Below are 72,089 nucleotides of genomic sequence, written 5' to 3' on the forward strand. Positions count from 1 at the left end.
TGGAAGCTTTATTATAATCTGATTTGAATAGTACATAATAAAATAAAAACTTATATGCTTTTATAAAAAAAAACAAGTCCAAATTATCTTGCTAGCTGGCCACCCAGAGTCCCTCTAAACATCGAACCTTCTACTGAGCATCACCTGAAAATAAAATAAAAGAGGGGGTGAGTTTTCGCAAACTTAGTGTGTACAACCCTCGACGAAAAGCAAGCATTCAAAAATCATTGCACATCAAACATGCAATGCAATCCCATCCCAAAAATCCATCCGCTACACACCAGCTCCGTCCCCCATCACACCATGTGGGGATATAAATATCGACCCACCCAACCGACACATCAATGAAAGCCCGGTTGCGAAACTACCGTCATTTACTTATTGGGCTTTAAAAGTCGCCAGTGGATCCACGATTGTCAAGCAACCATGCGATCCTCATATACTTCCTCCGTTCCATAATTCCCAACCCATATGCAACCTAAGCAGAATATCATATGTATGCATGTCACATCCATAAAACTTACATTTAACACCTAGGGGTATTTCAGTCATTTCCGCCCTTAGGGGCATTTCGATAATTTTCTCTTTATTACGGTTTTCACTTACCTTGACCCGTTAACAAATCCCGTGAGCTAAGATGAACAAATACTATGCACCAGGTAGGATTCCAGAGAAGAGGAGGTGAGTCATTAAGACCGCTTAAGTACCAAGCTCTCCCTAGATCCAATCCTAGACATGCATATACCCGTTGCCACACCTTAACCTTATGACTTGTCCACGGTCGCAATATATTAATTAAGTTTTATGTAGTTATCATATACTAAGCCCAAAACCCCTACATACATACGTATGGCCCACTTGGCCCAATCTCATTTATATGGCCCATCAGCCCGATTCATATTCATATGGCCCATCAGGCCCAATTTCATATTCATATGGCCCATTAGGCCCAAATCACCTTTATATGTCCCTTTAGGCCAAATCACCTTATATTCATGCTCACACACAAATTTTCTATCATATAGCATCAATTATCAAATTTTGCCTATTGTGGGCCCAACAGCCCATCGGGCCCATTAAGCCTATTCTGGCCCGATTGGCCAATTCACAGCCCAAGTCCATGGAGTCGCTCATGGGCCTCAAATAACCTATCAGTTTTCTCCTCATGAGTGTCTGCGCACTCGCAAGACTACCATAGCCAAATTTTCGGCTTTTTGGTATTTCAGCTTTTGCCGATCTACGTGTGTGTGCAGTGTACGTACACACCTGGTAAGTAAGCGTGCTGTGATTCCCTCAGTCACCAACCTACAAACGATATCACCCTTAATTAATCGCATGCTTAATACATATTTTACCCAAGAAGCAAAACCTCACTTTAACCTTACCTTGAACACCAATCTCTAATAGCTTCTCCTTGATCATGTACTTCCTAGATCTGCATTAATCTTACTCATTAAAACCAAATACTAGGGAACTCACATCCAACGTAATTCACCCCCTTATCTCACTTAAGATCATTCGGCCAACCTTGACTAAAAAGAGAGGAATACTTACTAAAACCGCAAAACACATTAGGAGCAATTCGGCGGAGAGCTACAAGCCGAGATCCGATACTAATTCCCTACCAGGGTTGATTAAAAAGAGTGAGGGAGGGAAGTACTCTGTATTAACAACGCTAACCGAAAAAGTGATAAGGTACTTGCACCAAAAGAGTAATGCCCAAGGGAGATTTGGCTTTATGACTTTCAAACTAATATGGTGAATAAGGTTTATTTAGCACAAATTAGGGAAGAAGGGTAGAAGAAGGAATCAGCTAACCTAAAGGGTAAATCAAAAGAGATCTGAGGAGAGAAATAATGGCAAAAGAATCAGCTAGCAAAGATGGAAAAGCCAATCAGCACTTAAAGAAAGAAATGAAAAATTTTGCATTAGCCTAGGATCCCAAACTCAGCACATATTTATCGCCTCTAGCCAAACTGCTTGACCCTCAATTCCCAATTCAGCTCCATCACTTCCCCCTTCTTATCTCATCGTTTTTCTCATTGATAACTCCCCAATCTATTTCCTAAATTTTCTCTTCTAAACACTTCCCTTGGAGTCCATCTTCACGCTACTTCCAACCTTCTAGAAGCCCAAAATTAAACTCCTAAAAATACTAAACTAGGATTCGAACCTCGGATCTCCTTGCTAGCCACAATGCCACCTCCCTACACCCTAAGTGGCGTCACTTAGCCACTTCATCACAATGCCTTTTTGATGTCATTTTCCCCTAATTTTATTTAAAAGCCTAACTACTCCCAACGCTGGTTCCTTTGATAATTAAATTAAAATTCTTCTACCACAAAACTCGAACCCAGAACTTCTCCAACAAACCTAGACACTTCAAATTCCTTAAACCCTTAAAGCCAAAATGTTTTTTTTCATTGTCTTGCTCACTTAAAAATTTTATGAAACCCAAAGCCCAAAGTCCAATTCATCTAGGCCCAAAATTCGGGGCGTTACATAACCCAAGCAACTCTTCTGGGAACATATCTAGATATTAACAAACTATCGGCACTGATTCAGGAACATATCTACATAACATCGAATTCATCAAATGGCACCAACATTAAATCAGCCAAAAAACAGTGACCTCGAATCATCAGGAGACAATTCTTGCAAACTCTATCAACTAATTCATGTTTGCCTAAGGGGTTTGACACTCTAATCACAAACTCAGTAAACTCAACGGGCAAGCTCTTACTAGTTACCAATTTCATATAATCATAAGAATGGGTCGATCCAGGATCAATCAATGCAACCACATTAGTATTATAGAGAGAGTAATGACATCGAGAGATGTCGCTTCTTCTCAAGCACGAATGACATAGGCTCTAATAGGTACTCGAGCTTCAGATCTTGCAGCTATAACTTTCGTTGCACCTTTACTACTAGCTCCATTTCCGTTATTCCTCGGTGGCCTACCCCTATTAGTAGTATTACTCGACCTTGCATTCTGAAATTTTTCTTTCTCAACCATTTCAGGGCAATCTCGGATAAAATGCTCTTGAGAGCCACACTTGAAACAAGCCCGGTCATTCAACCTACACTCGCTAGGATGCCTTCTTCCATAATGCTGACATTTGGGTCTGTTAGGCCTTACATTACCCACACTTGCCATTAAAGTGGCTTGAGATTCAAAACTTGAGTATTGCTTCCCGCAGTCTCTATGAGAATACTTAGCTGATACATTTGAACGGGAATACATTTCTTTAGATTTCTTTGACTGATATAGAAATGACTTACTCATTGGTCTTTTCCTCGAATCTCTAGCTTCAAGATCAGCTTTCCTCTTCTCTTTATTCAACTCTTCAGCTTTACAAGCTCGCTCGACCAATACCACAAATTCTTTCAATTCTAAGATCCCCAACTAACACATAAATATCTTCATTCAATCCATCTTTAAATATCTTGCACATGATAGCTTCGGTGGAAACACACTCTCAAGCATATTTACTAAGTCTGACAAATTCTCGCTCATATTCTGTCACTGGCATTCAGCCCTATTTCAGCTCAAGAAATTCCTTACGTTTTTTATCGATGAACCGCTAACTAATGTATTTCTTTCAGAACTCTTCTTAAAAGAATACTCAAGTAATCCTCTCTCTTGGTACCGCCAATACTAGGGTATTCCACCAGTGATATGCAGAATCTCTCAAAAGTGAGATGGCACACTTTAAACACTCAATCAGTGTGCAAGACAACTCATCGAATACTTTAATAAAGTTTTCGAGCCAAAACTCGACTCTCTCGGGATTATCATCCACATTAGCTCTGAAATCCTCAGCCCTTTGCTTTCGGATCTTATCAATTAGGGGCTTGTTCATTCTTATAAATTCCATATCTTGTAGAGCTACGGGAACCGGTCGAGGAATAGGTTGAGGTAGAGGAGGTTGGGCATTCGGGTTTGTTCGAACAAACTCTGTATACCACTCGTTCATCATGTGAAGAAAGGCTTCCCTACCTTCTTCTCTCAAACCAACCGTTGGGGGTCTACTATCAAACAGCGTTACCCCTTGAGCGGGTGCCGGCACAATACTTTCAACATCATCAGCCTCAGCTCGATTGGGATCCATTTAATATATGAAAACACAATTTAAAATTGTCAGAAGTTATCACACTATCACAATTCATTTATGGCATGTATAGCTAGACTCTAACATGCACTACATTAGTCCCAAAATCGACTAAACCGTAACTCTGATACCATTAAATGTAACACCCCTTACCCGTATTAGATGCTAAGACAGGGTACAAGGCATTTTCGGACTTATATACAAGCAATCATACAAAACCGAGATGTAAATTTCTATCCAAATTTAAAACTTTTCACATACATTCGCATCGTCCCTAAAACAAGTCTACGAGGCCCAAAACATACATTGGAAGTGGCTCAGGACTAAACCGAGAACTTTAGAAAATTTCACAACATCTAGAAAATTTTTCATGTTTTAAGAGCCACATGCTCGTGTGGCTTGGGACACGCCCGTACGGGCAAGCCGTGTCGTCACACACGCCCGTGTCCCTACCCCGTGTAACTCTCTGTTTGTCACCCAATAACAAATTGAAGACATACAGCCAAGTCACACGCCTATGTGCTAGGCCGTGTGGTCAATTTAATTTTCATAATTTTTCATAAAATAGGTGCAGACTTCACACGCCCAAGGCACACGCCCGTGCCTGAAGATGTGTCATCCACACAGCTGAGACACACGCCTGTGTCTCTGCCCGTGTGCTCAATTCTGAGAATTCTGTTTTGCAATAATTAAGGTACAGGGGACACACAACCGAAACACACGCCCATGGGGCAAGCCGTTTGTCACACATGGCCTAGACACACGCCCGTATGTTTACCCGTGTGGACAAAAACAAGGCTACTTACCAAGCCATTTTGTCACCCTTTTATGTACACACCTATACAAAAAAACATAACACCAATCCAAGCAATTACATTCAACCAATTCAGCCACAATCAAGACATCCACACATCATTCACAAGCTACCATTTACCACATACAAATATCACATACTTATCAACCTAAATCATGCAAATTTCCACATCCATGAAAACATCATCATTTGGCCAATTTCAATAGACAATTTCAATATACTTATCAACCTAAATCAACCAATATTAGCCAATTTCAATGGCCATTTACAAAATGAATTATCAACCAACAAAGGCCAATACATTTGGCCAAATAAATTATGACACATAACAAAATGACCAAGTCCCTATACATGCCATAACGCAAAATGTCAAATCCATTGGTACCCAAAATAATCAGTTGATAATGTGAGTGGATCTCCGACAGTCTCCGATCCCCGAGCTAGCTTGGTGACATTATAAGACAAGAGAAAGAAAAGGGGAGTAAGCTATATAGCTTAGTAAGTTCTCATGCAAATAATAGACATCATAACCCAACATTTAACATACAATCAAGATGATGATAATTGGCATAAATATAATTAAGATACTATAATCATAACTTACTCAATCATAACCTTACTGAGGGATCATCACATAACGAGCTCATTACGTATGAGTTTTATATACATACCTGATTCATCTCGAATTAGATTTGCATGCAACTCACCTTTGACATACATCATTAAATTACCTGTTGAACCACTTACAATACTAAAGGATACTCGGGAATCTCGTACACACAGTACCATACCATTGCCATATCCCAGATATGGTCTTACATGGGATCTCGTATCGATGCCAATAGCCTAGCTATGGTCTTACACGAAGCCTCATATCGATGCCATATCCCAGATATGGTCTTACACGAAGTCTCATATTGATGCCATATCCCAGATATGGTCTTACACGTAATCTTAGTAACCTTAATGTCATGACATTTGTATCCTTATCTATTCCTAAGGTTCAACCGGGATTTCATGCTTTTCGTAACTTTTTCGCTTACATCCAAGGGTTAATCACAGTTCATACAATAATAAAGTATTTAAAACATATTTAAAACGATGCATTATTTCCATAAAAACTTACCTCGGTACAAAATAGTAAAAATGGAACCTAATCGTCATTTTCCCACGATCTAGGTCCAAACCTCATTTCCCTTATTCTAAAATAGAAAATTTAACTCATTTATTATTCACATTATTCAATTCAGTCCAAAAATTATATTATGGAAAAATTATGTTTTTGTCCCTAAACTTTGACATTTTTACACTTTGGTCCCTAGGCTCATAAATTGAAATATATTCAATTTCTTCAATTACCAAGCCTAGCTGAACCTCTTTTAGGCTTATAATAGCCCACATTTTTCCTTTAATCATACTTTTACACACATTTTATAGCCTTTTTACAAATTGGCCCTTTTTACATTTTCATCAAAAATCACCTAGCAAAAGTTGTTTATCATACACCAAACACACATTTTCTACCATTAGACATCAAAATACACACATAACTAACATGGGTCAAACCCTAGACCTTAATCATTTCTCAAATAATGGTAGAAATAGATAGATCGAGTGATAATGACGTCAAAAATGTAAAAAGAATTAAAAACAGGGCAAGAACGGACTTACAATCAAGCTTGAAAGTGGCCAAACATTAACTATTTTTAAATTTTGGCCCAAGAGGAGAATATGGACAAGGATTTTGGCTTGTTTTTTGCTTTTTAATTCATTTAATTACTAAATGACCAAAATGTCCTTTTCTTAAAACACTAAAATTCTCTTACCTCATATCTATTTTTGTCCAACTTAAAGTAAAATGGTCTAATTACCACCTAAGGACATTCAATTTAAAATCTCATACAATTAGAAACCTCTAACATGTAGAACTTAGCTTTTGCATTTTTTACAATTTAGTCCTTTTTTGTTAAATTGAGTGCTCAAACATCAAAATTTTCGAACGAAATTTTTCACAAAATCATTTCATAAAATTGTAGACCATAAAATATAATAAAAACAAATTTCACTACGTCGGATTCGTGGTCTCGGAACCACTATTCCGACTAGTCCCAAAATCTGGCTGTTACAAAAAAATCTTGTATATAAATTGATAGAATAGACTTAAGGGTAAACTACACCTAAGGTTGTCAATGTTAAACCAAAAAAAAAGGTACACCTAAGGTCATGACCAACTATAAACATGTTATATTTTATAGTAAAATATTCGAATTTAAGATCACAGAGAAAGGACTTATATAAATTCGATCGAGAAGGGAGTTTAAATGAATAATCATAGTCTCCAATCCTGCGATCATAACTTCGTTGATTTGTTGAGACTTCCTGTGTCCGACTTTGCCTTTGTTTGCTCCGATACTACACCAGCAAGTGCCTGTAAGCATCATCATCCATTAAATCCCATTCTTGCTGAACTAAGTAGTTGGACATGTCACATTCTTTGTCCTAACTCAATTGGTTCGTCAAATCTCCACCCCTCTCGAATGTATACTTGTTTTGCTTAGGTGGAAGTTCGTCCGAACACTTAGGCTATTTGTCTTTGTGATCTTGACTCCATTGGTTTATCGAATCTCCGTACAACAAACTCAGTTTCAACAGCTCATACACCGACCTACAAAACTAAACATCATGATTAAATCTAATAATCAACAACGTACATAAAAAAAATAATCAACAAGGTAAAAAATAATAACCGTAAATTTTTTTATAAAATTTAGAAAACGATCTAGTCCATTCGCCTTTCAATTAATATTATTTTATGTTAATCAATCTAATAAAAATTTCATCTTCACAATCCCCGACAATGGTACCAACAACTTGTCACACGTTTATAGTAAAATCTTAATTTAAAAATATATAAAAATTAAATCGGTGTTGTCTGCAAGCATACGAGTCAAATTGTAATATAGTATGTGTTACAACGGAACACTGGTAAGTATTCTAAGGATTGTACCTAATGGATTGCAGATTGGAGAAATTAATATTAAATTAATTACAGAAAACAATTACTAATCTAATCGAATCACGAATTAGTATTGTTAGTCCAAATTAATAGATTTATTAAACTAATTAAATTATTAAACCTAAATTAACCTAAGGACTTTCCTATTCCTAGTGTCTACAACGCGAGCATCTGGCCTATGATCAATTAAATCCCTAATTAATAAACAGAAGATTAACTAATTTCAGAATTCGAACTTTTATATGAATTAGTTATTAATTAACTAGGATTACCTGCCAGCTCTACTAATTGATTAATCGGCGGATACTCACTTATCTTCCAACCTCACTTTCTTCGCCTGGATAACTATGATTTACTCGATTCGACTTATCTCCCAGTCTCGTCTCCCCTATAATTACTTATTAAGGTTGTCAAGCCTAGCAGTTTAAAAACACATAATTTATACCAACTAATCCTATTATGAACCCTTATTTTTTTGTTAACTAATCGACTTGCTTAATGAATTAGTTTAATAAACGAATCATGCAATATATGAAATAAACATAAGGAATTATTCTAATATTCATACGACAGTTAATTGATCAAATTAGTGAAGCATATATAAAAGAATAAAGAAAGAGATAGGAGAATGCTTATGAATATTATTAAACCTTGATGCCAAAGCAAACTTCGCTTGCTATTGTCTTCACATCGGCATTGAAAAGTTTTGACTAAAACATAAAGGAAAAGAAAACTAAAACTAAATAGAAAACTAACTAGGTCCAAAACTACTTACAATCCTAGTGACCCTAAGGTTGCTTATATAGGCAACGACCTAGTGGTGACCAAGCATCCTGAGAAACACTTAGATACCACTAAATAATATATTATGCTAAAAGCTAGGGTCCAAATATGGAAATTTCCCACTTGTGCCATCCAAAGAAATCAACCCTTTTCTTCCAAACCAAGTCGCGTCGTCGGGACATGAGAATACTTCTCATTCCAACGTCGACACTATCTCATATCTTCATAATGCCATTACGTCATCGTGACAATAGGTAGTTCTTGATCACGGCTTCGAGTGCTTTCTTGGGCCTTGGCGACATCGTTAGTGTATTAGGCTCCTCATCTCACAGTCCAATCATTATTCATTGTTTTCTTGGACCTCAAATGGTGTCGTACACACTTAATTAGCTCATTAGTCACTCACGAGGCCCGATTCAGCCTTACAGGTCATCAAAATGGCAAAAAATGTGTACAAACACTTATTTTATTAATATTTTAATCCTAACCTACTAATACTGAAAATGTAATAGTTAATTATAAAAGTGCTATAAAGCAAACTCATTAAGTGTGAAAATAACCTAAAATAACTACTACAAGTGACGTCAGGTTAGGTCACTAATTGGTAAGTTTACATTTTGGTCACTCAACTTCACAAAAAATCACAAAATGGTCAAAGAACTATTTAAAAGTTTACACTTTACAAAATAATTACTAAATTATTCAAAAGTTCTCATTTAAGTCACTAAGATGTTAAATCTTTACTACATAGTTGATATGACCTTTAAATTACTATTTATTATATAATATATATTTGCTATGTAATTTCCACACAACTTTAAAAAAAATGTTTTGGGTGCCTTTTTTTATCATTCAATGAATTAACTTAACCTAAATAACTATACTTTAGGTTTGTTCAGGAGCGTCCTTGAGTTCAATTTTGTATTTTCAAATAAAATATATTAGGTTTAATTCATTAAAGGATAAAAAAACACCTAAAGCACGTGGAAATTGCATGATTAATATATATTCCATTATATATATGATAAACATTGATTTAACGGCTACACCAATCATTTGTTAAAAATTTAAAAGCTCAATGACCCAAATGGAAACTTTTGAATAGTTTAGTGACCATTTTGTAACTTTTTGATGTTGAGGGACCAAACAAACATTCAAAAAGTTGAGTGAACTATTTTTATATAATTAAGTTTATGTTTTGGTTCCCTAACTTCAAAAAGTTACAAAATGGTCATTGAACTTGAAAGTTTTCATTTAAGTCATTGAGTTACTAAAATCATTGTTCTATGGCCTTATCTATTTGCACTGCATACACCAATCGAAAGTTCTCCTTCCCCTTCTCTTCTACAGTTTAGTTATTTTTTCATGAAATAACTTTGAACATTAGGAACCTACGAACCAAAATTCAAACAACTCTTTTCTCCAATCTTCGACACTGATTATCAAATCGACTTAGATCGAAGGTATGTTTTCCTACTTGTCGATGGGTACTAAGGATGGCAACACCCAAATTGCTTGATGGATTTCTAGCCAATCTTCTTTAAATGGAATGGATTTTTTTCTTTTGAAAGGTCAATATAGGGTGGGGTGGGTGGATTTCCTCTTTTGGATAATGGGTATAGAGCAATTATGGTAACTACTTGTCCCCATTCCGCCTTGCCCCACTATATAAAATTATCATTTTACTCATGTATATTTAACTATTACAAAGGTGAAATTGTAATAATATATTATAGAAAAAATCCATGTGTTTTATGTTTAAATATTGTTTTGAAGAATTATGTTTAAATATTTTTTTTAACTTTAAAAATATTAAAAATATTAAAAAATAGCTAGCAAAAACTAAGCTGAAATGGAGCGAGGCACGCTGCGGATGGATGCATCCAACATCCATGGAGGTGGTAGTAGTTTTCATTATTATACATCCATAGTGGAGTAAGGTGGCAGGTGGAGCAGAGTGTGCCAATTGGCAGTGGTGGATTTGGCAACATCCACCCTCACCCTCCTACATTGCAATCCCTAAAAGGTACTGACTCACCGTACTGATCGTTGAATAATCATCTGAAACTCGATAGTCAGATATTTTTTAAAAAAATTTAACAACCAAGTGACTTAAATAAGAACTTCTAAACAGTTCAATGACTTGAATGAAAATTTTTGAATAGTTAAATAGTCATTTTAACCTTTTGAAGGTGAGTGATCAAAAAGTAAACTCAGGGTGTATTTTTAACTCATCAATTTTATTTTCCGAAAAATGTTTTTCTAATTTTCTAGTGTTTGATTCATGAAAATATATTGAGTCAATGTAAAATAGCTTGTTGATCAACGATAAAAAGTAAGCTTTTTCGGTAAAATGAATTACGCTCCAAATTTTTGTAAGTCATTTTACATATTTCCTCATCTTCTCACTTTCTCACTTCTTTTGCACTATTTGGCTTCCTTTTGTCGACAACATCATATGACCTCTTTCTCATTGATGCTCTCACCAACGACACCATTAATATTGTTTTCTCTCAACCCATAATCTTTCTATTCTCTCACCCTTAATCTTCTTCATTTCCTTGATTTTATTTTCTCTTTTTCAAAGTAATTGCCTTCAATTTTCTACAACGATTGTTGATTTAAATAAATAAAAAAATTGGAGTGGGTTTCAAACTATAACACCCCTTGCCCGTATCTGACACCGGGACAGGGTTCGAGGCATTACAGGACTAAAACATGAACATTCACGTAAAATTGGGCCATAAAATTTGGACCAAATCAAATTCATCAAATCACATGCATATTGTCCCTTATAAGGGCCTACGAGGCCCAAAACATATGTCAGAAGTGACTCGGGACTAAACCGAGAACTTTACAAAACTTCGAGAAAACTTAGAAAATTTTCTTATTTTGAAGAGTCACACGCCCGTGTGGGTAGGCCGTGTGGCTACACACGCCCGTGTGGCTACACACGCCCGTGTCCTCAGCCCGTGTAACTCTCTGACTATGACATCATCAACTAAAATAAGGTCACACGGGCAAATCACATGCCTGTGTGCTTGGGCCGTGTGGCGAATTAAATTCTAAAATTAGGTGCAGACTTCACATGGCCTGGGCACATGCCCATGTCCTAAGGCCATGCCCTTCACACGGCAGAGACACACGCCCGTGTCTCTGCCCATGTGTTTACTGCTGGGCATTCTGTTTTGCATTAATTAGGGTGCAGGGGACATACAGTCGGATCACACGCCTATAGGGCAGACTGTATGTCACACACAGCCTAGACACACGCCCTTATGTCTACCCGTGTGGACAACTTTGAGGCTATTTTCCTAGCCATTTTTCACCCTTAAATGCTCATTCCCTCATTCATCTTTGTTGGCATGCAACATAGTATATTTAGTCACTCTCAACACTCATAAACATGATTAATTCATGCCTTTGATATGTCAACATATCACCTATCCAAACCATCATGCTTTCATATGGCATTCCACACAAATTTCATATTCATTCATCATGCTAAACCTACTTTCAGTTTACTCAATTATACCATAGATTTGGTCGTACTTATTAGCCATGATTCATTCATTTAGCACATGTTCCATTCATCACACATCCCATCCACAAGCAATCACATCAAGCACAATACATTGCATGCATACATAATTGATTAGGGTTACAACCCAAATAATCAATATGAACCATATCACATGGCCATATACAAAATGAATCAAACATTTCCATAAGCCAACACATTTTGCTAGACCAATATGACATATAACAAAAACACCAAGTCCCTATACATGCCATACTCAAAATGTTGAGACTAATTATACCTAAATGTCCAGTTGATAGTGTGATCGAGTCTCTGACATCCTTCGATCCCTGAGCTAGCTTGGCGATACTATAAGAAAATGGGAAAAGAGAAGGGAGTAAGCATAAAGTTTAGTAAGTTCACATGCAAATAAATAGCAACGTAATCATATATATAAATACCAATGACATAACTTAGTTTACTCATGTGTTATCATAAATTCATAGCCATAACTTAAATTTGTAGACATAACTTACACATTTTCAATCTTACCAAAAATTCATCCCATACCGAACTCATATATATGAGTTTTTCGTACATACCTGTACCAGCTCGAATCACATTGTCATATTTCCTCATCATTGACTTACTTGTCGATTAACTCACAAGTTTACCCGTTGAACACTCGGAATACTATTGGATACACGGAAGACTTGCACATAGTGCTTCAAACGTAGCTAATCACAATCACACATTGCTCGCTCTCGAGCAAATCACGGGACTGCTTAACACAAGCTGACAGTCAGGACGTAACTACTCGGGCTGTTCACACAAGCTGACAGGTACCCGCAACACATGTCGGGCTACCCAGCCACCGGTAGAACATACAAGACTAGCACCCAGATTCACATAATCACATATACACATAATCTCATGAGCTCACAAACACATAGTTCCTAGTGACATGTCACATTGTATCCTAAATTATTCCTAAGGTTCAAACGAGATTTTCTCGATATCACATATTCGTCGAACTCGTTCACAATGTCATTCTCATAAACCATAACGTCGCTCATACACTTGTCATAATAATTAATCATAAAGACTCATACATTAATAAAATATTGAAACATGATATATCATTACATTATTTACAAATGATCTTACCTCAGTACAAAATATGGACAATTAATTCAATTTAGTCCAAAATCTTGTTCTTTCCCCGGTCTAGGTCCAAACTCCGTTTTTCTTAATCTATAATAGCAAATTCAGCTCATTTAGTTATCACATCATTCAAATCAGTCTAAAAACTATATTTAGTCAAAATTACAATTTTATCCTTAAACTTTCACATATTTACAAATTAGTCTCTAGGCTTGTAAAATGAAATGTGTTCATTGTTACCCGAGCCTAGCTGAACCTATACCATGTTTATATCAGTTCACATTTTCATTTATTTCATATTTTTACTACTCATTTTTACACCCTTTTACAAACAAGTCCTTTTCATGCATTTCTATCAAAAATCACTTAGTAAAAAATGTTAAACACACATCAAACTTTCATATTCTTCCATTAAACATCAAAATACAAACATGTCACACATGGGTCAAATTTCATACATGAACCCTAGCTCAAAATATGGCTAGAAATGGATAGATCGTCCTTCAAGGACTTTAAAAATGCAAAGAACATAAAAAACAGGGCTAGGGAGCACTTACAATCAAGCTTGAAAAGTTGAAAACCCTAGCTATGGAACCCTTAAAAATTTCAACACACGAGGAAGATGGACACCATTTTGACTTGATTTTTCCCTTTTTATTCTTTTATTTACCAAAAAACAAAAATGCCCTTAAGGCCTTTCTTACCAATTTCTCCTATTCATGCCCATTTTTGTCCAAAAATATAAAAATTGGTCAAATTGCTATTTAAGACCTAATTTATAATCCAATGCAATTTCATGCTTGAAGCTTTTAGAACACATATTTTGCAACTTATTCAATTTAGTCCCTAATTTCAAATTGGACACTTTATCAATGAAATTTCTTTATAAAATTTTCACACAAGTATGTAATCATATCATAGACCTCCTAATAATCATAAAATAATTATTTCTACTTCAAATTTTTGGTCTCGAAACCACTATTCTGACTAGACCCTAATTTGAGATGCTACACAAACTTATTTTGACTAGTCTGTAATTTGAATTTGCAACTTTTTAATGGTTTTTTGAATTTGGGTTTTTTGTATAGAGAAAATTTTCTAAGAATTTTAATGAATTTTTGTTTTTTATTCTTTTTTAGGCTGGAATTGTAGATACATTATTGTCTTTGATAGTAGAGAGTAAGTGGCATTGAAACATTTGTACAAATTCAATTTAGCTCCCAAAAGAGTAGCCATTGGTTATAAGTTTTTGACAGTAATTTTATGTGATTTTGTATTTGAATGATAAGCAAACATGTTGAACAATGGGATTATGTTGTTTTTTAGTTTGGTTCAAGGAATAGAGTGACATGCAAATAATGGATCTTGAAATTTCTTGAGTTTGAATGTGAGAGATTGTGTAAGCTTAAGTTGTAGTTATTCTACCCTAATGTTTGATGTGTTCATATATACATGAATATGCAGGGTACTTGTTAGGGAAAGGAATGTACTGTTGAAAAAAATAGATTTTTTGGAAGCTTTGAGGCATATTCTCGATTAGTAAATGTGGAGATTTGAATAATAAAATTATGGTTTTATATTCTATCCCATGATACCTTTACCACAATATACCATATGCTTAAAATAGTTGAGTGATGAATGAGAAATTGATGCTCAATGTAAGCCACTTGTGAATTATGTAGAGAAAAATGGAAAGCTTCGTCCCACATTGGTTAAATATCAAGTGTGGAATATGTTTATATCTGTTAACCAACTTGGTAGTTATTGTACAACTAAACTAATACTCTCCCTCATGCGCGAGGGGAGTGCAAATTCAAACTCGTCGGGGCTAGGGGCATACCCACACGATGTGGGCAACACAAAATGTCTTAACTGGTTGGGCCTGATCCAGCGAAAATTTTAGCCCAATATGTGATCTTATTTTTTCCTTAGCAGAGTTTAAATGTTTGGAATTAAAAGGAGTTAATAGCTCCTTTAATTTAAACGTTGATTTGGGTTTAATGACTCCTTAATTCATGGGCATGTTATTGGCTCCATTAGTCAAAATTTTAAAAATTGGCACGTTATTGGCTCCATTAGTCAAAATTTTAAAAATTTTCTTCATTTGAATATCATTTAAAACCAAATAATCTGTAGGAAAAGAGACACTGAATTTTCCAAAATTTTGAGAGATCATTTCCCTACATATTTTTCAAATTATTTTCAGTGATAAAATAAGGCAAAGCTACTGTTCGTTGATCATTGTAGTCGTGCTATTGTCATGCTCATCTTGTTGTTGTATCCTAGGAGGCAGTCGACTAATGTTTCTCCAGCACCAAATGAGTGGCCGAATCTGTCTTAAGGAAACTGTGAAAACATGCCTCAACAACCAGTCCGTTTTTCTGCCTACCTACGAGTATAATATTTCAATCCGGTCTTTATTTTTATTATTTTTTATTATATATATATATGCATATTTATATTATTCTCATTTGATCTTGTGATGTAAATAAATATTTTATATTACTGTTTATTTTAGTAACGTTTGTGCAACAATCTTAAGACATATTTTCTTTAACACTTTCTGATCTGAGATGAATAGGACACCGAGGAGAAATTATCTTTTGTTTGTAAACAGAAATCAATTGAACAAATCTGTTTCAAGATTTTATTCCTGTCATTTAACAGGATTTGTTTGATTTTTTTTAAATAAAAATCAATTGAATAATTCTGTTTCAAGATTCTTTTCTTGACGTTCAACAGAATTTATTCGATTTCTGTTGTTAATGAGAGTTACCAAAAATTGGTTATTGATTTTCTTTTAGAATTTTAATTCAGTCATTTAACAGAATCAAAGGGTAGTGTAAACTAAAAATTAAATTTTCTGTTTATTAGTATTACTAATCTTGGTACCATTTCTGAAATCTTAACAAAAAATGGAAGCTTCGACCAATTCACCCAATTCGCAATCTAGAGCGTTGGTTCAAACTCAGGCTTCAAATCAAAACTCAATGTTGTCGGTGGTTGTAAGCCACAACAAAAAGCCTAAATATTTTTCTGGTAAGAATTTTAATACATGTCAATAGAAGATGTTGTTCTATTTGACCATGTTGAACTTGGCCAAATTTTTGAAGGATGACCTTTTTACTATTAAAGAGGGTGAGGTAGATGATGTTACCGCCTTTACTGCTATTGAAGTTTGAGAGTATTCTAATTTCCTATACCAAAATTACATCCTGAATGGGTTGTTGGATGCATTGTACGAAGAATAAAATGTCAAAAAGACGACTAAGGAATTATAGACGTCATTGGACCATAAATACAAAACCAAAGATATTGGGGCTAAAAAGTTTTTAGTTGCTAAATTATTAAATTCTATAATGGTTGTTTCTAAACTAGTTGTGAATCAAGTGTAGGAAATTCAACTAATCATTCAAAAAATTCTCGCTGAAGGGTTGGTCATAAGTGAATCCTTCTAGGTGGCAGCTATTATTGAAAAGCTACCCCCTACTTGGAATGACTTCAAAAACTACCTAAAGCAGAAAAGAAAAGAAATGTCAGTGGAAGACCTAATTGTCAGACTTCGGATTGAAGAAGACATACTAGCAAAAACTTCAACAAAATAGAAAATTTCAATAGTGCTAAGGCAAACGTGGTAGAAGTCAGGAAGAACTTCAAGAAGGGAAAACAATCTGAGAATGGATCTAAATTGGGGCCAAAAGGTGACATTTCCAAAACCCAAAAAATTCAAGGGAAATGCTTCAATTGCAACAAGATAGGGCACAAGTCATCTGATTGTAGGCTACCAAAGAAAGTTAGAGCAAATGAGGCCAGTGTTGTGGAAGAAATTTCCAAGGAAGTGTCTGTTATGGATTTATGTGCTGTGATTTCTGAAGTCAACATGGTTGACTCAAATCCAAGAGAATGGTGGCTTGATACTTGTGCCACACGTCATAGCTGCTATGACAAAGACTCCTTTTCCAAGTTGGTACCTTGTGACAAAAGGGAGAATGTAACACCCCTCACCCGTATCCAACTCCTGGACAGGGTTCGAGGTGTTACTGGACTTAAACATTCACAAACATACAAAACTGGGTTACCAAATTTCGCCCAAAATTAAAATACTTTTCAAACACATGCATATTGTCCCTTATATAGGCTTTCGAAGCCTATAACATATATCGGGGTGGTTCGGGACTAAACCAAGAACTTTCGAAAGTCTTTGGGCAACTTAACAATTTTCTAGCTTTGGAGAGTCACACGCCCGTGTGGGTTGGGCCGTGTGGTCGCACACATCCGTGTGGCTTAGGACACGCTTGTGTCCTCAACCCATGTAACTCTCTGTTTATGACGTTAGCAATCGTTTAAGGGCACACGGCCAAGGCACACACCCATGGCCAAAGGCCGTGTCCTCCACACTATTGAGACACACGGCCATGTCTCTACCCGTGTGGTCAAGAATTAGGCTAATTTCCAAGCCTTTTTGTCATCTTTACATACACACACATACACGATTTCAATGGCATTCATCATGTACATATGCCATATACTTCTCATTCATAGTGAACAAGCACAATCACATAACCACATCACAAGACACTAATACATATCATGGATAAATAGGCTTACAAGCCAAAATCATTATAAGCCATATCTCATGGCTATAAACAACAAATCAATATAAACCAATACCTTTGGCTAATCACAACAATAGTCATCATAGAAAAACTAAGTCCCTTCCCTATACATGCCATTCATTTGAAAACATTTAACATACACATATCAATACTCCAGGATAATGGCTCGAGAGTGTAATGCTGCCTCCGACGATCTCCAACCCCGAGCTGACCTGAAAAAACTAAAAGAAATGGAAAGGAGGGAGTAATCTTTACGCTTAGCAAGCTCGCATGAAAATAATAAGCAATACGATAACATGCTATATTCATTTTTTTTCTATTTATTCAAATTCTAGCTAAGCTATTTTCCCGACTCACAGCCATTAAATTATTTATATCCTGATCTACAGAACTCAAAATTAAGATCTGTTAATTTTCATAGAAACTAGACTCATATCTCTTCTTATAATAAAAGTTTTAGAATTTTTGGTTTAGCCAATAAGTATAGTTTATTATTCAAATTCTCCCATATTTTTCTGTTTGACAGCTTCAACCTTTCTTCACTAAAATTTATTTATCTCCTAATACAAGACTCGGATAATGTTTATATCTCTTTTTCCTAAAAGTAGACTCATTAAGGATTTCATTCATATGAATTTTAACTCATAATTATTTTTTTAAAATTTCTAGTGATTTTCCAAAGTTGAGATAGGGGAGTCTAGAATCACTCCAACTCTATCTCACAAGAATTCAAATATCTCATGATACAAAATTCTTTTTCTTTCACTGTTTCTGTTATGTGAAACTAGACTCATTAAGATTTAATCTCATATTTTATTAAACTTATAACTCAATTTCCACTATTTTTAGTGGATTTTCAAAGTCAGACCAATGCTGCTATCCAAATCTATTTTGGTACAATATAATGATCACTATCATAAGATCATTTCCAACTATCATGAACTTACCATTTCATGGATCCCTTACTCATTTTTTTCACAGTGGAGCTCAATATAAAAGTTATTATTTCTCATGGGCACACTTAGTCATACATTCCAAGTATAGGATAATTCCCTATCGCATGCACTCAATCATCAAATTAGTCTCATGACAATGCACCATGTAAATTTGTCTTAGAAGAGCTCATCATTTATTATTTCATTGATATACATCATATTAATCCCGTTGAGTTTCTAGGAAATTTCGATGGATTATCCATTTACCGTCAATTCATAAGAATGATCATTTCATGTAGGCACTCCCGCGAACCTCACATCTTACGGCGGGATTACCAGTCCAAGCTAAATCCCTTATTACGACAAACACCCTTACTGAGTTCGGATCTGAATTGCCAGTCCAGGCTAAATTCAGACCCTAATCAGATTACCTTTCTGGGCTAAATCCAATGCATATATATTCTTTGGGAGGCTCGATCATCTAAAGGAACACCTGTCCGGGCTAGATCCTTTTCATAATTGAGATCAACGGATTACCCGTCCAGGCTAAATCCTTTCTGCAACACATGCAGGATCTCAATTCACTTGAAAATCATGGTTTATCCATCAAATTCCCTTTTTAACCTCAACCGATACATTTTTCAACAAATCATTTTCAAAGATGCATTTCATGTAATTTCATGCCATCAATAAATGCACTTATCATGCACCCATAAATCATATAATTAGGCATGTAAAACCGTGTCGAAATCTCGTCGAAATCTCGTCAAGTAAAATCGTGTAGCAATTCATACAACCCAGGTAATAGTAATTTAACACTCAATTCATGTAACAATAATTTGCCATTCAATTTCATATGACACAACAAGCATTACATTTTTCCATATCATACACACCATCCATCAACTTCTCTTAAACATATTAAATCATACAATTTATGCCATATCAATAGAGAATTACAATTCATGCATGATATTGCATTATTATTAACACAGGAACTTACCTCGATCCAGAAACGGCAATTTACCATTTTAGTCCATAACTTTGTATTTTCCCAATTTAAGCCCGAATTTTGATTTCCTTGAACTATAATATCACATTTAGCCTAATAATTAGTCACATTATTCATACGGGTCCAAAAATCATATTTTTACAAATTTTCATTTTGACCCCTAAACTTTTGCATATTTTCACTTTTGCCCCAAGGCTCGAAAATTAAAATTCATCCTATTTTCTTATGTCTTATGACATTCTGATCATTTTTCCCTTCTATGGAAACATCAAATTCTCACTCTAACATGTACTTATGAACATTAGGTATTTTTACCGATTATGTCATTTTACTTGTTTTCACGTAAAATCGCTTAGCAAAAGTTGTTTAACACAATTTCAAGCTTCATATTCTACCATTAAACATCAAAATACATGAATATCATTCATGGGCAAATTTTTAAACACAAACCCTAGCTCAAATAAATGGTAGAATAGCTAGAACATGTTACCGGGACTTTAAAAATGTAAAAAAAATTAAAAACGGGGCTCGAGATCACTTACAAATGAGCTTGGAAAGCTTGAAAACCCTAGCCATGGTTTTTTTTCATGATAAATTCGGCCATGAGGAAGAAGATGAGCAAATTTGGCTTATTTTGGCATTTTTAATTTATTTAATTACCAATTTACTAAAATGCCCTTAGTGAAAAACTTTTAAAAACCTATCATACCATGTCTATTTTTGTCCACAAACTTCAAAATGGTCTAATTACCATTTAAGGACCTTTAATTTAAAAACTCATAACAATTAGGCACTTCTAGTATGTAGAACTCAATTTTTGCACTTTTTACAATTTAGTCCTTTTAACCAAATTGAGTGCCCAAACGTCGAAATTTTCACGAAATCATTCTGTGAAATCGTAGACCATAAAATATAATAAAAATTAAATTTTCCTCATCGAATTTGTGATCCCGAAACCACTGTTCCGACTAGGCCTAAAATCAGGATGTTACAAAGAAGCTCTATATGGCAATACTGTGACTTCCAAGATCAACGGGAAAGGTACTGTGGTCTTGAAGATAAATTCTAGCAAAAAACTCAAGCTTCAAAATGCGTTTTATGTGTCTGGCATATGCAAGAACCTTGTTTCTAGGACTCTCCTCAATGTACACAGCTTTAGGATGTTATTTGAATATCAAAAGCTAGTTTTGTCTAAGGGGTGAATATTTGTGGGAAGGGGATATGTATTAAATGAAATGTGAAAACTTAATGCAATCTCTATAAAAGAAAAGAAAATGAATAAGAATGTCACTTCTTTTTTTGTTTATATACTTGAGTCATTTAATTTATGGCATGGTAGGCTAGGACATGTTAATTATAATACTTTCCGTATATTAATTAATTTAGAACACAGTCCTTCATTTCACATTAATTATAATCATAAATGTGAAACTTGTGATGAGGCAAAATTAGCAAGGTCTTCATTTCAAACTGTTGAAAGAAATACAAAACCACTTGATCTAATACATAGTGATGTTTGTGACTTAAAAATTGTTCAAACCAAAGGAGGGAATGAATATTTTATTACCTTAATTGATGATAGTACAAAATATTGCTATGTATATTTGTTTAAGAGAAAAGACAAAGCTATAGAGAGATTCATTCTTTATAAACAGGAAGTTGAAACCCAACTTAATAAAAAGATTAAGATGGTAAAAAGTGATCGTGGTGGTGAATATGTTGAACCATTTGATGAATACTGTGCACCACGTGGTATTATTCATGAAGTGACACCACCATACTCTCCGCAATCAAATGGAATAGTAGAGTGGAAAATCAAACTCTAAAGGAAATGATGAACACGTTGCTAGGAAGCTTTGGGTTATCACAGAACATGTGGGGGGAAGCTATTCTATCAACTAATTACCTTTTAAATAAAATTTCCCGTAAGAAAAGGGACAATACACCATATGATTTATGGAAAGGTAGAAACCTTCCTATAACCACTTGAAAGTGTGAGGGTGTCTTGCGAAGGTAATGGCTCCATTACCAAAGCAAATGAAAATAAGCCCTAACACAGTGGATTGTATTTTCATTGGCTATGCAGAACATAACAATGCATATCGGTTTCTTTTGTATGAATCAAAGAATCCTGACATTCACAAAAATACTATATTGGAATAAAAAAATGTCTCATTCTTTGAAAATATCTTCTCTTGTAAAACTAGGGAAGTAGATTCAAGTTCAACGAAACGAACCTTAGAAACTATAGATGAAAATAGTCAAGAGATTCAACAAGAGGTTGAAACTGAGATAGAGCCAAGAAGGAGTAAACGAGCAAGGGTGGAAAAATCTTTTGGATCGGATTTTGTAACCTTTGTGTTAGAGGCTGAACCTCAAACCTATAATAATGCTATACGGTTATCTAGAAACACTTTATGGAAAGATGCTATTAAAAGTGACATTAACTCCATCATGAAAAATCATACGTAGGAATTAGTGGATCTTTCTCCAGAAATTAAGCCATTAAATTCTAAGTGGATTTTCAAACGGAAAATGAAAGCAGATGGAACAATTGATAAGTACAATGCCAAATTGGTTGTAAAAGGTTATAGACAAAAGGAAGGTCTTGACTACTTTGATACTTTTTCTCCAGTATCTAAGATAACTTCTATAAGGATGATACTTGCAATGTAACACCTCAAACCCGGCCTAGACGTTATGGTTGAATCCGGAAGTGTTACGAAGAAGGATTTCGAAACTAACTTTACTTCGACAAACCTTGTAAGTTACTTGTTAAAAATTATCCGAATTTTACAAAACATATTCGTTTACTTATTTATTGCAGAAACCGTCATTAATTTGCCCTTTCGCCAAAACATAATTTGCAACGAAAATCTTAAAAAAAATCATTATATTTTGGAAACCCAATTCGTATTTTCAGAAAAACTTTTGTTTTTGTAAATTGTTTTAGTTAATCATCGCAAGATAGAAAACATCCAAAAACTAAAACCAAAGCCAACAGTTAAAAACCATACAGTCCAGAGAGTCCAAAAAATTACAAACTCTCACATAAATCTAGAATTTAAGAATACCAAAAACTCAAAGGCAGTTTAAACTAGTGGTCACCGTTGAGCCTCCGTCGCACTGACCCGCCTATGACCGAGGGTTACCTGAATAGAACAGACAAACAGAGGTGAGTTTTTGTAAACTTAGTGTATAACCGAATAGAGATAGTCATGCAATTTACACAGAATTACATATGCAATCAAATACAAATCCGGACCTAAGTCCTTATTAGAAATAGATATCAAAATCAAATAACAGATCAGACGTACAATATCCTACCCCCATCCTCTACACACCATCTTCGTCCATCACACTATGTGGGGTTAAAAACACCTACTCATCCCTACATACCATATAATGTCAATGTGACACATAACAAATAATATGTAGTCAAGTTGCTAGAATATAGGCGAAAGGTCGCTGTACAGATCACTTCCTCCACATATATCAATCCCACCCCAATACAGATACAGAATAAAAATGCAGAAGTATCAGAATAAACATGATTAACATGCTCGCATACAGATAAATACATACTTAAACAGTACAGTCAGACATTCATATCAATATCCTACTCAGATCAATTAATCAGAATATCAAATCACATGAAATAGGGTTTGATTAGTCCTTACCGACCCTACGATAGGCCCACAGTCATTCAGAAAAACCCGTGAGACCCTAGGGAAAATTTCAAAATTTTGGGCCCATATGCCCATGTAGCTTGCCCGTATAAGCCCACATACCCGTGTGGCTTGCCCGTATGGGCCTACATGCTTGTGTGGCATGCCTGTATTGGCGCACACACCCAATCTGGCTTAGCCCGTGTGGCCCACACGGCCACACTCACCCCGTCACACAGTTGTGTCATGCGCACGACCACACCTTTGTCATTCACACAATCGTGTCTCACAGAAGGCCAGCCACACGGTCGGCCATACGCTCGTATGGCGTTGACAACCCTCTTTTTCAACTTTCATCGAACATCGATCTTTCGTGTTTAGTGTACATACCTGGTTTGATTTTGACATGTAAGCAATCTCGAGCCCACCAGAACCTAAAAATCGATATTACACGCTCCCACAAACAGTTTTAATTCTCAATTAAATCGAACCAACAAAACTGACAATGGTGCAATTTAAGTGTTCAACACTTACCCACTTCCCTGAACGATTCCAACTACAATTCCACGATAGGAGAGCTCCGTTCATCATGATTCACTGCTTCCAAAATCCAAAAATCAAACTACGAAAAGTAACATCAACAAAGATTATCACAACCCATTGCTTCTGAAATGAGCAAGAACTCACCACCTTTGTTTACCTAATCACACGAAGAAACCAAAGGTTCTTATCACTGTGATTTGGAACAAAAGATTTGATAGAATAAGGAAAAAGAAAGAAGAAACTTTTGATGAGGAAGGAACACAGAAAAGAAACATCAGAGAGAATTGGGAAGAGAGAGAGAAAACCCTTTTTTTTAAAAAACCAAAAATAAAACAAAATTAGATATATCTGAACTTCCCACTAACAACTCAACCTCAACTAACTCGGAACCCCACTTCCACCAACCTCTTTCACACAATCAGAGCAAAAATATCACCCATGCTCACGCAAGGATTCAAACACAAGACCTCCGGTAAGGTAACTCCTTACCACTCGAACTAACAAGCTCATTCTAATATGAGTTTACAAATAATCTTATATAAGTCCGCCCAACAGGGATAAGTCTTGGATCAAAAATAACAAAAATTACAAATGTGGAACTTGAACCCCAGAAATCAAGAACACACCCATATTACTTAACCACTGAAGCAAATACTCATTTGTATCAAATTTCACAGAAACAAAATTAAATTATTCAGGGTGTTACATGCAATTATCGCCTTACGAAATCTAGAAGTACATGAAATGGATGTTAAAACAACTTTCCTAAATGGAGATCTTTATAAAGAGATTTACATAGAACAACTTAAGGGTCATGTAGTCCCAGGACAATAAAGGAAAGTTTGTAAATTAGTGAAGTCTCTGTATGGACTTAAACAAGCACTAAAGCGATGGCATGAGAAATTTGATAACGTCATGATGAAAAATGGCTTTAAGATTAATGAGTGTGATGAATGTGTACCGATATAGGATATATTATCCTATACTTATATGTTGATGACATACTCATTGTTGGAAGTAATAATAAAATGGTAAAACGTACCAAAGACATGTTAAATTCAAGATTCAACATGAAAGATATAAGAGTAGCTAATGTGATTTTGGGCATCCAAATCAAGAGGTCATTGAAGGTCTCATATTAACTCAGTCACACTACGTGGACAAGATTCTTGGGAAATTTAGTAAGGATGATTCTGGTATAGCCAGAACTCCAATAGATACGAACTAACATCTGTCCAAAAACAAATGTGAAAGTGTTAACCAAGTGGAATATGTAAGGGTCATGGGTAGTCTAATGTACCTTATGAGTTGTACTAGACCAAATATTGCTTTCACTGTGAACAGTTTAAGCATATTCACAAGAAATCTAAGGGAAAACCACTGGAAAATGATTGTGAGGGTACTAAGATATCTCAAATATACTCGAGTCTACGGACTACATTATTCTAGAGATCCTGCTATTTTAAAAGGATTCTCCAATGCCAGTTGGATATATGATATTTAAGATACCAAAGATACAAGTGAATATGTTTTCACATTAGAATGAGGGGTTGTGTCATGGAAATCCTTAAGACAGACGATTATAACCATATCTACAATGGAATCTGAGTTTGTAGCTTTAGACAAATCTAGAAAAGAGGTTGAATGGCTTCGTATCTTCTTGGAGGATATTCTTAAATGGAAAAAGCCTATGCCTGCAATATGCATATATTGTGATAACCAAGCAACAATTCGTAGATCACAGAATGTAATGTATAATGGTAAGTCGAGACATATGCGTTGTTGACACAATACCGTTAAACAACTGATCTTAAATGGAGTTATCTCTATTGATTTTGTAAAATCAAAAGTTAACATTACAAATTCGCTAACTAAAGGCTTAGATTGAGATCAGGTTGATAAAACATTGAAAGGAATGGGACTAAAGCCCATGAAAATTAAAGGCGCTATATGAAGGAAAAACCAACCTAGTTGACTGGAGATCCCAATATCTAGGTTCAAAAGGATAACCTACTTGCATAGACCTTATGAGATCACTATGGGGGTTCTTATCCCAAGTCTGTTCCTATGATATGAACAGTGATTAAAAATGGGATAGGTTAAGTAATGCTTTTAATAACCATTGTATGTTTCATTGAGCCGAGCAACATAAGTCACTTGTGTGAGAGTGAAGTGGGGCCGCTTCGAGGAGACTATTGGGGCATAGTTCTCTTAAACTCTTACAGAACTAGGAGATGTTCACAACCATATGAACATACCCATGAGAACTAAAACCTTGCCAATGAGGTAGTTGTGTGAGGTATGTCATCGTATACACAAACGGTAGAATAGTTCAAGGACATCACGTCTACTAATTGGCTAGTAAAGTAAATATACTTTCACAAGGGAAGGTTTAAGGGTTGATGCCTACCTATCCTATGCAACTATCGAATGTAGATTCTATCACCACATCGAGTCAATGTTTTTCATTTAAAATTATCAATTTTCATTCATATGGGGGATTGTTGGAAGCTTTGAGGCATATTATCGATTAGTAAAGGTGGAGATTTTAATCATAAAATTATGGTTTTATATTCTATCCCTATGAGACCTTTACAACGGTATATCATATGCTTAAAATTGTTGAGTGGTGAATGAGAAATCAATGCTCAAAGTAACCCATTTGTGAATTATGTTGAGAAAAATGGAAAGCTTAGTCCCACATTGGTTAGATATTAAGTGTGGAATATGTTTATATATGTGAACCAACTTAATGTTATTGAATGACTAAACTAGTGCTCTTCCTCACGCGTAGGGGGTGCAAATTCGAACTTGTCAGAGTTGGAAGTGCACCTACACAACATGGGCAACGTGAAATGTTCGAACTGGTTGGGCCTGCTAGGCTTGATGCTACTAATATTTTAGCCCAATACGTAATCTTATTTTTTGGTCAATAGAGTTTTTCTGTTTAGAATTAAAAGGAGTTAATGGCTCCTTTAATTCAAACGCTGATTTGGGTTTAATGACACCTTAATTCACGGACACGTTATGGCTCCATTAGTAAAAAATTTAAAAAAAGTTCTTCATTTGAATATTATTTAAAACCAAATAATTTACAGGAAAAGAGACATACTGAATTTTCCAATATTTTAAGAGATCATTTTCTGCATATTTTTTGAACTATTTTAGGTGATAGACGAAGGCAACGTTACTGTTCGTTGACCACTACAGTCGTGCTACTGTCGTGCTCATCTTGTTGTTGTATCCTAGGAGACAATCGACCAACGTTTCTCCAACACCAAAGGAGTGGGGGAATCTATTTTAAGGAAACTGTGAAAACAAGCCTTAACTACCAGTCTATTTTTCCTGCCTACCTACGAGTGTAATACTTCAACCCAGTCTTTATTTCTGTTCTTTCTGATTTTATATATATATATATATATATATATATATATATATATATATTTATTTATATTGGTGTTTACTTTATTAACGTGTGTGTAACATTTACATATTTATGTTTTGAAAATAATGCAAAATGATAAATATATGAACAATAGTTGTTTGCTTGGAGTGCTATGACTTATGCATAATTTGTGATTTTTTACCAAATTACTGTTGCAAACCTCTATTGAAACAAATCTATTAACTTCACCATCATCATGTAGTTAGATTTAAAAGAGGTCTATTCCAAAGAATTAAAGAAAATGTTTATATAGAAATACAATAATGTGCATTCCCATGCTAAACGTTCCATAAATGAAAAAAAAATTATTGAGTTGGATGGTTTCATGTTGCATAACACTCATGGGAAGACCATAGACGTTAGATAAGTTTTAAATTTGAATTTCTTTTTCATTTGATACATTGTTATTTTTCTATTTAAAAATAGTACCTTAAGAATATAGTTTTCTCTTTTAAAATCAAAGCACTTAAGAATTTTATGCAAAATCACGCGTTTTTCAACTCACCCAAGCTTTGATTGTTTCATCTTTTAATGGTACAAGTAGAAGTGACGGATGTCATCTGACATCAAAAGATTGAGGGAGAAATGTTACGTGATCAGTTAACATCTACTCTTGCTTTACAATGCCTAAATAATTAAGCTAAACTCAAGCCTCAATTCTGGAAAGTTTTAGCACCCATGGAGCAACTAGAGGCCCTCAAAACTACATCAAAATACTCGATTCCACTTCCTGTTCTGAAATGCCTCCAATGTGACATCATTGCTCAAATGCATCTAACACTCAATGCATCTCCATTTCCATCTCACAAGCAATCCCCATGATACATTGATTCCATATGTAGAATTACTGTGTATTTATATATTATAATATATAATTTTAGCTGTATTTTTATTAAATTTTGTATTTGATATATGTTTATTTGGTATGAAAAATATTGTAAGGTTATACTATTGTGGTATGCCTTGAATATATAATCAATTGATGCATTTGAAAAGATGTTGTAATTTAAATTTTATTTAAGCATTTAAAATTATTGTTTAATTCAAATACAAATAAAATTATGTAATTAAAATTTAAGATAAATTTTACTTTATTTTATTATTTTTCTAAAAAATAAAAAATTAATCAAATAAGAAAAATATTTTATTTAAAATTATTTAAACACTAAAAAATATTAATTTATCAAAATCATTTCCCAAGAATTATTTTTATCCAATCAAACACACATTTACTAATTTCATGTAATTTACCCTTCAAACAAATGCGCATTTAACAAGGGTAGTATAGTCATTCAGAAGTCTATTAATGGTGTGTATCTTGCAAGACAGCTCAGAATGTTTTTTTTCTTTTTTCAGACATTAATGGTAATCCTGTAGTTTTGGCATAATCGATGGGCTTTTAATAATCATCAGTTTTTAATTAATATAATGCACATGTGGCTCTTCAGTCTTCACTAAAGAAAAATTAATTAAATCTTTTTCTATCTTATTTCTTTCTTTCTCTTTCAAAACTCAAAGCTCAGCAAGCTAAGGATTCCTTAATAATAAGGTGGGTATGTTAAAACAATTGATTTGATATTGCAAGCCAATTTATTTTCTCAAATTGAGTTAATTTAAGATTTCTTTTTTTCTTCTTGCTTGCCGGAGGTTCTTGGAATTTTGGTTTACTTTTCTTTTGGTGAGTGAAGTTGTTGTTGGTTTCCTTATTGGAAGGGGGGAAGTTGTTTTGAGTTTAGTGAAAATGAGTTGGAGTTGGATCAACTATAACTAAGATAGTTTTTAAGTATTTCTAGTTTTGGTTTTACTCTAAGAATCTACACTTTCTGGTGTTTTTTTTTTTGTCTTAAAAAAAGTGACGTTTTTATGAAGAAGAAAGCATGTTCTTCACAGATTTATTGTGTTTTTTATATTACTTAAAAGGAATAAAGACTTAATATTTTTCTCGTTGTGTAAAAGTAGAAGCTCCTTCACATCACATAATGTCAAATGAGTAATGATCTAGTGCTTGAATGAATTTTATTTATTTATGACGTAAAAATATATATATGTGGCTAGGAGAGAGAATGCCTAGCTATATAAGTTGAAGTTTTGGTATCAGTTGGGTAAGACCAGAATTGATGTTTTGAAGATTGGAATAAATGTTGTTTAAATAGCTAATTAATGTACTTATTTTGCCTCCTTGTGCGGAATCAAAGATGTCTTTATTTTCCTTCATACGTATTTGGTCATGAGGATGTGGATATTAAGTATTCTTGTTGTTGAAGATTTAGGAATGTATGGTGGAGGGGGTATTGAATAATGATATTTTCATCTCTTCTTTTGTTGAAAATGGAAGGAAGAAAAGTATGTATATATTCTATTTTCTTATGAGTTGATGATAGTTTTTGTGATATCAGAAGAAAAATGGGCGCTTAGGTTTCGGTGAAATGGACTATTTTGATAGGCATGATGAATCTGGAATTTGTGTTGTATCCTCAATGCCGCCGTTAAATCTTGGTGATCTTATTTCGCTCTTTTGCAGACCATGAAGAGAGAAGAGATAGTTGGGTGTGACATTGGTTTTTACACTTACTTTGCATGCAGCATTTAGCCTCTCAGATAGAATCAAGATTTCTTAATCTAGTACCTATAGCAACATAGAAGTCGAGAACCAAGATACACCAATGCAAGCATCCCAGCAACATAGAAGTTCAGTCATGGCCAGCAGATTGTTTCCTCGAGTAAAGGAAGAAGTCGAGCCTTGCAGCTTCCCTCAATTCCCAGCTATTGATCGCTCTTTCTGCTATACCGACAGCAGCCACGGATCCCATTTCTCAGTCAAGAATTCCCATGAGCCTTATTGCACCTTGGAGTCATCTTTTGCATGTGGCAGTTATAGAGTCTACAATTCTTCATCAAATGGAAGCCCAATGTCACAGCAAGAATCACAGTCTAATATGTCTGACCTGCATCACTCTCCGGATAATACCTATAGCTCTCCTATTAGCGGTTCCTGCATAACTGATGATGTAAGTGATCTGAAGGGTAAGCTGAGAGAGCTGGAAACTGTGATGTTGGGGCCTGATTGTGATATTATCAACAGCACCATCTCACCTGAGATGGACAGCTGGAGACTTGTAATGGATGCAGTCTCCAGACGAGATCTAAAACAGGTCCTTGTCTCCTGTGCAAAAGCTGTATCAGATAATGATCTATTGACAGCACAGTGGTTAATGGATGAATTACGACAGATGGTGTCAGTTTCTGGTGAGCCCATCCAGAGGTTGGGAGCATACATGTTGGAAGGGCTTGTGGCACGACTGGCCTCCTCGGGGAGCTCGATCTACAAGGCTTTGAGATGCAAAGAACCGGCAAGTGCTGAACTATTATCTTACATGCATATTCTTTATGAGGTTTGCCCTTACTTCAAGTTCGGTTACATGTCCGCTAATGGAGCTATTGCGGAAGCCATGAAGGATGAAGATAGAGTTCATATTATCGATTTCCAAATAGGTCAGGGGAGTCAGTGGATTACTCTTATTCAAGCATTTGCGGCTAGGCCTGGTGGGCCGCCTCACATCCGCATTACTGGTATCGATGATTCCACATCTGCTTATGCCCGCGGAGGAGGCTTAAACATTGTTGCAAAGAGGCTGTCTAAACTTGCAGCGCTTTTTAAAGTGCCATTTGAGTTCAATGCTGCTGCCATGTCTGGTTGTGAGGTTCAACAAGAGCATCTTCAAGTTCAACCTGGAGAGGCTCTAGCTGTAAATTTTGCTTTCATGCTTCACCACATGCCTGATGAGAGTGTGAGCACCGAGAATCATCGTGACCGACTCTTGAGGCTGGTTAAGAGTCTGTCTCCGAAGGTTGTAACCCTAGTTGAGCAGGAATCAAACACAAACACTGCTCCATTCTTCCCAAGGTTCCGTGAGACGTTGAACTATTATACAGCCATGTTTGAATCCATCGATGTGACTCTCCCACGGGAACACAAAGAGCGAATCAACGTGGAGCAGCATTGCCTGGCAAGGGATGTTGTTAACATAATAGCATGTGAGGGGCCGGAGAGAGTGGAACGACATGAACTCATGGGAAAGTGGAGGTCAAGGTTCAGAATGGCAGGGTTCACTCCTTATCCATTAAGTTCCTTGGTGAATGCCACCATAAAAACACTGCTTGAGAACTACTGTGATAGATATAGGCTTGAAGAGAGAGATGGAGGTTTATATCTTGGTTGGATGAATAGGGATTTGGTCGCTTCTTGTGCATGGAGGTGATTTCTTTTTTTGTAACTCTGGCATTCAGCTATGCTTGGATGTCTTTGTTTTAGCTGCCAACAACTTATTTAAGCGTGCATTTCTTATAAATCATAAGTTAGCCTGCTGCTCTGCGGTCATCTCGTTCCATTGTTTCATTCATTCAGTGACACCTAAAACTTGAATAATAATGGAAGACGAAGGTGAAAAATAACTGAGAAATTTCTCAATAAACATTAGCCTATTTTATATTAGATCTTTCCGTAAGATAAAATTCTACATCTTAATCTTGCATTATTTAAACTGGTTGAATAATTTTACACATGGGGGTTGCTTGCCAATATTGATACTCCGAATCAATCATTGCGAATACGAACACCCCGAGAATATGGACATGGACCATCTTATCACTGTCAGCAATACCATTTTTCCATTTTGCTTTGAATTTGCTACTGATCTGCTCATTCTGTATTCTGAGAACTTGATTTACAATGAGCAGTATAGCCAACCACTTCACTCTCTTCATTGTGATCTAACTTTCCACTCCGTTGCTCATTTGACCCACTTTCAGGACCCAATGTAGGTGCATTAACTGTGCCAACATGAACAGTACCACTTACTTCTATCTTAGTTCTTGACTTGCCATTCGATTGCTCGCTCGGTTTATTCTCGGCTCCAGAACTAGAATTAATGGTCTCCCTTTTTTCTACCTTGGTGCCTGATTCACTGTTATGAGCTGCTGAATCAACATTTACGCCAATTATATTGTAAGTAACTGTCCTAGTTGGAGGCAAATCATGGTCATGTTTTCCCTCATATGTAGTTATAACCAATTTTGCATCATGAGATGCCCTCTCCACATGCTTCTTGACAGGGCATCCGGGATTTGAGCACCTGTAATAACTCCTACATCACAAGTGACCGGAGAGTCAACTCCATGCCAAAAGCCGCAGTATGGTTACATATGTAAAGAATGGAAAATTTTCTGAGATCAAAACACATTTAAGTAATATGCACAAGTACTCTCAGCACTAGAGATAAGGAGGCATCTCTACTTATGATAAGAAAACATCTATAGTTGGTATAACAATATGATTACATTTGTTGCCAAAGAGCAGCAATACTATGTAAATTAGACAAAAGTGTTTGAAATGTGTACAAACAAAAATAAGGTGATTCATACCTTGGATTAGGATTGCCTTTAACTAATTTTTGGCCATATTTGCGCCAACGGTACCCATCATTTACGATGTCAACCTCACTTAGTGTCTTAATAACCATAGGTGATTCACTTGTTGGTTTATGCACTGGAGATGCATCAACAATATCGTTCTCTTTCTTCCTGTTTGCATTCAGTGACTGTTAACCGAAGGTTAAGAGGAACAAACACACAAGAAAAATAAACTAAGGTACCTGCGTTTTGAGATGAGATGACCATCATCATTACCAGCAATATTTTGCATCCCATTTGATTTTGAAGATGCACCTTTCAAATCTTCACTAGCAGCAATAGGTAAACGCTGAGAACTATCCCCTGGCTCAATCAGGCGAGGTGTTTGGATATGTGCACCCAATGACTTGTCTTCAAATATGAGATCAGTTATAAATCAAGCAACTTTTGCTTCATCAGATTAGACAAGTCATAAATGATTAAGATGATTTTCTTACCTTTGATAACAGTTGGAGATGCATTATCTCGTCTCTCTTCAACGACAGAGACAACAAAGCCAACAGCTACAGGTGGGGTCAGCGGCTTTGCATGATCATGCTGACCAAAATAAACAGTGTCCACCATTTTCCCAGCATGTGAATGTTCCAATTGCTTTTTCACTTGGCAGTTTGGATGTGTACATCTGTAATAACTTCGAACAAATTCATTTCCTTTAACAAGTTTCTGCCCGTATTTACGCCAGTTATACCCATCCTCTGAGGCTTTCTCACGTACAATGGGACTGCTCCCATCAATACCAGGCGATGGAGAAGGAGTCAGCGATTGTTTCTTGGATGTCATAGAGTAAGCATTTCCTTGTTGCTGTGACTGTGAAGCATGGATCACAGAAATAGGAAGTGGATTTTCCTTTGATACAAGTGCAAGGGTTCCTCTCCCTTCAACAGATTGTGATGACTGAATTTTACTATCAGAGATCTGTTGCAATGCATGACTTCCAGCATCTGGGCTCTGTACTTTATCCGTACCAACTTCATCCGTTACACACTCCCCTGAAGAAACCATCTGAAGTAAAGAACCTCTTTATCACTTTAGTTACCATTAAAAAGGGCCTTGTATATATACTAAAACAGTATTGTGCCCATGACTTTATAGATATAGGAGAATAAAAAACCAGCTGAAGAACAGCTAGCCACCTTATTAATCATTAGCATTCAATTGCTTAGACTTTTAGAGAATAACCATATCATATATCGCATCAACTTGTGACTGGGCTTCCTCAGTTAAGAATTTCACAATTAACCAAACCTTTGCAGAAAACTTATGCATTTCAATTTCTCTGTATTTCTTTTTCTTTCTTTTTTTTTTTTTTTTTTTGTGTGTGTGTGTAGGTCTTCCTTATGTAGAGCATGACGGGAAATAATTCCGAATGCCAAACTAACAATTCCTAATTAAACTACTAAAGAAACGATGAAATTTATGAGGTTAATTTAATATATTATTAATTCGAAAGTTGCTTTATTTATTCACCTGAAAGAATAATTTAAACTGCCCAACTTGCTTATATGGTTTGATATGGTTAATTTAATATAAGACTAATTAGAAAGTTCCAATTTAATTGAATGAGTATAGTTTTGCAACTTTGTCGCTCTAATACTACGGAGTTTCTCAGCAACCAAAAGTAGAAACAAATTAAGAGCTAAAATCCCCAGAAATACGGCAGCAAACTAAATTAAATTCATTCCATAACAAATAAATTAGGTGGGAGAGGGAGAGAAAGTTAAAACTGAAGAAAATAAAGAGAAAAAAAAAAAAGGAAAGTTACCTAGCTATGCAAGTGTGGAAGAGAGCATCAAGAAACCCTAAACGTAGATCAGGCGCAAAGAGCGTGATTAGAAGATTCGATGAGAGGCGTAGATCACGCCGGAGATGGTGGTTGGAGCCGGAAAGTGAAAATCGGGGAAGTAAGTAGAGTCAGAGTGGGGGAAATAGCGATTCAGGTTGTTAAAGTCTAATCCCAATAAAATCATTAAAAAAACAAAGGAAAGAAAGAAAAGGCAAGTTAAGCAGAGGTTGGGGGAAAACTAGAATACACGCACTAACACTCATTCGTCTATATATCTGCCTTTTCCTTTTTTGTCTTGAGACGCTGTTTTGCTTGCTTTTCTTTATTTTAGTCAATGCCGCTTGCTCGAATTAATATGTCAGGATAAATTTTTATTTTATTTTATTTTATTTTATTTTAACATTAATATATTTTTTATATTTATTTATAATCCATATTATCTATCTATAATATATAGACAAATTTTTTAACTAAATAATGTAATATTTTTGTTTTTATATTATCGAGCCAGTTTTCTTATCCAGCAATGCACACATTCAATTATACATATTAATTAAAATATATTAAAATTATTTTATAACTTTATATAAATTTAAATTTATGATTGATATTATAAATAAATTTAAATCATTTATAATTTTACATATTCTTAATTTAATATTTTATTCAATAAAAATAATATCTTAAATTAATATAACCCATGTGTACCCTTTAAATAATAATAATAATAATAATAATAACAATTTAAAACATTATTTTTATCAAATAAAAATATCGAATTATAAAATATATAAAATTATAGATTTATTTATAATGTCAATCATAAAATAAAATTATACAATATATTTTAATTAATACATACAACTAAGGCTGTACATCATTTTATAATTTCATATAAATCTAATTAATACAAATTTAAAATTTTTAAACTTTTGTACTCATATTGTATTTTTATGATATTTGACAATTTTATAAGTTTTATGAAAATTTTAAATTTTAAAAGCTTGAACACGTAAAAACTTGAGACTTAAAAAAATGGTGAATTGAGACTTTAAAATATTAAATTCTATTAACAATAAACTTAGGAAAAATATTTATATATGAGATGTTTTAATTTTTTTAATCTATTAACAATAAACATATGAAAAAAAATATTGGTTACACTAATATTTAAAATTTTATTACCATTCTTTTACAGATTTTAAAATAATATCGACATTTTAAAAATTATAAAAAAATAAGATAAAAGTCTAAAATAAAATGTAAAAATAATATTTACAACAATCAATAGTAGTTTAAAATGGAAAAACTTTTAAGATAATAAAATAAACATTAAACCATATCAATAATAGTATTAAAATTTTAAAACTTTTAAACTAATAGTTTGATTGAATTTTAAAAATATTTGAAAATTGCTTGAATACTCCTTACTAATTTAAAACATTTCAATTCTAATATTAAAAGTTTTAAAGCAGTTTATCTATATATATATATATATATATATATATAATATAATATAATATAAATAGTTCTTAAATTTTCTATTTTATTTATAAAAGTGTAATAACTTTTTAAACATATATATTTAATTTAAATTTATAAATTTGAATGTTTAAAAATAATTCAATTGTTAAGGTATTGAAAATTGTTAAAATTTTCAATTTTAAAATAATTTTCAATATTACAAAACAAATAATTAAATGATTTAAAAATCCTGAAAATTTGAATTAAATTTAAATATTTAAATTTCGTGTATTATATTAAATTTTAATTATGTATCTTTTAATTTTTCAAATTTAAACAATTTCAATTTTAATCATGTATTTAAAATTTAACATAAAATATAATATATTTAAATTAATACATACAATCCCTTTCATCGCCGGAGTAAAAAAACATATATATATATAACAATAGTTTTTTTTTTTTCATAAAGGGTAAGGGTAGTAGAGGTTGTCCAGTCAAAGCCACAAATCCTACTCCAATCGATTATATCACAATGGTATCTAAAATGAAATGGCTCGGGAATCATTTTATCCCTGCATCAACCACATGAACATGGCCACAACAATCATGACAAGTTTGAATAAGGCGAACTAGTCTAAGCTCACAATCTCAAAGAAACAGAGGCATCCATTGAAGCTGTCCAAAACGAGTCCATGCCTGAATCTAGGAGACAGTCCATAGAAGGATGGAGCAGAGATTAACAGTAAACCTATAAACTTGTTGCTACAAAAGGATGCAATGGAGAAGAATTATGAATCAACAAGCTTTAGACTTGGGGAAACCCCAAACCAGATCTCATTTCCTCCAACAAGAAGAATGGCACATGTCAAACAAAACTGATTTGAATCCAAACCAATCGCAGGGTTTCTAACTGTGTAGAATAGGAAGTAGATCAGTCAGCAAGAGGAGGTATCCTTCTGCAAATTTTGGTTCTCAAAGAAAACATGTTTAAATAAGAGTATGCAACTCATTTTTGTTCATTAAAACCCCATTTCAGTGCCAGGAGATCATGGCCTTAAGATGTTGGAAAGTGGTTTAATTAGTTAAACCGCTCCATGAAAATCTGTGAAAATTGCTTAAAGAATTCAAAATCGCAACTCCAAGTTTAACCTCATTGGTTCTAAGAAATTGTACTTACAAAAGGCGTCTAGTATACTTACAATCTAAATCTCAGTATTTTCCATCTACTTCTCTCTCTCTGTTCCACTTGATCAGGATTTCCTTGAAATCCCAAAACATTGACCATGATAAAAAGAGTGCCAACAACATAAAACAATCTACTTCAATTACACATAACTAACACATCCATGCCGATACCAAAGGAAGAAACAGTAAACACCCTATACAATATTCTTAGAAACAAAAATGAACATGCCATGCAATTTGCATTAAGATGGCCAAAAAATAAAACTGTCATCTAAAATGGAAAGTGAAACTAATTTCTGTTAACCCGAGCTAATTCTACAAGCCACAGAGTGCCCTTAAAACAGGTCAGGCACTTCGAACTATTTGGAGTTACAATATAAATATCTTTTCTTTGTGCAACCAATTGTCCTTGCCACTAATACAAGGCTGAGACCCGTTCATCTTTTGCAGCCTGTAAAAGAAAAAAAATTGAAATCTCGTTTCAAGTGTAGCAGGCAGGAATGCGTGGTGCATGCCTAAAGTTTTTGGTGCATGTATGTGTACATGTATCTATCTATTTTATAAGCAAACACATTTAGCCAATTGTCAGAGAATTACCTCCAGAAAATACATGACAATGGTTCCACTTTTATGCTACAACACTATTATCACCCTGCTGTGCAAGATCCTCAGTGTTTTCGTGAGACAACTGTGGAGCAACCTCTACTTCCTCTTTTACCATTTGTTGATCACTGTGAACAGCATCAGAGGGTTGTGACTCGCTGACCTTATCGGTTGCACCATGAATTTGTGCTTCATTAACATCAGTGGCCACTAGTGTTTGGGGACCATTGATCCCATTAGTAGCATTACAACCTTGTGAGTCTTCGGGCTTGTTAGTTTCATTATGAATTTCTAAATCGGTGTTACCGTTGGTTGCATCAGGTAGCTCAAATGACTGTGGAATAACCTCTTCTACTGTTTTGGCAGTTTGCAAATCATTTTCACCAATAGAATTAAGCATATTCGAGTTGTCTGCCTCATTACTTGCATCACAAAAGTGTGAGGCATCAATCCCATCAGTTGCATCATGAAGTTGCATGTCATCAACTTTATGTGGTGTATCCAATAGCAGTGCAGCTTCACCTTCAAGAACTGTAAGTGGCAAATGATCTACCTCATCATTCGTGTGATGCGGATGTAATTGATCCACCTCAACCATGCCACAATACTGAGACTCATCCTCACTAGCTCCGTGACCTTCCATGGGATCATTACTACGCCTCCGTTTCCCAGTACCCTTTCTTCTCACCCTCTCCTTCCCCCTAGTCCTTTTGCCAAGTTCAGTTCCCACAATAGGTGACAAAACAATTGTACCTCCAACTTGGTCTCTCAAGCATTCTTGTGCAATAGACCTAATCCTGGAAATTGATTCAAACTGCTCAGGCAGCAGTCCTTTCAAAGGGAAAGTTTCGGCTAAGTATGAAATTTCCCGTACACCACCAATCTGTTTCATCAAAAAGAAAAAGAAAAGAGATGTACACATGAAATTTTCTGGGGACAGGACATAGACAATAGTTAACTAGTTAAGTATAGCCTTACTGTTCTCTGAAACTCTGAAGAGAGAGAAATAGGTCTCCCTACAACTTTACGAGTAATTCTCAAATACCACACCATGTATTCATTTTCATCTGCATCATCATCACCATCCACAATATGGAGTGCACGATCTGCCCATTCATTAAGTTCTGATTCCATTTTCCCAGACAAGTCCACACCACCATCAACTCCACGGCTTTTTCTTACCCATTGTGGCACATCTTCTGGGATAGGTTGTAGCATGCCATATTGCCTTAGGACACGATTAGGAAGGTGCCTTTCTGCCTTGTCAAAGCATATCAACATCGTTTTAGACCTCCCCAAAACCAAACTGTTTCTAATTTCCTCTGGGATTACAGTACTATCCATGTACTTGTAGGGAAGCCACTCTACCTATTTTTTAACAACAAACAGCCATATTACTCTTCCTTTAACTTTTCATCAGAAGCTGACTCTTACACATATGGCAACTAGAAACATAATTTTTATTTTAAAGAACAAAAGGAAATACCAATAACTTACATCACATGGTTCCAGGGAGTCAAGTGCCTTACGGTAGAAAACTACATCACGGTTTGTCGTTGGACCACTCTGCTTTCCCTTCCACCTCAGTACAAAAGGGAAATGATCGTGGATAGGGTCCCTGTTGAGCTTTGGTCGACCAATATTTAGATGATAGTAACTCCAACACTAAAAAAGAAGAATGATTATAAGTAGCAGAATTTTATCTAAATGTTGTCAATAACATTAGAAAAACTTCAGCTAGAAATCCTCCTAACTGCTTCCTTTTGTCAAAAGAAGTTGAAAGACAGCAGGCCCTTCAAAAGCACTTATAGAAGGAAAAGAAAAGGGTAGGAAAATGGGACATCAGAAAAGTGAATAACCTGAAGTAATGTCAAACATCCACAAATAGTGCTTTGGGATCTAACAGAGGCATTCCCAAGTGCCCTATACAAGAATGCTAATGCAGCTGCACCCCATGCATACCTCCCAGCATTCTCAAAATTTTCAAACAATGGAAGGTACATGACAGGGACCTTATTCCCTGTGGTGGTTGAAAAAATAGTGCTTCCCACAAGATACAAAAGGTAAGCACGTGTGTGGTGCTCAATCTCTTCGATCGTTGCATTTTCAGGACACTGAGAAAAGAACTCTTTCAACCAACTTAGCTTCACCATCCCACCACTTGCATAAGTAGAATCTGGTGCTTTCCCAAGATACTTTTCACACACCGTTCCACAAGTGGTATACGTTATTCCAATCACGGGCATCCCGTCAATTGCCAATCCCAGCAAGAAGGCAACATCTTGAAGAGTCACAGTCATTTCTCCAACAGTGAAGTGAAATGTATTAGTCTCTCTTCTCCACCTCTCAACTAAAGCTGAAATGAGCGGATTATCTAAACTAATGGCAGGTATCTTCCTCAAGTACCCAAATCCTGCTTTTTCCACCAATTCAATCTGTTTTGGGGTGAGTCTCCATTCTCCCAACTTTGATGTATGCTCATGACATCTAAGTGCACCACGCTCCTGTAATGCATGTATATATTATGTAATAATGCTAGTGTGTTTTAAATAAAAACGCATGCACAAGTCAAATTTACAATCACAATCAAAGAAACCCTTCACATATATAAGGACAAAACTAGTCTAGTGCATCAAGGCGATGAAACTGATAAACAACCAATCAAACAAACTAACAAATGAACCAGTGCATAAACGAATTCTACAAATTTTCACTTATCAAAGAAACACAAATTACATATCTGCAAATAAAGGGGGGGGGGGGGCGGAGAATGAGATTGGTGGGAATGAGAAACAGACCTGGCCATCCCAAACAGCTGAAGATACATGCTTGTCTTGATCATACAGTACTGAACGATCGATGGGTCCAGGATTGGCTGCAGATGGGTCCATTCCAATCTCTTCCATTGATTTTATCTTCTAAAATTTAAACCAAAATAAATCAAAGTGGCCTGAAATGCAGGCCAAAATAGATAGTTTAGTCCCGTAAATTAGCAGGATAGCCTCCATCACTGTTAATATATACTTAAATTTTACATTTTGGAGCCAATTCTTATCAAGCCCTTGAAACAAAGCACAGATAACTAAGATCAATTTCAAACTTTTTTTAACGAATTAATTGCAAACAAATGATATATATATACACATAAATATAAAAATTTGAAGAATCTCGTATTTGGGTGGTCCATTCAATTTAAAACCCTAGTTTCCGTTTAACTCTCGGAGGACAAATAAAAATGGAAAACTAAACAGAAAACAATATTTGGGTGTGAACATTTTGGTTGTTTAGATAAACGTTCTCTTTATAATTGTAATAATAAAAGGGAAAATCCAGAAATTGGAAATCAGAAAGCGAGCGTGAGGGTGAGGGTGAGGGTGAGGGGGAAAGAAACGACGCCGGAAAGCAAAAAAAATAAAAATTTAGATTTAAAAAAAAAAAGAAATTTGATTTTACTATACCTGAGTTTTAATCAAAACGACAGGAAAGAAAGAAAGCAGGCACCACCGTGAAGAAAATTTTCAGCGGAATTCAAAGCGAAATTAAAAAGAAAAAAAAAAACCGCAACCAAAACGCGTCGTTGCAGGGTTTTCTCCTCTTTGTACCGTGTGTGTGAAAGTCTCCAAAACTGGGATGTGGGTTCGCTTCGCTGCGCTGCGTTTATGAATGGATTCAAAATTTTCCATCCAATAGGCTATAGGCTTAGGGTAAATTACTATCTCACGTTGTTACACGTGGCATGTTTTTGGATGATTTGGGCATCGGCCTAATTTTTCTCTCCTCGAAGAAAATGGGCTTTTTTCATGCATATTTTGTTTCCTTTTCATTTAATTTTATTTATTACTTTTACTGAATTCAATTATCACTTCTTTTAATATAACCTTAACTATTGTCGCAAAATATGATTAACATTCACCCAAAAATATATATACTAGATTTTATTGTTAAAAAGTATCATGGAGATCTTGTATTAGTGTCACGGGTTGCTGATCAAAACCCGTGACAAATGTGCACAAAACTTCATGTGCACAAAACTTCATGTGAAGGTCAATTAATTAAATGAGCTCATTTGACTTAACTCAATTCGTGGAACATATGGAGAAATCTATTTACTTGAAGCATTGGTAGCATAGTAAAACACTCAGTAAAACCAGAGTTACCTTAGTGAATATTTGTCATCATAAGGGATAAGATTGTATAGTGTTTTAATCCCTTAGGGACTTTCATCTTATGGATAGGCTTGAATCTGAACCGTAGATGTTGTTTAAACCATACAATTGGATTTGGGTCTTACACGAGCCTACGAAAGTTTTAATACTAGCATGAGGTCGAATTAGGACTAAATTGTAATGCTTACAAAATTCCAGGTTGACGTTGCGACTTCAGAGGTTTCCTCGTCGTGACGTGACTCTCTGACTTAAGTTCATCATGACCTCGAGGCTATGTCACTGCAACGTGAGCCCTGAACTTTTTGTCATTGCGACATTGGGAGTACGTTGTCACGATGTGACCACTGAATTCCAATAATGTCAAAGTACCTATTCAAATATCCAAAGCAAACAACCTATACAAAATTGATGGCATCGATAGGGCTATTGACACAACTTTAAAATATTGTTACTCTACCCAAAAATAGAGAGAATTTATTTCCAACTATTGAATCTATTTTTCAGAATAACAAATTTTGTCAGTTTCTATTTGAGAAGAGATTTTTCATTTTCACACTAAAGAAAAGAAAATTATTTCTAGTTCTGTGTTTTGATTCGAATCGTTCGAGTCAACCCTTGAAACAACGAGAATAATGGAGAAGATCATTTAGTTGAAAGTCGGAAACGATAAGGATCCATCTATCCGAAAACACAAGTGTGAATTCGATCTAGGGTTTATTGCTATAAATATCATAAACTGGGTTAGTTTTCAAAATTTTTATTTCCCGTTGTACAAGAAAACCATTTTCGAACCAGATTTTTTCCAACAATATAATTCTCCCTATTATAACCATTTTTCTATTCCTAAAATATTATTTATTTAATTAAAATAAATTTAATTAATTCTTTCAATTAAATTATTTTCTTAACCCAATTCTAATTTTGTTAAAATCATAATGAATTTACCTTACTAGAATCTAAGTAAATAAATTTAGTTGTCTTGTTTAGTAAAACTACAATGACTACTTAATTTAATTCTCACTCTGAACTCAACTATTTAATTATAATCAATTAAATAATAAGTCAAAGATATTAAATTGATTTCTAAGTCATCTTTTGTTCCTTGCAAGAAAAATGCATTTACTGCGGATAAAAATACATGCAGTTTATTTCTCCTTTCATTGTTTTCATTCATTCAACATATCGATTATTGTTGCAATTCAAACATGATTGTGTTGAGTTAATGGAAGGACTGATTGGACATGTAAATTAGGGCTCAAATAATTTGTAATTAATTTTTGACTCTTCGTCTAATTACAACATTATTTAGTCATGAAATCAATCCACCAAAAGTACCATGATTGAAATTTCCCTTATTATATACCATTACAAAAGCAACTTATAATTTTGCTTGTATAATAACTTTGTCATTAGTGTGTTACCTTTATAGGATATTCTTAATCGCTTTGGGTCAAAATCTATTCAGCCAATATGATCTTATTTTATCTCATGGTAACAATTATATCTTCCACCATGAAAAATATCATTACTAAAAAATAGTAATGAAAATCATTTGTTCCTAATAAAGGACCTGTGGCAATGTTTCTTTTCTATAAGCCATGCAATTCCAATGAGAGGATATTATTTACCCTTTATTGAGCTACGAATTCTATTGTGGTAAATGAAGTCATGTCATACTGTCACACCCAAAAAATGATAGATCCAAAAAGGTGAGTAAGGTATGTAAGTAAATTGATTTGGCACTATGGTAGCATAATTTGCCACCTTGTTGGCTTGATGGGGAGTCAGAGTATTGACGCATACTAGCGTTAAAATATCCACCTGTTAATGGTATCTAAGGATTTAATTACAAGGTATCTTCAAGAAAAGAAAGATTACACCCAAGAAAGAGTACGCCTAAGGAACAGTACGTCCTAAGTGTTGGTTGAGCACGAAGAGCCTATCAAGTGTTTGAGAAAGATGTAGAAAACTTAATTGTCTTTAAGATCATGTCATACCCGAGTCATCGTCAAAGTATAGTACACTCAGTTTGCTTAAGCATTGTTCAAGTTAGTTCTCGTGATGAGATTAGTTGGGAATTAGTTGAATTGATTTGACCCTTCCCATGACTGATTAAACAGTAACGAAGATCTTCATCGGATTCTTTTTACCTTCCCCCGTATTTTTTGTGGGAAATCAGAATATTTGGGTAAGGTAAGCATTCTCACTTTTCAAAGTCCACAGTAGGAGGACAGGGAGTTTATGTAACACCCTTAACCCGTATCCATCGCCAGAACAGGGTTATGAAGCATTACCAGAGTTTACAATTCAAATGCATAAAAACTTCAAACATTTCATACCATCGCAATAAACATATTAAAAGCAAGTCAAAACATACATTATTGTCCCTTAAACGAGCCCTTGAGGCCTAAAATACACATTAGAAACAAGTCAGGACTAAATCGAAAACTTAGGAAATTCTTCAGAAAATAGTAAAAGTTTTCAACACTGTAGGGATCACACGGCCGTGTGACTCATACGATCAAGAGCACGTCCGTGTCTCAGGCCATGTGGGCATTCAAAATAAAGACAAATGGTTGTGTCCCAGCCCGTGTCCCTGCCAGTATAACTCACTGACTTGGGTCACACAGTTAAGTAACACGCCAGTGTGCCAGGTTGTGTACCTTTCGAAGTAACCCCACACGCCCGTGTGCCAGGCCGGGTGGTAGGCCATGTAACAACCTAACTTGCAACCTTTTGAAAGCTATAGGGGACACACGGCCGTGTTACCTGGCCGTGGGTCACACACGGCTGAGACACACTCTCGTGTCTCTGCCCGTGTGGACAAAAATAGGCCATTTTAAGAGCCATTTTTCTCACCCAATTTGTCATGTACCTACAACCAACTTTGCATATATAACCAAGCCATAATAAGACATCCAAAACAAGCATAAACAACATATATAAATATGGTAAAGTTTCATACAACCAGTATGTCCTTAGGCACCTCAAATGATAACATGTAAATATGTTCAATCATGCACTCTATTTGTCCAAAATACTCAATTAAATTATAGGCACATTAGCATCAATACATGGAATTTGGTTACCTTACCAAAGCATACTAAATGGTACTAAATAATCACTCAATTACTAGCCTTAACATGCATATGTGTCTTCTATAGAAAAATACCAATTCAGAACAAGTTATAAGACATATATAACATATACATTCAACTATCATTTCCCCTTTCATCATTCAAACACATTAAGCAAATTATCAACCATATTAAGGTTAATGTTTACATGCCAAAACTAAGCATATAACATCATTAAGTGCCAAATCACAAGCCAAACCAAATGGCCATATTCACAACCAAACATATAGGCCAACATTAGCCAAAATACCTATACATGTCGTTATAACCAAAATTAAACATCCGAATGTACCAAAAGAGCCGATGGATAATGTGATATAGCTCCGACAAGCTTCCAACCTAATTGAGCTTCTGACTCACTATAAAACACAAAAAAATAACATAGAGTAAGCATTTAAGCTTAGTAAGTTCATGTAACATAGAAGTTAATTTACCATTTAATCTTATAATAGGTAAGTATATAGGTAAGTAAAGAAACATATCCCAACACATTTTGGCCAAATGCCTAAACACATATACATCAACCATGTTAGCCATGTAAATAAACATATAAGCCAATAACCGTAGATGAACATAACCATTTATCAATTTCCATATACATGTATCATCCATTTCATTTTTCCATATATCATATAACCATATTTTTATGTAGTTCACATGTATACCTGTAATAGTTCGTATTGAACTCTTATCGGTCCGTATCAAAATATTTCCCGTTGAACCATTTAGAATGTCGTTGGATACCCGGGATAGCTCACACATAGTGTGTTAGCTCATATAATTGTAATCCATCAATTCATGTACATGTATGCTCACTCGAGCAGTAGATCAGTAGGCTTTTACGAGCTATAAATCGGTATGCTCTCACGAGCTGTAGAGTATTCACAAAACATGTAGGGCCTCAACCAAATCATGTAACCCTAATGACATCTCATTTGTATCCTACGAATTCCTAAGGTTCAAACGGGGCTCGGTAATCGTCACACATTGTTGGATATGCACTCGATATTTATGTATGAAAAATCATAACATTTATATATTTCAATTAAAAACACATAAACACAATTTAATTACACGAACTTACCTCGACGAGTATATGTAAATACGGAGGCGGTTAATCTGAGACTTTCTCTTTGCTCTGATCTAACTCTGTACGAGGCTTAATTGGATCTATACGAATAAATTTAACTCAATTTAACATATAATTTATTCAATTTAATCCAAAAAATATTTTGGTAAAATTACCATTTTGCCCTTATACTTTTAATTTCTTTGCAATTTAGACCCTAGGCTCGGAAAATGAAATTCATGCCATTTTACCCCTACCCAAGCCTAGTCGATTATTATAAAAACTTATAGTAGCCCACATATTTAATAAATTCACAAGTTATACCATAATTTATCACATTTTTCAATTTAGCCCCTAATTGAGAATTTTATCAAAAATCTCTTAACAGAAATTATTTTATCTAACAACAACCATCCATTTTCTTTCATCAAACATCAAAACTCATGTATACTCACCAATGGAAAAACCCTAAAAGTTTAAAATTTTCACAAATTAGTCCCTGGGCTAGCTAGATTAAGCTACAACGCTCCCGAAAACATAAAAATCATTAAAAACGAGACAAAAATCACTTACAATCAAGCAAGGAGAAGTTGCCAAAATTAAAAGCTCAACAATGGCTTCCTAAACCTTAGCATTTGGTTGAAGTTGAAGAATAAAAGATGATAGCTTTGTCTTTCGTTTTATTTAATTATAACTTTATTTACTAATTACCAAAATAACCTTAACAATTAATAAAAATTTCCATAATATCAAACCATGTTCATCCACTAACACCATTTATGGTATAATTACCATATAAGGACTCAAAATTTAAATTTCTATAGCTATTTAATACTTTTAGCTACTAAAACTCAACTTTTGCACTTTAGGCAATTTAGTCTTCTTTTTTTTTTATCAAATTGAGCATGTAAACGGTAAAATTTCTTAACAAAATTTTTATATGGTATTACTATCATGTTGAAAGAAAGAAAATAATAATAAAATAAATTTTTTGACTTCGAATTTGTGGTCTCGAAACCACTATTCTGATTTCACTAAAAACGGGCTATTATAGTTTATATCTAGTATGCGAGAAGACATTCTAGATGACTTTTACGTTTTGATTCTTCTTTCCAACGTAAATATTCTTTTCTTCTTCGTTAAGGTAAAGCTAAGACCTCATTTAACCAATGGATGATTTAACCGTCTGATAAGTCTTATATTGTATGTTATGATTGTTATTGAGGAAAGATGTTAAAATGTGTAAGAATAGTAGTGAGTGAGTGAAAGGCCCTACATAGGGGTCGCACATAGTTGAAATGTTAGTGAACTACCTGTACATGGGGATTCTAATGGAAATTATATTATCTTGTAAGTAGTTACTGCTACTAGATGGGGAACGAAAATCAAAACAAAAACTCCAAGTTGAAGTAAAGGTAAGTCTCTTGTGAGTCTTTAGACCCGACTTCTACAAACTATATTATGATGATTCCTTATACTGTAACATCCTAATTTTGGGCCTAGTTGGAACAGTGGTTTTGGGACCCCGAATCCGATGTAGTAAATCTTGTTTTTATTATATTTTCATGGTCTTCAGTTTCACGGAATGATTTCATGAAAATTTCGTTCGAAAATTCTGACGTTTGGGCACTCAGTTTAGTCAAAAAGACTAAATCGTAAAAAGTGCAAAAGTTGAATTCTACATGTTAGAGGTGTCCAATTGATATGAAATTTTAAATTAGAGGTCCTTAGATGGAAATTATACCATCTGTTAAGTTATTGGACAAAAATGAGTATGGAGAGATAAATTTTCAAAGAAAGGCTAAAAGGGCATTTTGGTCATTTGGTAAATAAAAGAATAAAAAGGGAAAAACAAGTCAAAATTGTGTCCATCTTCTTCCTCCCTTAGCTAAAATTTTCAAGACACCATAGCTAGGGGTTTTTCAACTTTCAAGCTTGATAGTAAGTGCATCCTAGCCTCGTTTTTAATGTTCTTTACGTTTTTGAAGTCGTATTCATCTGATCTTTTCCATTTCTACCATTATTTTGAAGTAGGGTTCATGTTTAAAAATTTACCCATGTGTGACATGCATGTATTTTGATGTCTAATGGTAGAAAAAGAAAGTTTGATGTGTAATAAACAACTTTTACTAGGTGATTTTTCATGAAAATACCTAAAAGGGACCTATTTGTAAAAGTTGTAAAATGTGTAGTAAAAATTTGATTTGATGAAAAATGTGGGCTGATATGAGCATGTGTGTGGGTCAGCTAGGCTTGGGTAACAAATAAATTGAATGCATTTCATTTTACGAGCCTAGGGACAAAAATATAAATATGTTAAAATTTAGGGGCAAAAATGTAATTTTGGTATAGTATATTTTTGGACTAAATTGAGTAATGTGATAACTAAATAAGCTAAATTTGTTATTATAGATCAAGATAAACAAAGTTCGGACCTTGATTGGGGGAAAAATAAGGTTATTGACGATTAGATCCATTTATACTATTTTTGTACCGAGGTAAGTTTGTGTGTAAATAATGCAACTTATATTATGTATTTAATATTTTCTTATTGCATGACTTGTACAATTATCATTATGGATTCATTCGATAAAGATTCGATACAGCGAAATTCTTGGTTAAACCTTAGGAATGTTAGGATACAAATGTCATGACATTATGATTATGAGTTTACGTGTAAAACCATATCTGGGATATGGCATCGTTATGAGATTTCGTGTAAGACCATAGCTAGGCTATTGGCATCGATATGAGATCCCATGTAAGACCAAATCTAGGATATGACATTGGTATGATTCTATGTGTATGTGATTCTCGAGTATCCTTTAGTATTCTAAGTGGTTTAATGGGTGATTTAAAGATTATGTCAAAGATGTGAAAGATTATGATTATGTTATGAAGTGGTACAAATACGTACACAAAACTCATGAGAAATTATCTTAGTTTAAGATGCACTATTGGTAAGGATGCAAATGAGTAAGATATGTTTATGATCACTTGATGATTTTATGCTAATTTACATTGTGTTATGTGTAGGTTATTGTATGTTAAAAGTTGAATATTGTTTACATGCTAACTTACTAAGCTTAAAGCTTACCTCCTCTATTTTCATTTCTTATAGTGTCATCAAGCCAGCTCGGGGATCGAAGACGGTAGGAGAGTCACTCACACTATTAAATTATCATTTTAGGTACTTATTATTACATTATTTTGAGTTATGACATGTATAGGGACTTGGTCTTTTTGTGATATGTGTCACTATTGATTTGGCCAAACGTATTGGCTTGTAATGGTATTTGATTCATTTTGTAAATGGCCATTTGGTATTGGCTAATATTGGTTAAGTATTTATACATATAGTGATGCCTTTCATGGATAGAGTTATTGTATGGTTTGTGATGATAATTATGAAATGTTGTATGTGATAGAAAATAGCATGTAATTGATGTGTGGATGTCCTGGTTGTGGCTCAATTGGTTGTGTGTATATGTTTGGATTGGTGTTGTTTGATGTTGTGTGGGTTGGCGCAAGTAAGGGCGGCGAAAAGGCTTGGTAAATATCCTTATTTTTTTGTCCCACGGGTCGACACACGGGCGTGTGTCTAGGCCGTGTGTGACACATGGCTTGCCCTATGGGTGTGTGATTTGGCCATGTGTCCCCTGTATTTTGAATTTTAGCTTTAAATTGGCCATACGGGTAGAGACATGACAGTGTGTCTCAGCCGGGTGAAGGACACGGCCTAGGGACATGGGCATGTGAAGTCTACACCTATTTTAGGAAAAATTATGAAAATTAAATCACCCACATGGCTTAGCACACGGACGTGTATCTTGGCCGTGTGACCCTAATTTGTTGATGAAATCATAAACAGAGAGTTACACGGGTTAGGGACACGGGCGTGTGTGATCACATGGCCTGCCCACACGGCCTGCCCACACGAGTATGTGACCTTTGTTTTTATGAAAAATTTTCAAAGTGTTTGAAAAGTTTCCAAAGATATCGGTTTAGTCCTGAACCGTTTCCAATTATGTTTTGGGCCTCGTAGGCTCGTCTAAGGGACGATATGAATGTTTTTGAAAAGTTTTAATTTGGACAGAAGTTTATGTCTCAGTTTTGCATGATTGCTTGTGTATAAGTTCGGTAATGCCTCGTACCCTATTCTGGAATCAAATATAGGTGAGGGATGTTACATTTAGTGGTATCAGAGCTACGGTTTAGTCGATTCTCAGACTAACATAGTGTGTGTACGAGTCTAGCTATATATGTCATAAATGAACTGTGATACTGTAATGACTCCTAACAATTGAAAATTGTGTTTTCATATAGTAATGGATCCCAACCGAGCCGAGGTTGATGAAGTTAAAAGTAATACGTCAGCTCCCACTCAAAGGGCAACGTCATCTGATAGTAGACCCCCTTTAGTTAGTCAAGGAGAAAGAGGCAGGGAAGCCTTCCTCCATATGATGAACGCATGGTATACGGAGTTCGTTCAAATGAACCTGAACGCTCAACCCCCTCCACCCCCACCTATTCCTTAGCTTATTCTCATAGCACCTCAAGGTATGGACTTTATAAGATTGAACAGGCCTCTAGTTGATAAGATTTGAAAACAAGAAGCCGAAGAGTTCTGAGTTGGTATAGATGATGATTCCGAAAGGGCAGAGTTCTGGCTTGAGAATACCATTAGGGTGTTTGATGAGTTGTCATGCACACCTGAGGAAGGTATGAAATGTGTTGTATTACTTTTGAGAGACTCGACTTATCAGTGGTGGAACACCCTTATGTCGGTTGTACCAATAGAGAGAGTTAATTGAGAATTTTTCCAAGAAGAGTTTCGTAAGAAGTACATTAGCCAAAGGTTTATCGATTAGAAATGAAAAGAATTTCTTGAGTTAAAACAGGGTCGAATGACGGTAACGGAATATGAGTATGAGTTAGTGAGACTGAGCAAATACGTTTGAGAATGTGTTTCGATTGAAGCCATCATGTGTAAGAGATTTGAAGATGGGCTGAACGAAGACATCCGATTATTTTTTGGAATTCTGGAACTAAAAGAATTTGTTGCGCTTATAGAGAGAGCTTGTAAGGCCGAGGAGTTGGCTAAAGGGAAAGGAAAAACCGAGTTTGAGTCTCGAGACTCGAAGAAGAGACAGATGGGTAAGTCACTTCGGTCCTCATCTAAGAAACCGTGAGAATTTAATACTCAATCGAATGCTTCAGTTGGGTTTTCAAATAGAAACCATGGGAAACAGTATTCGGGTTATAAGGCTCAGACTACTTCGATAGCGAGTATGGGTAATGCTCGACCTAGTAAACTTGAATGTCTATATTGCGGTAGACGTCACCCTAGTGAGTGTCAGGTGAATGATCGAACTTGTTTCAAGTGTGGTTCCCAAGATCACTTCATTAGAGATTTCCCCGAGATGGTTGAAAAAGAGAAATTTCAGAGTATAAGATCGGGTAATACTACTCCTACAAGGAGGCCACAGAGAAATCCAGGAAACAGAGTGAGTAACAAGAGTGCACCTAGAGACCCAGCTATGAGATCCGAGGGTAGAGCACCTGCGAGGACTTATGCTATTCGCGCTCGCGAAGAAGCTTCTTCTCCTAATGTGATTACAGATACTTTTTATCTCTATGATACTCATGTCGTTTCTTTGATTGATCTGAGATCAACCCATTCCTATGTTTGTATGAAATTGGTATCTAGTATCAATATGCCTATTGAGTCTATAGAATTTGTGCTAAAAGTGTCGAACCCTCTAGGCAAGCATATGTTAGTTGACAAAGTATGTAAGAATTGTCCTATGATGATTAGAAGTCATTGTTTTTCTGCTAATTTTATGCTTTTGCAATTTGATGAATTTGATGTAATTCTTGTATGGGTTGGTTGACCATTCATGATGTGGTAGTAAATTTTAGAAGAAAAATCATTGAATTGAAAAGTGAAAGTGGTGATATTCTTCGGGTTAAATTAGATGAATTGAAGTGATTACCAGTTGTGATCTCTACTATGATAGCTCAGAGGTATATGAGAAAGGGGTGCGAATCTTATCTTGCCTTTGTGTGGAATACCAAAGTGTCTGAGTTAAATATTCAGTCAGCGCCGGTAGTATGTGAGTATTCAGATGTGTTTCTGGAAGAGTTACTCGGATTTCCTCCATTTAGAGAAGTTGAATTTGGTATTGAGTTAGTCCCTAGCACTGCACCTATTTCAATTGCTCTGTATAGAATGACTCCAATAGAATTAAAAGAGTTGAAAGCTCAGTTGGAAGATTTGACGGATAAAGGTTTTGCGAGACCTAGTTTATCTCCGTGGGGTGCACTAGTATTATTTGTGAAAAAGAAAGACGACTCTATAAGACTTTGCATTGATTACCGACAACTTAATAAAGTGACCATAAAGAATAAGTATCCTTTTCCAAGAATAGATGATTTTTTTGACCAATTCAAAGGGGCCACATGGTTTTCAAAGATAAACTTGAGGTCTGGTTACTATCAGTTGAGAGTTAAAGACTCGGATGTGCCGAAAACTACATTTCAAACGAGGTATGGTCACTATGAATTTTTGGTTATGCCTTTTGGTTTAACAAATTCTCCCGCTGTGTTTATGGACTTAACGAATCGAATTTCTAGACCATACTTAGATAAGTTTGTGGTTGTGTTTATCGATGATATTTTGATTTATTCTCGAAATGAGTTCGAGTATGCTGAGCATTTAAGAACTGTTCTACAGACTTTGAGAGATAAACAGTTGTATGCTAAGTTCAGTAAAAGTGAGTTTTGGCTTCAAGAAGTTGGATTCTTGGGGCACATTGTTTCAGGTGATGGTATTCGAATTGACCCAAGATTTCAGCAATTGTTGATTGGAAACCACCGAGGAATGTATCTGAGGTTAGAAGCTTTCTAAGCTTAGCTGGTTATTATAGACAATTTGTTAAAGGATTTTCCATGATTACTACTCTGATGACAAAGTTTCTACAGAAGGATGTCAAGTTCGAATGGTCAGAAAGGTGTCAACAGAGTTTTGAGAAGTTGAAGGCATTGTTGATTGAGGCACCGATTTTAGTACAACATGAATCGGGAAAAGAGTTTGTGATTTATAGCCATGCGTCACTGAATGGGTTAGGATGTGTGTTGATGCGAGAGGGCAAGGTGATAGCCTATGCCTCGAGATAATTGAAGCCACATAAGAATAATTACCCGACGCATGATTTAGATTTGGCCGCTATTGTGTTTGCTTTCAAGATTTGGAGACAACTTTTGTACGGTGAGAAATGTCATGTTTTTACCGACCATAAGAGTTTAAAGTATTTGATGACTCAGAAGGTGATGTGAGCACGCCCGGGGCATTCTCGAATGCAAATCATGAATCAATCGAGCTTCCAAAAGGCCCCATGACTCGAGCTCGAACCAAGTAAATTCAAGATGCTTTATCCGCATTGGTGTTGCGCATTTGGGATGACAACAAGGTCTATGACGTTGGAGGAGCTAAGGATAACTCCTTGAAGACTCCATGCACCATTTTGCAATCCGATCTCAGCTCCTCTTCAGCTCCCCATGCGCCATTCAGCTCCCATCAGCTCACTTGAGCTCGATTCAGCTCGTTTGAGCTAGAATTCAGCTTGATCTAGCTCATTTCTTTTTCATTCCAATAAATTAAGTTTTAATCTAGACTATAATTAAGTTTTCTACAGCTCATGCCGAAACCCTTAGCTCAATTTAGCTCATTAAGTGTTTGACTATTTTTGAGCTAGCCAAATTTACTTGATAGTTGACTTATAATTATTATGTTTGAATTTAGTTAATTTCATTAAGTTGTTTAATTATTAATTATGATTTTATGAATAGTTATATTTTATTTAATTGTGTGTTTAATTCATGTAGGTTAGCCGAATATGGAAGGTACATTCATGAAGAGATGCATGAACAGGAAAGTTCAATGAATGAGAAGATTCATGCACGGCCTGGTTCAATGCTTGGGGGAAATTAAGTTCATGTTCATGGGAGGTTAATTACATGCATGTGGGTTGAGAAGATACATTCACTTTGGACGGCACACATGCATGAATGAAGAGCATTTAATGAATGTTCATGTACGGCCAGATTCAAGCTCCCTTTTAGTTCAATGCATGGCCGAATGTATGGGGTGAAATACATGAATTGTTTGCTGCCCAAATGACTTCCCTAGGTGTCTTTTCGGCCAAGAGACACTTCTTGAATGTTTCATTCATCCCATGGCCAAATTTAGACAAGCTATTGAGTTCCCAAGACTTCACATTCATCCAAGATGCTTTGCTTACACATGAAGCTGTCCAATGGAGTTCCTATCAGCTGAATCTAGTCCTAGCAAATTAAAGACTTGTTCTAGATTATTCTAGTGCATTCATAGCTGAATTTATTTAGTCTTTAAGCTATTAGTTTGTCCGTTCGGCTACTATTTGTTAGCCTATAAATAGTTTGCACATTTCATTGTAAAGGGACTTTTGCCAAATTTGTTAATGAACATTTGTTCTTGTGAGGTTGCTTCCTCTCATATCTCGTACAAGTTTCGAAAGACTTATCTGGCTTGTACTAGTGGCGTCAATCATCTTGTTTTGAACTTATCACCAATTTTGGTGTGGCATTCACCTATCCATCAATCCATAATTTTTTTCACCTTAACAATATAGGAATCGGGGTGACACTTCTTAGTGTTGAATCATTCTTGACGTTAACTTCGTTTTCCATTCCCAACTTTTAACTTTCTTTCTTGTTAACCCAAATCGAACCATCTATCATTCATCCATCTTTGCTACCCTTAACCGAACCTATTGCTAAACTTACCCTTCTTGAAACCTTCCGCTAACCCATCCATTTTCATTCACTTCTAATTCTTAAACTCGAAGCACGAGTGACTCTCTCGAACGACGATCGGGCAACTAAGTGAATTCGACTCATCAACCCGAGCTGGATCGCATCATTTGGTATCAAAACTTGTAAATCGAGAGGCGCCGACATTCGTATCAAGTTCTTATTAGGTTCGTAGTTGTAAAAAAAATTTAGTTGTAATTTTCATTCTCACTATTATAATAGTGATATTGTGAAGTATTAAAAAAAAGAAAAAAATATACGAAATTAAAAAAAATATACAAAATTAAAAAAAAAGTGTGTGATCAAGATCTGTTCTTTTGGTTTTATATTTTGTTCCGATCTTCAATCTTTCTTTCCATCAATTCCCCCCCAAAACGCCACACTACACCAAAGACTATTTTTCTTTTAGCCTACCCGTACACCGTGACATTCTAACCTTTGTAACCATCTTGAAACTGACCCCAAGGCACCAAGACAAGTCGAAAGAAACAAAATACGAGGTTACGAGAGTAAGCTTGAGTGGTAAAAGGCTAGAGTGTGTGAGAACATTCGAGAGTTGAAAAGCCAAAAACGAGCGAAAACACGAGTGTGAGTGCCATCATTCTTTCTTTCCGAGTGAACTCGTGAGGATTTTGTAGTGAGGACTTTGTGTCTATTTTTATAATAGCCCAAAATTGGGTCTAGTTAGAACAGAGGTTTCGGGACCACAAAATCTGAGATATAAATAATTATTTTATGATTATTTTGAGGTCTATGATATGATTGCATGATTGTGTGAAAATTTCGTGAAGAAATTCTATGCATAAAGTGCTTAATTCGAAGTTAGGGACTAAATTGAATAAGTTGCAAAACTTGCATTCTAGAAGTTTCTAGTATGAAATTGATTTGAAATATTAATTAGGAGGTCTTAAATAGCAATTTGATCAATTTCTAAGTTATGGACAAAAATTGGACATGGATGGAATTTTTGGAAAGTTTAGTAGTAAGGGTATTTTAGTCATTTAGGGGTAAAATGAATTAAAATACAAAATTAAAAGCCAATTTTGCTCATCTTCTTCACCATGGACGTGTATACCAAGGGAGACTCCATGTCTAGGGTTTTCAAGCTTCCCAAGCTCAATTGTAAGTCCGTTCTAACCCGCTTTTCAAGTTCTTTACGTTTTGGAGTCCCAGAACTTGATTTAGCTTATGCTAGCAATAATTCAACCTAGGGTTCATATTTGGAAAAATACCCATAGGTAAAATTTGTGTATTCTGGTGTTTTATGATACAATATGAGGTTTTAAGTTATGTTAGACAACTTGTGCTACTCGGTTTTAAGTGAAAACGAGCAAAAGGGCTTAATCGGTAAAAATACCTAATAGTCATAAGTATATGTTAGAGTGAGAATTTGATGTTGCCATAGAAGGGAAAAGTGATCATCATGTCATAAAACATAAGAATAAGGGATGAAGTTTAATTCCCGAGCCTAGGGGCAAAAGTGTAAATATGCAAAAGTTTAGGGGCAAAATTGTAATTCTTCCAAAGTTTGAGTTAAAGGACTGTTTTGAATAGTAAATTAATTAAATAAGTAAAATATGATGTTTTAGGTCCCGGAAAACGAGATTTGAACCTAGAATAAGAGAAAAATTAAAAATTGGGAAAGTTGGTAAAATGGCCGTTTTAATATCAAGGTAAGTTCATATGTATAATAAGCATTAATTTATGCATGTTTCAATGTAAAATTGATATATTTACTATGATCTCCGAGGTGTTGAAAGTATGTAAGTTGGTATGTAATTTATATTTGAAAGTTAAATTTAGTGAATTAATTGAATTATGTTAAATTAAATGATTATGGTGCCAAGTTTATGAATTGATTTAAAAATATGTCTATGGTACATGAAGTGCATTGAATTATCATACATAAATGTGATTTCTATGATTATGGATATTATGGGAAATTGTAAGTTCATATGATTTTTAATAAGACAATGTGTAATTTAATGTTATTGTGTTGATATTAAATGAGATGTAAGTTTATATGTAAGTAATACATCACTATTACTTGTATTATGATATTTTATAAAATATTGGAAATATGTTTGTGGATAATTACTTGATTGGTGAAATTGTTGGAAAAGAGAGAAATCCCAGTTGAACCTTGGAAAGATTGGATGATACAGATGGTATGTAGCTAGGTCACATGTATAGTCTTGGGTGCACATCATGTGTACAAGAGAGCTACTGGATATATGTAGCTAGGTCGCATGCGTGGTTCCAAGTGAAGGACACCATGTAGACAAGAGAGCTACGAGATAAGCGGCTAGGTCACATGGGTGGTACTAAGTGTTCACCATGTGTACAAGAGAGCCGAACTATATGATGGGTGGAGCTATGTGCTGAAACCACCAAGTATCGAGGATTGATCCGAAGTGTTCAACGGGAGACTCTCTATGTATTGCTTTGTGAGTTTTGTGATGAATAAGTGCAGGAACTTGGTTATGTGAATGATGTGTTCATTAAGTGACCAGGATGTGGTAAGGTTATAAACAAGTAAGTTATACATGAGGATTATTTTATGGTGACCTTGTGATCATGGGCCTATACTTGTAATGTATGAAATGTGGTGAAAATGATTTGTGATATGTATGTTAAAATGAGGTTAATACAAAGAAAGTGTGAAAGAGTGAATTAGCAATAAAATTGTTTTGGACAGTAGTAGTGATGTGATTTTGAAAAATCACAAAAAATAGTATAAATTGAATCAGAGACTGAATGAGATATCAAATTAAAGCTTAATGAGTCTATTTTCATATAAAAGAAATATAGAAATCAAAGGAGTTCTATATTTTGATATATTTATGTTTTTGTGAGACTGATTCAGAATGATTATGTGATCCCCTGTTCTGACTTTGGAAAATCACAAAAATTTGGAGAAAAATAATTAGAGGCTCAAAATTATATTTTTAAAATCCATAATGAGTCTATTTTCAAGATAAATCAACAATAACATTATCCGAGTTCTCTACTGTGAGATAATTATTTTTAGTGAAGAGAAGTCGAACTGTCGAGAAAGTGAAACAGGGAAATTTTAATGAATAAACTGTACTAATTGGCTAAACCAAAAATTATGAAAATTTTATGGTGGAAATATATGTGAGTCTAGTTTTAGGGGAAATTTACGGATATTAATTTGGAGCTCTGTAGCTCGAATTATAAATAATTAAGTGACTATGACTCGTGTGGACAGTTTGATGTGAACATTTATTAGTAAATTGTGAAATCGTACTTACAATAATGCTATATACATTAAGGATGTGGAATGGAGAGGAGGAGGAGGAAAATAAATATATGTGGAATACATGGAAACTATGGTATATGAAATATTGATATAATGAAATAAATGATATGTGTTTATAAGAAAACAAAAGAGAATGTTATGTATCATGACATGTATATATATATATATATATATATATATTTATATGACTAGTCTCAATGTAATGCATGTTGGGTATGGAATTGAATTGAAATGTTTCAGAAAACATGTTATTCTGCAGATCGAATCGTGGTATTTTATAAAGATATGATCTAACTTTAAATATGAATGCTTGATGATTAAGTGAAGATATTTGGTAAGATGATAATCTTGGTATAAATGTATAAGTGGTACTATAATAAACAAGGTAAAATGAGTATGAGAGACACATGTATGATGACATACAAATGCTATGTTTGTGGTTTAATTGAGGATGTTTAATCATTAAATGAATACCATGTTATATGCTTTTGATTTTGTATAAGTGTGTAAGAGATCAAGGTTGACCAAAGCTTGGAAAATAGCCTAGGTATATTCCACACAGGCAGAGACACGACCATGTGTCTCAGCCATGTATGGAAAATAGCCTAGGTATATTCCAAGATTTTTGTAAGTTCTCGGTTTAGTTCCAAACCCTTTCTAAAGTATGTTTTGGGCTCCGTAAACTCAAATAAGGGACTATCTGTAAGAGAATGAACGCTTTAAAATATGAATAAAATTTTATGGCTCGTATTTTAGTTTAATGTTTGTATGTTTGTCTGGTACGCCTCGTACCTTAGCCCGGCCTCGGATACGGGTAAGGGGTGTTACAATTTTACTTAACAATTTTCCTTTCAGCGATAACATCATGTCTCGCGAAGACTTTGCCGAATCAGAATATCAATATTTGGTGCAAGAAATGCGAAGAATGGTGACAACTAAGTTTGACAAATTGCACGAGAGATTAGATCGTGTGGAGAAAAGAGACCAACGGGCACGAATGTCATCAAGTCAAAAAGTAGATTCGAGAGCATCACGGAGGTACACATCCAACGACTACTCAAGAAGAGATTACGATCGAGATTCTTTTTCATCAAGGATTTCAAGACGAAGAGAAGCCGATTTTGATTTTGAATCCTTCTGAGAAGACGTGCGAGATGAAAGATACACCTCTTTAAGAGCTCCAAAGAAAATAGCCACGGAGAGATCTTCACGAAGGATTGTTCGTGAATCATATGTAAATGATTTTTCTTCTTTTGAACAAAATGATTTTTCTCCTAAATCTTTTGTAACCTCTTGTAAAAAGAAAGTGAGAAAAGAAGAAGACGAAAAGCAAAAAGAGATCAAAAGAAAAGAGAGGCAAGAAAAGATTATGAGAGAAAATGAGAGGATTTTGAATGAAATCGAGAGAAGAAACAAAGAAAAGAAAATGAGATTGAGATTGAAAAAGAGAACGAAAAGAAATTTGAGAGTGAAAAAGAAATTGAAAAAGAGATTAAAGAGAAAGAAATTGAAACAAAAGAAACGAGAGTTTCCAAATAAAAAGATTTGAGTGGAAAAGATGTTAGTGAGCAAGCGAGGATTGTTTCCACTAACCCACTTATTAGTTTTTCTTGCGATTTCTCTTCCCAGGTTTTTGAAAATTCGTGTGACCACTTCCAGCTTCAATACCTTCCCAACGAGCGGCGATTTTTGTTCTACAAGAAAGGTAAGAATGAGAAAGACAACCGCCCACTTTTTTCTGAAGGTAAGAGAGGTAAGGACTCTATGATTATTAAGTCACGACCATTTGACTTAAAAACTGCTAATAAAGGTTTTGATGGTTCAATTTTTGAAAGGTCTCAAAATTTTGATTTGGTTAGTTACTGTTCAAATTTTGATGTTAATGACCTTGTCACAAGAAGAACCACGAAAAATTTGTCTTATGACATGTTTAACCTTTCTGTTGAATTGGTTTTGCCTATGCAAATCGTGGAGGTGTGTGATAAAAGTTTTGCACATAAAAATTTTGATGCGTTTGAATTCTTAAACTCTTTGAATATATGTACTAAACCTTTTTGCTTAAACATGCCTATTCAATTGGTTTGTGATGATTTTGAACTTTTGAAAGGAGACATGTACACAACTTCTTTGTTCAACATATGTGTTCAAATGTTTTCGCATACAATGAATAATCCGTTTGATTTTGTTATTCAAGAGAAATCTTTAATTTTTTGTACGAAGTTTCTATGTCTTGATCTGCCTATTAGATTGAGTTTTGTGAAGTATGAATGTTTGCATGTTCGTCTGCCTAAACCTTCTTTGATCTACTTTTGTGATTTATTTGAGAAATTGAAATTCTTGTTGTATTTTGGGATAAGTGATCAAAATCGAGTGTTTAAGCCTGGAGCTAGCCACTATAAGTTGTTACCAAGAGAAGGTAAGCATCATAATTTCCATGTAGATAAATTTGTTGTACCTTTTCATCCATTGTGAATTTTATCTTCATTTCTAAAAATAAATCTTGTGGTTAGTTTACAAAGTCAAAATCAAGCCTTTGATTCTGGAAATTTTGTTTTTACACCCAGAATTGATTCATGCGATCAACTTGTGAATAGCATCTCAATTTGTCCTTTTAAGTACATTATCCATGGTGACCTTGACATCTTCCATCTTTATGGTAATTTCATTTTGAAGAGCGCGAGTTACTTATTTGATTTTTCACCTTTTCAGGTTTATTCGAGTTCAAAGTATCGATTACATTACCTTGCTAAGGTGCGAAGGTTTGTTTTGCGCAAACGAGGTAACATCGAACTAACATCATGTAACTTCCAAGTTAATCAAGGTAAGTCAACAATATCTTTGTTTTGTTTGAAATATGAAGAAAACAGTGTTGTTGATGATGGCTTTGTGCAATATGGTCATATTGTTCATCCTACTACTGTAAGTCCATTTAATCGAATACGGCAAGGTGAGATTGTTCAAATAAAAAATCCAAGTGAATATGTCCTTTGTTTTGATCCATTTGGAATGTTGTGGTTGAAACGAGGAATGCATTCTTGTTTGCTAAATTGCATGATTAATCATTCCCTGTTTTCATTTTATTCAATTGATCATATTGATGACATATCAAAATTGTGCAATAATGTGAAGTATCCATGTTATGAACGAATAAAATTCTTGCCATATGACCTTTGGGCTAAATTTTACATGTACCATCCGAATTTAAATACTTTCCACTTGTCATTGCCAAAATTGGTAAGTCAATTCGGTAAGATAATATTCGTCTTTTACTCAACATTCAGGTTATCTATTGGTTTTTATTGTCTTAACCCTCTGCTACTTATTTATGATGGTGATGTGTTAAGTTATCTATTGATGAATCAATTTCAAGTTTGCTTGATATCCTTTGTCCCATTTGATCGAGGAAAACCAAGCAAGAAAAAATATTGTCCTTTAGACAAACGGTTCGACTTGAGGACAAGTCGCTTTGAAGACGGGGGGAATGATGTGATCACGCCCGGGGCATCCTCGAATGCAAATCATGAATCAATCGAGCTTCTAAAAGGCCCCATGACTCGAGCTCAAACCAACCAAATTCAAGATGCTTTATCCGCATTGGTGTTGCGCATTTGGGATGACAACAAGGTCTATGACGTTGGAGGAGCTAAGGATAACTCCTTGAAGACTCTGTGCACTATTTTGCAATCCGATCTCAGCTCCTCTTCAGCTCCCTATGCGCCATTCAGCTCCCATCAGCTCACTTGAGCTCGATTCAGCTCGTTTGAGCTAGAATTCAGCTTGATCTAGCTCATTTCTTTTTCATTCCAATAAATTAAGTTTTAATCTAGTTTATAATTAAGTTTGCTACAGCTCATGCCGAAACCCCTAGCTCAATTTAGCTCATTAAGTGTTTGACTATTTTTGAGCTAGCTGAATTTACTTGATAGTTGACTTATAATTACTATGTTTGAATTTGGTTAATTTCATTAAGTTGTTTAATTATTAATTATGATTTTATGAATAGTTATATTTTATTTAATTGTGTGTTTAATTCATGTAGGTTAGCCGAATGTGGAAGGTACATTCATGAAGAGATGCATGAACGGGAAAGTTCAATGAATGAGAAGATTCATGCACGGCCTGGTTCAATGCTTGGGGGAAATTAAGTTCATGTACATGGGAGGTTAATTACATCCATGTGGGTTGAGAAGATACATTCACTTTGGACGGCACACATGCATGAATGAAAAGGATTTAATAAATGTTCATGTACGGCCAGATTCAAGCTCCCTTTTAGATCAATGCATGGCCGAATGTATGGGATGAAATACATGAATTGTTTGCTGCCCAAATGACTTCCCTAGGTGTCTATTCGGCCAAGAGGCACTTCTTGAATGTTTCATTCATCCCATGGCCGAATTTAGACAAGCTATTGAGTTCCCAAGACTTCACATTCATCCAATATGCTTTGCTTACACATGAAGCTGACCAATGGAGTTCCCATAAGTTGAATCTAGTCCTAGCAAATTAAAGACTTGTTCTAGATTATTCTAGTGCATTCATAGCTAAATTTATTTAGTCTTTAAGCTAGTAGTTTGTCCATTCAGCTACTATTTGTTAGCCTATAAATAGTTTGCACATTTCATTGTAAAGGGACTTTTGCCAAATTTGTTAATGAACATTTGTTCTTGTGAGGTTGCTTCCTCTCATATCTCGTACAAGTTTCGAAAAGACTTATCTGTCTTGTGCTAGTGGCGTCAATCGTCTTGTTTTGAACTTATCACTAATTTTGGTGTGGTGTTCACCTATCCATCTATCCATAATTTTTTCACCTTAACAATATAGGAATCGGGGTGACACTTCTTAGTGTTGAATCATTCCTGACATTGAGTTCATTTTCCATTCCCAACTTTTAACTTTCTTTCTTGTTAACCCAAATCGAACCATCTATCCTTCATCTATCTTTGCTACCCTTAACCGAACCTATTGCTAAACTTACCCTTCTTGAAACCTTCCGCTAACCCATCCCTTTTCATTCACTTCTAATTCTAAAACTCGAAGCACGAATGACTCTCTCGAACGACGATCGGGCAACTAAGTGAATTCGACTCATCAACCTAAGCCGGATCACATCAGAAGGACTTGAACTTATGGCAACGAAGATGGCTTGAATTGTTAAAAGATTATGAGTTGGTGATTGACTATCACCCGGGTAAAGTGAATGTAGTCGTAGATGCCTTGAGTAGGAAGACTTTGTTTGCTTTGAGAGCTTTGAAAACAAGATTGACTTTATCCGATGATGGTTCTATTCTAGCCCAATTGAGAGCTAGGCTTATGTTTATTGAGCAAATTTGTGAAGCCTAGAAATGTGACAGTGATTTGTAAGCTAAGAGAGCTCATTGTGAATCGGTTAGTGATTCAGATTTTCATGCAGAATCTAAAGATTGTTTGATGTTCCGAGATAGAATTTGTGTGCCGAAAAATGATGAAATTATTCAAAAAATTCTCCACGAAGCTCATAATGGTAGTTTATCTGTGCATCCGTTAGTACAAAAATGTATAGTGATTTGAAGAAAATGTATTGGTGGTCGGGCATGAAAAGAGATATCTTCGAGTTTGTTTCGAGATGTTTGATTTGCCAACAAGTGAAAGCCAAACACCGAGTGCCTTCGGGTTTACTCCGGCTAGTGATGGTACCCGATTGGAAATAGGATAGGATACGATGGATTTCGTAATAGGTTTACCTTTGACTCCGAAAAAGAAAGATGCTATATGGGTTGTGGTTGATAGATTGACGAAATCAGCTCACTTTATACCGGTACGTACTAATTATTCACTTGATAAGCTAGCTAAACTGTACATTACTAAGATTGTGAGATTGTACGGGGTGTCTGTTTCTATTATTTCGGATTGAAATTCGAGGTTTACTTCGAGGTTTTGAAAAATTTATAAGAAGCCTTGTGCATGAAATTGAATTTTAGTACCGCTTTTCATCCGTATACCGCCGGTCAATCTGAGAGAACGATTCAAGTACTTGAAGATTGTAACATCTCGAATTAGGGCCTAGTCAGAACAGTGGTTTCAAGACCACAAATCTGAGATAGAAATAATTATTTTATGAATATTATGAGGTTTATGTTATGAATGCATGCTTGTGTGAAAGTTTCATGAAGAAATTCTATGCATAAAATGTCTAATTGCATTTTAGGGATCAAATTGAATAAAGCGCAAAACTTGCATTCTAGAAGCTTTAAGCATGAAATTGTGTTAAATTATGAATTAGAAGGTCCTAATTAGAAATTTGACCAATTTCTAAAATTTTGGACAAAAATGAACAAGCATAGAAAAAATTGGAAAGAGAAACCCTAAGGGCATTTTGGTCATTAGGTAATTAAAAGAATAAAAAGGGAAAATCAAGCCAAAAATGTGTCCATCTCTTAATTTAATATTTAATATTTAATATTTCTATTTATTTAATAAAATAAAAATAAAATTTCTTCTTGAGTCAACCTTCTCAGTCTTTATTGACTGAAGGCTCTTGATTTTTTCTTCAATGAATAGATATTCATCTAATTATTAATGAATCTCTATTGATGCTCTATTACATTGCTCTTTATGAGATGCTTCGTAGTCCTTACATATTGGAATCCTATATCATTTCATTGTTATTTATGTTTCTCTCTTTCTCTTCCTCATTGGCTGCCGAAAATCATAAAACACCATAGCTAGGGTTTTGTTCAACATTTCCAAGCTCAATAGTAAGTGTTCCCTAGCCCCGTTTTTAATGTTCTTTGCATTTTTTAAGTCTGGGTAACATGATCTACCCACTTCTAGCTATATTTTGAGCTAGGGTTCATGTATGAAAATTGACCCATCCATGACATGCTTGTATTTTGATGATTTATGAAGGAATATGAATGTTTGATGCATGTTGAACATCTTTTATTAGGTGATTTTTAGTGAAAACACCTAAACAAGGGACTTGTTTGTAAAAGTGTAAAAGTGAGTAGTAATAATGTGAAATAAAAGAAAATATGGGCTGATATGAGCATAGAAAAGGTTCGTCCAAGCTTGGGTAATCAAGAATATACATGCATTCATTGTACAAACCTAAGGACAAAATATGTGAAAGTTTAGAGGTAAAATATGAATTTACAAGAGTATGATTTATGGACCCGTTTGAATAATGTGAATAATAAATAAGTTAAATTTGGCATTATAGATCAAGAAAAACGTGAATCGGGACTTGATCTATGAAAGAATAAAGTATACGACGACTAGGCTCGATTATCATTATTTTGTATCGAGGTAAGTACATGTGCAAATAACGTGGTATTGTAGTATGTTTTAATGTTTTAATATGATGTGATAAATGTTTTCTTGCAATTATGAGTTATATGCCTATTGATTGTTATGAAAGCATTAATGTTATCATGGTCGTTAACCACGACGTTACGAGCAAGTATGATGGAGATACTATATGCAAGTGAGGAAAATCCCATTTGAACCTTAGGAATAGTTTAGGATACAAGTGACATGTCACTAGGAACTAAGAAGACTGAACTCGTTGAGTGGTCTGGGTTCGTGAGGTATGTAGTATCCGAGCTCGTTGAGAGGTCTGAGTTCATTATGGATTTGAGCATCCGAGCTTGTTGAGTGGTCCGAGTTCATAATGGATGCGATTCATGTAACATTCGAGCTCGTTGAGAGGTCTGAGTTCATTATAGATGTGTTACATGTTATGTGGTAGCTTTGGCTACGTTTGTATATGTGGCACTTATGTGCAAGGTTTCCACGTATCGAATAGTATTCTGAATGTTCAACGGGTAATGTAACGATTGTAATGAAAGTCCCGAAGAGGACATATGAAAAAAGTATGGTTATCGATACTCTACGATGATTACAAGTACGTACGCTAAACCTATGAGTAATGCTTTGATAAAGATCAATTTGAAATGAGTAAGTAGGTATGAGTATATGATGAGTAAGTAAAAAGGTTTGAATGGAGAAAAATCTTTATGTATATTTTACCATGTTTTTACATGTTAATTGTTTATTACTTTTACATATTATTTGTATATGGACTTACTAAGCTTTAATACTTACTCCCCTCTCTTTCCAACCTTTGTAGTTCCGCCAAACTAGCTCGGGGATTGGAAGCTGTCAGAGTATTTGATCACACTATCAAAAGACTATTGGGTATAGTGAAATTATTATTTTGAGTATGGCATGTATAGGAACTTGGTCATTTTGTGATATGTGTCATGTTGTTTTCCAATTTGTGAAGGCCTATGATGATGATGATTCTTTTGTAATGGCCATGTGATATGGCTCATATTTGATCATTTGGGTTGTAATCTAATTACCCATGCATGCATGTGTTAGTATCTTGATGGTAGGTTATGTTATTGCTTGGTGAATGCATGATAATGATGTGGTATGTTGTCAATTGATGAATGTATGGTAAAGTGTGGATTAAGTGCTAAAGGTTAAAGGATGACCTAATAACTTAAAATAACTATGGGCATGAATACACAATTTGAAGTTATGGTAACAAGTTTAATAAAGCATGAAATGGGTGTGGAATGCCTCTAAATGGTGTAACAAATGAGGGTGCAATAGGATGACATTATGAAGATCTGAGAATGCCGTGGTGTGGAATGTTTGAGTGTATAAATATGTCATGTTGCATGTTGTAAAGTGTGTTTGAATGTATGAGTGATTGAAGGTGACCAATATCTTGGAAAATAGCATCCAAAAAGGTCCACACGGGTAGACACATGGGCACGTGTCTAGGCCGTGTGTGACACACGGCTGAGCAACAAACACGGCCAGCCCCTTGGGTGTGTTGCTCAGCCGTGTGTCTACTGCAACTAAAATTTCTAAGTCAACTTGCATGGTAGTAAACACACGGGTAGAGACACGACCGTATGTCGCAACTGTGTAAAGGACACGGCCTAGTACACTAGCGTGTGCCATGGCCATGTGCCCCTAAATAAGTGATGACATCATAAACAGAATGTCCAGGTTTTTGGACACAAGCGAGGACACGGGCGTGTCTAGGCCATGTGAGGGACACGGGCGAGAACACAGGCTTGTCTAAGCCGTGTGAGGGACACGGGCATGTGCTTGGCCGTGTGAAAACCCCTGTAGGTTCGAAATGAAAAATAATTTTTAGAAATCCCACACGAGTAAGGGACAAGGGCGTGTCCCAAAGCACACGGGAGTGTGCATTGCCTCCACGCGGGCGTGTGTATTGCCTCCACACGGGCGTGTGAGGCTCAACCCTAGAAATTTTCTTAGAATTCTCTTAAGTTCTTGGATTAGTCCCGGATTGTTTTTAATGTATGTTTTAGACCTCGTAGGTCCATAATAAGGACAATATGATTTTATTTGATTGGTTTTAGTTTGAAATGAAATTTGATGACCCATGTGTTTTGAAAATGCCCTGCCTATGTATGGTAATGCCTCGTACCTTGTCCCGATATTGGGCACGGGTAAGGGGTGTTACAAAGATATACTCCGATGTTGTGTTTTAGAATTCGAGGGTAGTTTGGAAAAATATCTACCATTGGTCGAATTTGCTTATAACAATAGTTTTCAGTCAAGTATTAAGATGGCGCCTTATGAGACATTGTATGGCCGCAAGTGCCGAACACTGTTGTAATGGACTAAACTCAAAGAGAATCAAATTCACGAGGTCAATTTCGTTAGAGAACCTGCAGAAAAAGTGAGGACAATTTGTGATTGTTTGAAAGTAGCTTTAGATAGACAGAAATCCTACGCGGATTTGAAACGGAAAGAGATTAAGTTTCAGGCCGGTGATAAGGTATTTCTGAAAGTGTCTCTGTGGAAGAAAGTTCTTAGATTTGGCCGAAAGAACAAGTTGAGTCTGTGTTTTATTGGACTGTATGAGATTACCGAAAGGATAGGGCCAGTAGCATATCGATTGGCTATGCCATCTGAATTGGAAAGGATTCACTATGTGTTCCATGTGTCTATGTTGCGCTGATACCAATCAGACCCTTCACATGTGATTTCACCGACAGAGGTTGAGATTCAACCGAATATGACTTATGGCGAAGAGCCGGTTAAGATTTTGTCTCGGGAAGTCAAACAATTAAGGAATAAAAGTATAGCCCTTGTGAAATTATTCTGGCAAAGGCATGGGGTTGAAGAGGCTACATGGGTACCTGAGGAAACCATGAGAAAATAATACCCAAACCTTTTTACCGATAAGATTTTCGGGGACGAAAATCCCTAAGAGGGGACAGTTGTAACATCCATATTTTGGGCCTAGCCAGAATAGTGGTTTCGAGACCCCGAATCTGACATAGTAAATCTTGATTTTATTATATTTTCTTGGTTTACAGTTTCACAGAATGATTTCGTGAAAATTTCATTTGAAAATTTTGACGTTTGGGCACTCAATTTAGTCAAAAGGACTAAATCGTAAAAAGTGTAAGAGTTGAGTTCTACATGTTAGAGGTATCCAATTTGATATAAGATTTTAAATTAGAGGTCCTTAGATGGTAATTAGACCATCTGTTATGTTATTGGACAAATATGAGCATGTAGAGATAAAATTTCAAAGAAAGGCTAAAAGGGCATTTTGGTCATTTGGTAAATAAAAGAATAAAAAGGGAAAAACAAGTCAAAATTGTGTCCATCTTCTTCCTCCCTTAGCCAAAATTTTCAAGACATCATAGCTAGGGTTTCTTCAACTTTCAAGCTTGATAGTAAGTGCATCCTAGCCTCGTTTTTAATGCTTATTACATATTTGAAGTCGTATGCCTCGTTTTTAATGCTCTTTACATATTTGAAGTCGTATTCACCTGATCTTTCCATTTCTACCATTATTTTGAAGTAGGGTTCATGTTTAAAAATTTACCCATGTGTGACATGCATGTATTTTGATGTTTAATGGTAGAAAATGAAAGTTTGATTTGTAATAAACAACTTTTACTAGGTGATTTTTCATGAAAATACCTAAAAGGGACATATTTGTAAAAGTTGTAAAATGTGTAGTAAAAATCTGATTTGATGAAAACTATAGACTGATATGAGCATGTGCGTCGGTCGGCTAGGCTTAAGTAACAAAGAAATTAAATGCATTTCCTTTTACGAGCCTAGGGATAAAAAATATAAATATGTCAAAGTTTAGGGGCAAAAATGTAATTTTTTCCATAGTATGATTTTTGGACTGAATTGAGTAATGTGATAATTATAAGCTAAATTTGTTATTATAGATTAAGATCAACGAAGTTCGTACCTTGATCGGAGGAAAAACAAGGTTATTGACGATTAGATCCATTTCTACTATTTTTGTACCGGGGTAAGTTTGTGTGTAAATAATGCAACTTATATTATGTATTTAATATTTTGTTATTGCATGACTTGTACAATTATCATTACGAATTCGTTCGGCAAAGATTCGATACGGCGAAATTCTCGGTTGAACCTTAGGAATAGTTAGGATACAAATGTCATGACATTAGGGTTATAAGTTTATGTGTAAGACTATATCTAGGATATGGCATCGTTATGAGATTTCGTGTAAGACCATGTCTAGGACATGGTATCGTTATGAGTTTTCGTGTAAGACCAAAGCTGGGCTATTGGCATCGATATGAGATCCCATATAAGACCATATCTGTGATATGGCATTGGTATGATTCTATGTGTCTGTGATTCCTGAGTATCCTTTAGTATTCCAAGTGGTTCAATGGGTAATTTAAAGATTATGTCAAAGCTGTGAAAGGTTATGATTATGTTATGAAGTGGTACAGGTACGTACGCAAAACTCATGAGAAATGATCTCGGTTTAAGATGCACTATTGGTAAGGATGCAAATGAGTAAGATATGTTTATGATCACTTCATGATTTTGTGCTAATTTACATTATGTTATGTGTAGGTTATTGTATGTTTAAAGTTGATTATTATTTACATGTTAACTTACTAAGCTTAAAGCTTGCCCCCTCCTTTTTCATTTCTTATAGCTTCATCAAGCCAGCTCGGGGATTGAAGACAGTCGTAGAGCCACTCACACTATCAAATTATCGTTTTGGGTATTTATTATTACATTATTTTGACTTATGTCATTCATAAGGACTTGGTCTTTTTGTGATATGTGTCACTATTGATTTGGCCAAATTTGTTGGCTTGTAATGGTATTTGATTCATTTTGTAAATGGCCATTTGGTATTGGTTAATATTGGTTAAGTATTTAAACATATATTGATACCTTTTATAGATGGCTTTATTGCATGGTTTGTGATGATAATTATGAAATGTTGTGTGTGATAGAAAATAGCATGTAATTGATGTGTGGATTTCTTGGTTGTGGCTGAATTGGTTGTGTGTATATGCTTGGATTGGTGTTGTTTTACGTTGTGTGGGTTGGTGCATGTAGGGGTGGCAAAAAGGCTTGGTAAATAGCCTTTTTTTTTGTCCATACGGGTGGACACACGGGCGTGTGTCTAGGCTGTGTGTGACACATGACTTGCCCTATGAGTGTGTGATCCCACCGTGTGTCCCCTATATTTTGAATTTTAGCTTCAAATTGGCCACACGGGTAGAGACACGACAGTGTGTCTCAACCGTGTAAAGGACACAACCCAGGGACATGAGCGTGTGCCCAAGGCGTGTGAAGTCTGCACCTATTTTAGGAAAAATTATGAAATTAAATCGCCCACACGGCGTAGCACACAGGTGTGTGCCTTGGTCGTGTGACCGTAATTTGTTGATGACGTCATAAACAAGGAGTTACACAGGTTAGGGACACGGGCGTGTGTGACCACACGGCCTGCCTACATGGGTGTGTCCCAAGCCACACAGGCTTGTGACCCCTGTTTTTATAAAAAATTTTCTCAGTGTTTGGAAAGTTTTGAAAGATCTCGGTTTAGTCCTGAACTGCTCCCAATGTATGTTTTGGGCCTCGTAGGCTTGTCTAAGGGACGATACGAATGTTATTGAAAAGTTTTAATTTGGACAGAAATTTATGACTAGATTTTGCATAATTACTTGTGTATAAGTCCGGTAATGCCTCGTACCCTATTCCGGCGTCGATTATGGGTAAGGGGTGTTACATTTAATGGTATCAAAATTACGGTTTAGTCGATTCTCAGACTAACGTAGTGTGTGTACGAGTCTAGTTATACATGCCATAAATAAACTGTGATAGTGTAATGACTTTTGACAATTGAAAATTGTGTTTTCAAACATATCAGGCATAAGCATTTCGTCCCTAAATCGAGCCTTCGAGGCCCTAAAAATTGCTTTGAGGCAATTCGGGACTAATTTGAAACAAAAAAAAAATTGTAAGAAAAAGTTGCAAAATTTATAAAATAGGGGTTACACGGTCGTGTGGCCGAGACATGTAGCTTTCGAACAAGGGACATACGGTCATGTCCTCACGCGTGCAACTCATTGAGTTGCCACACACGCCTGTGTGTCAGGTCGT

General features: G+C 35.1%; 3 protein-coding genes across 6 annotated transcripts; 1 reads left to right on the forward strand and 2 right to left on the reverse strand.

Annotated features, from left to right (window-relative positions):
* Nucleotides 1-29,058: 29,058 nt before the first annotated feature.
* Nucleotides 29,059-31,980, forward strand: LOC108452968 (scarecrow-like transcription factor PAT1). 2 transcript variants are annotated; one of them, XM_017750799.2, is made up of 2 exons: nucleotides 29,059-29,180; nucleotides 30,153-31,980. In XM_017750799.2, exon 2 carries the CDS (start codon nucleotides 30,295-30,297, stop codon nucleotides 31,888-31,890), a length of 1,596 nt encoding a protein of 531 aa, XP_017606288.1. In that variant the 5' UTR covers nucleotides 29,059-29,180; nucleotides 30,153-30,294; the 3' UTR covers nucleotides 31,891-31,980. The 2 variants fall into 2 exon arrangements, with proteins under 2 accessions (XP_017606288.1, XP_017606296.1); XM_017750807.2 differs by having other exon boundaries at nucleotides 29,078-29,180; nucleotides 30,028-31,980.
* A 111-nt stretch (nucleotides 31,981-32,091) lies between these two features.
* LOC108452974 (WRKY transcription factor 1) lies at nucleotides 32,092-35,200 on the reverse strand. Its single transcript, XM_017750821.2, has 5 exons — nucleotides 34,863-35,200; nucleotides 33,538-34,102; nucleotides 33,283-33,451; nucleotides 33,053-33,211; nucleotides 32,092-32,775 (listed from the first exon to the last, which is right to left on the reverse strand). Exons 2-5 carry the CDS (start codon nucleotides 34,100-34,102, stop codon nucleotides 32,331-32,333), a joined length of 1,338 nt encoding a protein of 445 aa, XP_017606310.1. The 5' UTR covers nucleotides 34,863-35,200; the 3' UTR covers nucleotides 32,092-32,330.
* Nucleotides 35,201-37,493: 2,293 nt separating this feature from the next.
* Nucleotides 37,494-41,823, reverse strand: LOC108468478 (protein MAIN-LIKE 2). Of its 3 annotated transcripts, none has more exons than XM_053031094.1 (7): nucleotides 41,597-41,823; nucleotides 40,937-41,053; nucleotides 39,998-40,642; nucleotides 39,636-39,803; nucleotides 39,117-39,506; nucleotides 38,133-39,021; nucleotides 37,494-37,986 (listed from the first exon to the last, which is right to left on the reverse strand). In XM_053031094.1, exons 2-6 carry the CDS (start codon nucleotides 41,042-41,044, stop codon nucleotides 38,164-38,166), a joined length of 2,169 nt encoding a protein of 722 aa, XP_052887054.1. In that variant the 5' UTR covers nucleotides 41,045-41,053; nucleotides 41,597-41,823; the 3' UTR covers nucleotides 37,494-37,986; nucleotides 38,133-38,163. The 3 variants fall into 3 exon arrangements, with proteins under 3 accessions (XP_052887054.1, XP_052887053.1, XP_017624874.1); XM_053031093.1 differs by having other exon boundaries at nucleotides 40,937-41,056; XM_017769385.2 differs by having other exon boundaries at nucleotides 40,937-41,088.
* Nucleotides 41,824-72,089: the final 30,266 nt, after the last annotated feature.

Source organism: Gossypium arboreum, chromosome 7 (genome assembly GCF_025698485.1).
Source record: "Gossypium arboreum isolate Shixiya-1 chromosome 7, ASM2569848v2, whole genome shotgun sequence".
Lineage (NCBI taxonomy): Eukaryota > Viridiplantae > Streptophyta > Magnoliopsida > Malvales > Malvaceae > Gossypium > Gossypium arboreum.

Excerpts from the sequence above, each read along its gene's own strand:
- LOC108452968 (XM_017750799.2), top strand. The coding sequence starts at position 30,295 with ATGCAAGCATCCCAGCAACATAGAAGTTCAGTCATGGCCAGCAGATTG.
- LOC108452974 (XM_017750821.2), bottom strand. The coding sequence starts at position 34,102 with ATGGTTTCTTCAGGGGAGTGTGTAACGGATGAAGTTGGTACGGATAAA. Across the intron at positions 33,452-33,537 it reads ATCTCCAACTGTTATCAAAG|ACAAGTCATTGGGTGCACAT; the intron begins GTAAGAAAATCA and ends TCATATTTGAAG. Across the intron at positions 32,776-33,052 it reads AAAGGCAATCCTAATCCAAG|GAGTTATTACAGGTGCTCAA; the intron begins GTATGAATCACC and ends CTTGTGATGTAG.
- LOC108468478 (XM_053031094.1), bottom strand. The coding sequence starts at position 41,044 with ATGGAAGAGATTGGAATGGACCCATCTGCAGCCAATCCTGGACCCATC. Across the intron at positions 40,643-40,936 it reads CAGCTGTTTGGGATGGCCAG|GAGCGTGGTGCACTTAGATG; the intron begins GTCTGTTTCTCA and ends CATGCATTACAG. Across the intron at positions 39,804-39,997 it reads GATGTTTGACATTACTTCAG|TGTTGGAGTTACTATCATCT; the intron begins GTTATTCACTTT and ends CTTCTTTTTTAG.